The sequence below is a fragment of the Eleutherodactylus coqui genome, chromosome 1, assembly GCF_035609145.1.
Source record: "Eleutherodactylus coqui strain aEleCoq1 chromosome 1, aEleCoq1.hap1, whole genome shotgun sequence".
NCBI classification, from domain to species: domain Eukaryota; kingdom Metazoa; phylum Chordata; class Amphibia; order Anura; family Eleutherodactylidae; genus Eleutherodactylus; species Eleutherodactylus coqui.
The window spans coordinates 455824223-455896311 of record NC_089837.1 but is presented as its reverse complement, the minus strand read 5'-3'; the positions used below and the strand labels follow the sequence as shown (position 1 = coordinate 455896311).

General features: G+C 44.9%; 2 protein-coding genes across 2 annotated transcripts; both read left to right on the top strand.

Annotated features, from left to right (window-relative positions):
• The first annotated feature begins 2183 nt into the window (after window positions 1–2183).
• On the top strand, window positions 2184–12499 carry LOC136582808 (aquaporin-5-like). Its single transcript, XM_066584066.1, has 4 exons — window positions 2184–2618; window positions 5927–6091; window positions 7705–7785; window positions 10294–12499. Exons 1-4 carry the CDS (start codon window positions 2256–2258, stop codon window positions 10495–10497), a joined length of 813 nt encoding a protein of 270 aa, XP_066440163.1. The 5' UTR covers window positions 2184–2255; the 3' UTR covers window positions 10498–12499.
• A 23763-nt stretch (window positions 12500–36262) lies between these two features.
• Window positions 36263–63928, top strand: LOC136582799 (uncharacterized). Its single transcript, XM_066584058.1, has 5 exons — window positions 36263–36400; window positions 54502–54607; window positions 54677–54783; window positions 60477–60649; window positions 63494–63928. The coding sequence occupies exons 1-5, from the start codon at window positions 36295–36297 to the stop codon at window positions 63767–63769; spliced, it is 768 nt and encodes a 255-aa protein (XP_066440155.1). The 5' UTR covers window positions 36263–36294; the 3' UTR covers window positions 63770–63928.
• The last annotated feature ends 8161 nt before the right edge of the window (window positions 63929–72089 follow it).

The following is a 72089-nucleotide window of genomic DNA, read 5'->3' as shown; positions in this document are numbered from 1 at the left end:
AGTGTATGTAACGCTGGTCTAAGTACATATGCCCCATGTTTTTTTATAATGAGTCATTGACCTTTGTATGTTACTGTATGTCATGCAGCAGCAAAAATTAGAGACATTCAAGCATTGACGTCTGTAATTGGCTGCAGCAGCCTGTCACATCCCAAAACAGGCTGCTGCAGCCCGTCAAAACAGGGGCGGTGCAGAGAACAGAGCAGCAGATAGAATGCTTTATTATTATCAGGCAAGAGGAGCGCTAACTCTAAATAAATATATAACTTGGACAACCCCTTTAATGGCACATGCCCTGTGATTGGCATTAAAATGGTACTAGGTGGAGAATGGATGGCATTACCATTGACCAACACTCCACTAATCAGTTATGATGAAACAGGGTCGGCCTTTGGGGTGTGCAACCTTGCGACTGCACAGGAGCATCACTCCGCTGAAATGAAGGGGGCGCAATCAGGCAGATTCCCAGTTGCTGCTTCGGCTTAGTGCGCAACCGCTGCCGCCCGGAAGTCCGCTATAGCTGAATTTGTAGTTAATTGTAGATATGGATACAATCAACAGCAGCACCACTCCCTCTACAGGAAGCCACTCTGGGCTTCTTGCACCACTGCCCAGCGTCTTCTATATGACGTAGGTGGCATGATGATGTCATCGCGTCACCTGCGTCGTTCTGCAGGATGTCAACCAGAAGAAGCCAAGCAGAGGATAGAAGGCGTTATTGGACCATGGGGGAGGTGAATAGGTTTTCATTATTTTAATATGGGAGACTTTATAGCTACGGCGGGGGATAGTAGGACTATCAGTAAAGAGGACATTATGGCTACTACTAAAGGAGACATTATGGCTACTAAAGGGGATGGTATGACTACTACAGGAGACAGCATGGCTGGTGCTGTATTTATGTACTGAGCTTGGTTCTGGTACTGTAGTTCTGTTTTTTCCTCCACATGGCTTGTACTGTAAATCCCACAATTCCGCACCATTTACACTATGTATGAAGCTGTTCTAAGAGCCCATTCACACAGGCGTATGCAAGTTGCTTTCCAAATTCTCAAGCAGAGCTTTCATTGGACAGCACACAGACAAATGTCTGTGTGCTGCTTGATACTCACAGGTAGAGAATAGAGATGAGCGAACGTACTCGTTACGAGTACTTACGCACCCGAGCACCGCCATTTTCGAGTACAGCAGTACTCGCGCGTAAAGATTCGGGGGGCGCCGTGGCGGCACGGGGGTAGCAGTGGGGAGTGGGGGGGAGAGGGAGAGAGAGAGGGCTCCCCCCTGTTCCCCGCTGCTCCCCCCCGCACCGCCGCGCCTCTCCCCGCCCCCCGGCGCCCCCCGAATCTTTACGCCCGAGTACTGAAGTACTCGAAAATGGCGGTACTCGGGTGCGTAAGTACTCATTACGAGTACGTTCGCTCATCTCTAGTAGAGAACATTGCATGTCCGATTTTAGTCCATGGACCAGAATAGCACATGCTGCAATTTTCTTCACACAGACCATTGATCTGTGTGAAAAATACCTTTCTGAATAGCCTAATTGGCTATAATGGGTCTGGTGCAAATTTTGAGACAGATTCGGGTGTGGAACCATAGATTTCACCACTTCTCCAAAATACGTGCCAAAGTCTACAGAAAGGAGTGCCGATTTTGATACAGATTTGCAGTGTTCTTTTTCCACTGCAGAAAATCCACCACCTGTGAACACATCCGAAAAGCAGACCACTACTCATGGGTCAGTGTTTTGCGCTTTCCCCCTATTCTAAAATTTGCCAGCGCCTATATGGCATTGTTTTCAGCTAGTAGAGCTGCAACTCACCCATGTTACCTGAGGTGGCATCCCAACTCCTAGCTCGTCTTACTATAATGGGGGAAAGGAGGGTGCCAAAAACTTTTCTGCACAGGGCGCCATCTAACCTGAGGCTGGCCTCTGTGATGAGCTACTATTTGGGTACACAACATGTTCTTCTTTTCAGAGAAGAGTAGTACCCATTTCCTGCCTGTTTTCTGCAGTTACTTTACTGCAACCTAGTGTTAACGAAATGTACTGAGACATATAATTATTTACTTGAGTAGTCCACTCTGGGAATATTTCCATTTGATATGAATAGCTTATTGCCACACCTGCACGTGGAATTCTTTCCTCCACCCTAAAGAGATATATACCTGCAAGAAGCCCATGAATTGTCATCATATAGCAGAGCAGACAAATCCACAGCTGGTTATATGGGAATTGCAATCTAGACATAGAAACCATGTTAAAAAACCTGTGCTCAGGGGACTTTTTTCGAGCCATCCTAGCAGAATTTTTAGGTACACTTTTATTTGTATTCTTTGGTATTGGTAGTGCATTAGCATGGCCATCTGCACCTCCAACTATTCTGCAAGTCTCCCTAGCCTTTGGTTTAGCTATAGGAACCATTGTTCAGATCATAGGGCACATTAGTGGAGCCCACCTGAATCCTGCAGTGACGCTGGCATTCCTGGTGGGATCACAGATCTCCGTCTTGAAATGCGTGCTTTACATTTTGGCTCAAATGTTGGGAGCTGTGGCTGGAGCTGGGTTAATCTATGAGTTCACTCCGGCCAACGTGCGAGGGAATCTTGCCGTCAACTTGGTAAGTCAAAGATGAGTGGGTGATGTGTAATGTTTTAATTTATAGGTTATGGACATCATTGGGGGTAATGTTTTTTTTCCCTTATATGCATGTATTTTGGGCTGAAAATCATTTTTACGACACAGTTAAATTAAAAGTTTGTCTTCTGCAACTTCTACATATCAGGGTATATAGAAACCGCAGTCTAAGTCTTAAAAGGAGATCTATCAGTGAAGCTGGACTGCTATCTCTTTTCTCCTGCCCATCAGCTAATGAATACAACAAAGTTTATCTCTGCTTGTTTTATCAATAGCTTTCTTTAATTTCCTTTAACTAAAATTAATTTCAGTTTATTATTACTTTGAAATGTGAAAAACAATGCTGCTTCATGGAAACCATCAACAAGCAGGCGAACAGCTACTGATGAATTTTATACTTTTAAAACAATACATATACCTAATGCCTCAATTGCATATATCTGCAGGGGGTATAAAGGTTATATTGGGTCTAGAAGACCCACAGCTAAATAATAGTTCACAATGTATAACAAGTATTAAGAACGTACTATGAGATATATAATATTGTATAACATTACAGCAGATAAATGAACAGCAGTCTGCTGACAACTCCCTGGCTGCGACATGGGATTTATTTTCCACACCGTATAGGGTAAAAGTCAACAGCAAAATAAGTAATAAAGCTAATACAGTAGAAAAAGAGATAATATTATATTTCAAAGATTTGAGAAATATTCAAAGACTATCTAGCCAATATTCATTTAACAGTGTTTTCCAGGGAAATAGTATTGATGACCTATCCTCGGGATAGGTCATCAATAGTTTAGTGACTGGGGTATGACACTGTGCACCCCGACCAATCAGCTGATTAGGTGCCGCTGACAACTAGAGATGAGCGAGTATACTCGCTAAGGCACATTACTTGAGTGAGTAGTGCCTTAGCTGAGTATCTCCCCGCTCGTCTCTAAAGATTCGGGGGCCGGTGCCAGTGACAGGTGAGTTGCAGGGGGGAGCGGGGGGGAGAAAGGGAGAGAGAGATCTCCCCTCCGTTCCTCCCCGCTCTCCCCTGCCGCTCCCCGCCCCCCGAATCTTTAGAGACGAGCGGGGAGATACTCGGCTAAGGCACTACTCGCTCGAGTAATGTGCCTTAGCGAGTATACTCGCTCATCTCTACTGACAGCGAAGCTACACCAAGAGTAGGGAGCAGAAGCTGCTGCTTTGACCCTCTGCAGTGACCAGTGTTTGTAACTGCAGGTTCAGCTCCCATTAATTTCAATGACACCTGACCTGCAGTTACAAGCACCGTTCACTACACAGGGTCAAAGTAGCACGGCCGGCCAATATACGCGACCATCTGATGCATCAGTTCAGATGGCCAATTTTCCAGTGTGTACAAACGGTCGGTCGGAAAAGATAGAGCATACGGTGCGCATTCTGGTCGGCCGTTTTTACGCCGGCCAGAAAAGATAGTTCTGGACCTATCTCTTCAGCCAAAATACGACGGTCGGTCCCATAGACTCCTATGAGAGCTGCCGGAAAAGGGAGGTGGAGGGGAGTTCAGCAACAGCTCTGCTAAACTCCCTTCCCCTTCCCTCCTCCTCTCCACTTCTTGCCGGCTGTTGGCAAAGGGAGGGAGTGGGGGCGGGAGATTAGCACACTAGGTCCCGCCCCCTCCCATTGCAGGCAGCCGGCAAGGGGCAGATAGGATGTGGGAAGGGGGAGGGAGTTTAGCAGAGGTAAATTCTCTCCCCCCACCCAACGATATCCTGGGGTCGTCGTATACTTGCCGCACCCGGGCTGTCTGAATGGGGGCATAAACAGGAGTTGCAGCCGTGACTTAGTCATGGCTGCCTCTCGTGAATGCGATTTTCAGCCGCGCTATCGCAGCACCCGTGTGAAGGAGCCCTTAGGCTGAATTCACACAGACGCGTTTGCTTGCGCATGAGTGCACAAAACATTTGTGCGCATAATACTCAGGAAAAAGAACCCATTAAATGGGTTCATTCATATGCACTTATTTGGTGTGCGCAATTCTGTTGGGCAAAAAAATACATAGCATGCTCTATTTCCCTGTGTATTAGCACAAGGGACGAACACATCTTGAAGTCATTAAGCTAATTGGCCATTTCAATGGCTGAGAGCATCCGTACGTGTTTTTTTGTGCATGTAATTGCGCATATCTTACATGCCCAAAATGTACAGAAAAAAACACTGTTGCGCATGCAAATACGCAATGCACAAAAGCATGGCGCAAATATGCAAACGCTCGCGTGAATCCCGCCACACAGATCCGTAAAATGGACTTGTTATAAACAACATTACATATTCATGTGTATTTGCCTAATAGAAAAGAAGACCAATGAATGCAAATATGGATACAAAAACGGACAAAATTAGAGCATGCTGCATTTTTAAGACACAGACGTGAAAAATACGCCCATATGAATAGATACATAGATCTCCATTAGCTTTGTATTAGGGTCCACAAAACACGCACCAAATATGGAGTAAAAATACGCTTGTCTGAAAGCAGCATTATTAACTACCGTGCTTCCCCGAAAATAAGACAGTGTCTTATATTAATTTTTGCTCAAAATGATTTCACTTTTTTACCTGTATAGCTGCCTGGACACTATTTAAATTGACTTTTTTAATTAGCTGTTAGCATGGCTTAATTTTGGAGTAGGGCTTATATTTCAAGCATCCTCAAAAAGCCTGAAAAATCATTTCGCATCCTCAAAAGTTCTGGAAAATCATGCCATGTCTTATTTTCAGGGAAACAGGGTATATGATTCAAATTTACTGGGGCCATTACCTACGAGGCAGTCCGGAGGTCCTATAGTCATATTAGATAAAGCAAAAATAGATGAGGCTCACAGGATTAATTGAAAAACCGTTTAAAGATACAGAAGCCATCTTTTCGTAAGTGTCAATGCATTTTTATGACATTTGCCTATATATATCAAGTGCTAATGAGATCCTAAATTATGATTATATTCAATTATTATTCTCTCTTGGTACCACATGCGCTATCTATAACCCTGTAATCAGAGAATCTACATCTCATCTAATCAATTAAAAGGCAAATATCAAGTCTCTGAACTTTAATATATCAGAGAGTACAAGTGGCGCCCGTCGGTAATGGCCCTTATTAAACAGCTTGCCTACAGGAATGAGTATGCCCAGATTGCATAATACCAGCAATAAACTGTGTGTGGGATCTTCCTATAGAGGATATTGTCTCATAAAATAGACATAGCAGATGGTAGTTTGGCAATGGTTTGCATTTATTTCGGTACCGTGTATTTCCAGATCAATGAGGACACCAGCGCTGGGCAGGCTGTGGCAGTGGAGCTGTTCCTCACCATGCAGCTTGTCTTGTGTGTTTTTGGTACAACAGACAGCCGAAGAACAGACATCATCGGATCACCATCTATATCCATTGGTCTCTCAGTTAGTTTAGGACATCTGCTTGGGGTATGTAGAACATCAAAAATAAATGTGCCCCTTTAAATCTGAGCATGATTACCCCCTAATGTGCTGATGGGAAAATAACATAAAGAACGCTAATGAGTATATGTAGAGGTTCCCTTCCATCGGTGGTCCCTCTTGGCCAGTCTTCATTTGGGGATTCCTATGATGCAGAAATATTCTAGTGAGTGTGTCTTTAAGATGAAGGTGATTAAGGTGGACCTAAGTTGCACCAGAGAATGTTGGGCACAACTATGTAAACGTCTGTGTGCATGTACCCCAAGTCTCAAAACCACCCGTAACAGTGTGCGCAAGTCAAAGATACCTCTTTAAGGGGATCAGTTCCATCAATGTCTGCTCTAGATACCCCTTTGGTGCTTCTCTTTAAGTGCCTCTTTCGCAGGTGTACCCCTTAAGGGTCACTTCCCTTGATGCCACGTAGAGGTTCTGTTATTGGTCAACAGTTATTTTCCCCGATGATCATAAAACTTGGCTAAGGTGAAAGTCTATATTAATGCTAAGCTACCCATACATATGAGGTAGCTGACGGTCAAAAGACATGTCTCCCAATTATCTCATACACATGCATGCTTGACTCAGCTGAGCGCGCATGTGTAGTGAGGGGATAAAGCCATCTGCCTTATACTTGTCTCCCCTGACGTCTGCCATTGCGGGAGAGATGGGGGCCGCCATGTACATTCAATGATTGACCACTCCTTCTGAAATGAGTGGGGTCAGCTGATCTATATTTAATGTGTATACCAACCCCTGTTTCAATTGACAGATGAGAAAGACATAAGCAGCTGCAACTTAGTAAAGTCTATGGTCAAACGAGAAAACATCTTCCTATGTTTCCAATTGTAAATTATTGATTGCCTATCTGCAGGATAGGTCATCAATTATAGATCAGTGGGGGTCTTCTGTCTAGGACAACTGCCGGTCACCTGTTCGCTGGGCCAATGTGCTTGATTTCTGCAGGAAACAGCTCCATTCTCACTGCAGTGGCCAGTCTTGGTATTACAGGCAAAGTTCCAATTGAAGTGAAAGGGAACTATGCCCATAATACCAAGCCTGGCCACTGAAGAAATCAGCTCAGTGCAGAAGTGCATCAGCCTGATAAAAAGCTAGTTTGGGGGTTCCCTTTGTTGGATAGGCCATCAATGGTAAACAACTGGACGACCCCTTTGATGCTGTCATTTTATGAAGACAACCCCTTTTCAGTTTGAAGGTGGAACGATAATCAGCTGATCGTTCTGGCGTCTTTTACCCTTATCGAAAACAGATTTGCTGTTGAAGATATACCTTTCCTTTGTTGAGGCCAACGATGTAATACATAAATGGCTCCAATCCAATAAGATCATCTTTTAATCACCGGTTTATAGAGGGCCTCCCATGCTGGCCATAGGTCCTAACTGGGCATACGGAAAGGAGGTTGCATTTGGGTAAGAGAAGCTCATATATATATATATATATATATATATATATATATATATATATGAACATCTATCCAAACCCGCCCTCAGTGTAAAGTTATCATGGCACTTATCATTTAGTTAGTTTGCTCTTCTGTCTTGCATATGTCTCTGTGTTCTGACGTATTTGTAATCTCTTGCTTGCAGATCTATTTGACTGGCTGTTCAATGAATCCAGCGAGGTCCTTTGGCCCTGCTGTCATTATGGGTATATACAGCTATCACTGGGTAAGAAAATATTGGGCAAGCATAAGACTTATTTATTTCTGTTGCTTATATAGTGCCAACCTATTCAGCAGTGCTGTACAAAAATTGTCACCATTCACATCGATCCCAATTCCCAATGCGGCTCACAAACTAATTTCCCTATTTCAGGCACACACTAGTGTGAATTTCATAGGAATCCAATTAACTCCTTTGTTTGACTTTGGATTGTGGGAGGAAACTGGAGAAAACCCATGCAAACACAGGGAGAACATACAAAAATTAATGCCGATGTTGTCCTTGGCCAAATTCACACTTGAGTTGTACCACTTATTGCAACTCATCTCCATTAAAGTGAAGGGGGCTGTGCTGCACTACAACACACAACCTGCATGTCATCAGAATGGTCTCTAAATCTCTAAACTAAGCTATGTTTAAAGGAGTCTCTAAGCTAAGCTATGTTTAAAGAGGTTGTCCCACTTGTTTTGCTGCAAGATGCAGAGAGCTCTGTATGTTGAGCAATGGCCCGAGTTGGTACTTCAATAGGACTCAGCTTGCACTACCAACCCCGGCCACTGTGCAAAGTACAGAGCTATCTGTGTCCTGCAGCAAAACAACTAGAACTGGGAGAACTCCTTTAACCATAACTCAGCTTAATATATAGGTCACTTCTGGTGACCTATATTTCTTGCCAAAAATGGAATCCCATCAGTTTTCCAAAACTGGACAACCTTTCACAAAACATGCTCTTGTCCTGGCTCTTTGTCTGGTATTGAATGCATCTGAGCTGTAATATTAGAAACAGCTCATAGAAGGAAGGGATGTTGTATCTGGTTGTGCTACAATATTAGGTATTTGTTGACGATTTTAATCATAAAAGTGAAAAACCCATCTAAAGTAAGACCAGCAGTAGTAGCAGATTTAGTAGATACAGACATGAGAAAAACTAAGTACACCCTCTTTGAATTCTATGTTTTTTTTCATATCAAGACAAAATAAAAAGAACCTCTGTTTCTTAGAAGCTTTTAAAATGAAAGTACAGAGCTATCTGTGCAAAGTACAGAGCTATCTGTGTCCTGCAGCAAAACAACTAGAACTGGGAGAACTCCTTTAACCATAACTCAGCTTAATATATAGGTCACTTCTGGTGACCTATATTTCTTGCCAAAAATGGAATCCCATCAGTTTTCCAAAACTGGACAACCTTTCACAAAACATGCTCTTGTCCTGGCTCTTTGTCTGGTATTGAATGCATCTGAGCTGTAATATTAGAAACAGCTCATAGAAGGAAGGGATGTTGTATCTGGTTGTGCTACAATATTAGGTATTTGTTGACGATTTTAATCATAAAAGTGAAAAACCCATCTAAAGTAAGACCAGCAGTAGTAGCAGATTTAGTAGATACAGACATGAGAAAAACTAAGTACACCCTCTTTGAATTCTATGTTTTTTTTCATATCAAGACAAAATAAAAAGAACCTCTGTTTCTTAGAAGCTTTTAAAATGAAGTAAATGCAATCTAAAATGAACTCCAACATATGGCAGATTACATTGTGTCATTGTTTATTGCTGATATATTTTCTCCTTGGCATTGTGTGAACACACCTGAATGCTCCAGACCAGCAAACTGCCAAAATCTCTGCTTTTATGGAGATGGTCGCACTTGATGATGATCAATTAACCAAGGGAATCCGATTAGCAGAACCTGGATGCTACTTACCATCATAATTCCTAAGCAGTAAGGGTTCATTTAGACGGGACATATGTCGGGCAAATGATTCCCAACACTCATTCCTGTGTGTCCTCGCTCCTGCACGGGAGCTAGTATTGCTGGCTCGCTCACAGAGCGTCCAGCAGGGGGATGGGGAGGCTGCAGGAGATTTCTCTCCTCCCGCTCCTCCGCCTCTCTCTATTGACTTAACATAGCGGCCTTTCAGTACTGAACGGCCACTATTTACACTCAGTGATGAGCAATCAGCCCATTGTCCATGCAGCATAAACGATGGACGATGAGCTGATCGCTTATCATTCAGTACTGAACGGCTGCTGTTATGTCAACAGAGAGGGGGGGGGTGAGCGCGAGGAGAGAACTCTCCTCCAGCCTCCCCGCTGAGAGCCAATGATACTAGCTCCTGTATGGGAGCTGGTATGTGCGGGGACAAATGTCGGCATTATTTGCCTGACATTCGTCCTGTCTATAAGGCCCTTTAGGGTGCACTTCATTTTTCACACACTACTTCTGCGTTTTGGCCGTCTTTTGATAAATAAATAATGACACAGTGTAATTTGTCATGCGTTGTTGTTCACCTGAAGGTGTATTTACCTAATTTTCTAAGCACCAGATTTTTTTCATTGTGTCCTGAAAAGTTAAACTATAGAATTAAAAAAAAAGGTGTACTTAGTTTTCCCATGACTATATGTACTTGTATATTCACAATGCTGATGTATGATATGTTTGAAGGGAGGGCATGGTTAAATATCTACTAGTCTTGACCTCATACTAATAAACATATTCTTCATCCTTACTCACAGGTCTTCTGGGTAGGCCCTATGTCTGGCGCAATCTTTGGGTCTTTGATCTACAATTACTTACTGGTCCCATCTATAAAGAGTCCTTTGTCTAGGTTGTCAGTCCTACAAGGAATCTATGACCCAGAACATGAACGAGAGCGAGAGGAACACCGCAAACAATCTGTGGAACTGAGTTCTTTTCACAAGAGCTTGGATAAAGTGTAAGGCCACGAAGGAAGAAAGTGGCATTTTAACTAATAGAATGGACAAAGTACTAAAGTGAACCTGTCATCTACCAGTAGTGTATGCCACCATTTAGTGGTCTGCGTAAATATGCGTGACAATGAAGTCCCTTAGACTACTAGCAATAATATTATTTTTATTACTATTTCCCACTAACAATATTCAGATGTACAGTTTAGTAGCTATGTAACCGATCCATGATATTCCTACTGTTTTGCTACTACTTACACTAAAGGAATAGTAATGCCAATGTGAAGAAGTGCGGAAAATGTGACATATATGTAAATTACGGTTGACTATTTTCAATGTATAATGTATAAATAATGCAGAAATGTAGAATTTTTAATATGGGATTTTTACTATTGAACTGATGTTTTGTTAACTTTATAGCAAGTTATGAGGAAGCATTCTGCTCAACAACTTGATTAGACTCCACACATGAAGGTAGATATAGGATTTAGAAAAAAAATAAGTTAGTCGGTTTTAATTTACTTTAATTTATCAGCATTTTAACATCCACAGTATGGCCACAAGAACTAGACCTCCTATGGGTTCACTCAAATTACCACAGAATATGATAATCCACGTTTGGTTCAATAGACTCTAGAGGATTCTGGTGTTGTGACCTTAATATCAGCTGACATCAGCTTAAAATTGGCCATACTCATTAGATCAACGTCAGCCCAGTCTGACAATGTTGGCAGGACTGGGCAACCATCTAATGTGTATGGGGACCTCCCAATTCTCACCTGAGGGCGGAAGTCAGGGGAGAAAAGAATTAAGCAGTTGGATTTCAGCACACCCCATACTTTTATGATCCTGAAGATTAGCCTCCGCCAGATGTGACTGGCAGCGGTTCTCCTCATGTAGAACAGATGCACACTTGGCCAAGCTGAGTATGCATGTTCATGTGGGAATTGTAGGTAGCTGTAGGCTGAAGGACACCTATTTGAAGTGTATGGCCTGCTTAACCCATGAGCGTGTTTTGTGAAGGGTTTTGTACATATACAGATAGATGCAAGTAGATTAAGTAGTAGTAACCAGTTCATTGTTGATCCTTCGGTCATAGCTACATTGTAAGCGACAGCTACATTCTTTTGCTCTTATTTTAACTCTCCGATGCTAAAGAAAACATTAAAGGGTCAGTCCCACCTTGGCAAGTTATTCCTTATACTGTGGATAGGGGATATTATGCTGATTAGTAGGAGCCCAACTGAAGCAGAGAAATCGTGCCATGTATGTCCAGATGTTGGTAGTTGCGCATGCACATCTCCGCACCATTCATTTCAATGGGACTGCTGGAGATAGCCTTGTTCAAGCATTCGGTAATCACCGGCAGTTCCATTGAAGTGAATGGAACCACTGGTGATTACTGGGCTCTTGAACTGGGCTGTCTTCGGCAATTCCCATTGAAAGGAATGGTGCTATGGTGTGCATGCGCAGCCACTACTGTCAAGCTTCATGGACGTGCCGAAGGTGATTCCTATGTATCGGTGTGGGTCCTAGCAGGGGAACCCCCACCAATTAGCAAGTTATCCTTCATGATGTAGATAAGGGATTACTTGCTGAGATAAAAGTACACTTTAATGACTCTTTGAGGGTAGATCCTGCCAAAAGAAAGGTAACCGAAGTACAAGGATGAAATTGGAATATTATCATCCTCATTATTATCAGTTTTCCATAAGTGCTACTTCAACCATGTGGTATAGCATAACAGCCATCAATCCTGTGGTCTCACTTCTAACACAATCCCTATTTTGAATGATATTCACTTAATGTAATGATGAATCCCTCCCCAGACATTATATGTCTATATATAATAGGTCTCCTCCATCTTCAGATGTTCTCCATGTATCTCTGGCAAGCATGCGCTTATTTATCACGTCTTCCCTGGCTTCCCGGTATTCTTCTATTGCATGATGAATGTATAAAAGCCTTGTAAGAATAACACTGAACAATAAAATGTTCTAATTTTACTACTTAATTCTGCATGCTGTCTCATTTTTCCTTCATTTTTATCCGTCACCTTGGTAAGATTACTGCACCTGAGACATCTGATTAATGACTGATCTGACACGTCGAGAACATTATTTTCACATTTGCTTTATTTAGAGCACTTACTTGTCAATCACACAAACTATGTAAAATGATATCCTAATGTTTCAGCAAAGATAAAATAATGCTAAGTATAGCTCAAACATAAAGGGATTTTACTAATGTTGTAGAAATGTTCTCCCGACATTTATAATCGTGTCTATTATCTACTATTATATGTTTAACTCTTTGAGATGTACCAACTAAGGCTCTGTTCACACTTTCGATTATTATATTTGGTGTATGTGCTGGGAAAGCTCCTGGTACAAAGGTATCCCCATTTACCAGACGGATGCTAAAAAAGTGGACTTTTGGACTCGATTGGGATATCATGCATTGATATACCATTTTTTAACAGAATAGGAAAGTGTATTTGGTATATTTTCCAACCACTTGCCACCCAAGCCAATTTTGGCTTATGTGATTAAGCCCAATTTTTTAAATCTGACGTGTTTTACTTAATGGGGTAATAACTTTGAAATGCTATTACTCATGGTGCCTTCACACAAGCGTATGCACAATTGCACACACTTCAGCGAAACGTATCTGCGCACTGAGGGCTTATTCACACGTTCGTATATCGGATGGATTTTCATGCCCAGCCAATATACGGTGTCCCTTTTTACAGGGGGAGGAGGCGGGACGGGAGCAGTGTACTGAGCAGTCCACTGTTTGCAATGGGAGGGGCGGGACTGGGCGGAGCTAAGTTCTGCCCCACCGAATTACAAATAGTGCCGAGGGGCGGGAGCTCAGTGCACTGCTCCCGGGCCAGCCTGCCTCCTTCCCCTGCAGAAAAGTCCTGAACAAGGCTTTTTTGCGTGTATATCAGCGTATTTTACTGTACTTTTTCTGCTCGTAAAGCATGTTTATTTGCGTCTTGAACATAAAGATGCACCAATTGATATGGCTAATTCATTCAATGAGTTCCAGATGTGTTCTTTTTCTAGTGGAATTACGCAGTGTTTCACGTATCTCCTTGTATATCGCTTTTGCTTCTGCCCCCCAATCGACTTCCATGGGGACCTGTGGTGCACAAATACATATTTTTTTATACAAAAATAGAACATGCACTATATTTTTTTGCGTGCCCGAAATGCACGCACAAAAAAAAGGAAAATGTCTATAAATCCATTGAGATCAATGGGTTCTATTCTCTGCATATTGCGCGCTCAAATTTTATGCGTGCAAATACATCCATGTGAAGCCGGCCTTATTCAAGTGATTCTCACATTGTTTTTATGACGCATTTGTCTTTATATCCATGGTAAATTTTGGCCAGAATGTTTTGCGTTTATTTAGAAGAAAATCCCAAATTTTGAGAAAATGTGGAAATATTAGCATTTTTCAAAATTTGACATTTTTTGTTTGTAATACAGATAGTCATACCACACAAGCGTAGCTATGGAAAGCGCAGCACCAGCGCCCACGAGTAGAGAATCATAGCAATTCTCCGCTCGCAGGATTTAAATCGCGGCACGCTGTGATTCCCGCGATTCTCCAAGGTGAGCCTATCTGTTAGATAGGCTCAGGGAGGAGACCTGTCAGCTCTCCCCCCTCATCCCCCGCGGCGGACTTGGCCGTGGACAGGGGGCCCAAAGCACAGTGGAGGTGAAATTTAAACACTTCTGGTTTGTTTTTGCGGATTTTCAATTTTCAACTAGTTTTTTTTGTAACACAGCCGGAGTTATTAGAGAAACAAATCTCACTATTTATTACCCCGAATCTACAGTTTTTAGAAAAATCCCACATGTGGCCCTAGTGTGCAACTTGACTCAAACACAGACCTCAGAAATGAAGAAGCACCTAGTGGATTTCAGAGTCTGGGCCATTTTCCAGGCACCATTTCAGGTATGTTTACACGGTCGAATTTGACACTAATTTTTTTCTTTTGCGTGGATTCCACCTCCAAAACCGCAGCAGAAATCCGTGGCTAATGCACATGATTCTGCCGCTGATTTTCACGCGTGTTCAGCCCTGTCAATGAGCAAAACCTGAGTGCAGAATTTCTGACACAATTCTGGATCGGCACAGAATTGTTGGAAATTCTGCACACAGATTTTGGCCATTGACAGGGCTAAATGCCGCGAATTTAAATGTGGAATCCATTCGGGAAAAACCATGTCGGATTGCACCATGTGACCATGCCCTGTGACATTCCCTATCTCCATCTCTCTGGGAGATAGTGTACACTATTATAACATTTTTATCTACTACTAAACGTTACTGTGTTTGCTGTTGTCACTGCCATCACATGCCCAGGATCACACTGATGAGTCTCTGCGACCTTAGGTCTCTTGGAACAGCTGGAACGCAGGGCTGCATGCGGGGAAGCTGGCAGATGAGCTGCCTGACTTCGGAGATGGAAGACAGCAATGCTTTGTCAGTGTGATGGCTGTGACCCTGCTGATGTCTCCATCAAAGCCCTATGATCTGAGCTGTCATCACACTCTCAGATCACAGAGTTTCTGCATAGTGGGGGTTGCTCTAGGGGTTTCTTTGCAGGGATGTTTAAAATGTCCCTGCAGAGATAGATAAGGATTGCCTGGACAGTTATAGTCAACGGGCAGCCCTGATGCGGTTAACACAGTGGTCAATGGGCGAACAATTCAAAGTGTTGCTATATAGTGGCATACTGTACATCAGAGCCTGAAAGAAAGTTCATAACGAAGCTTAAAGGGGTTGTCCCGCGAAACAAAGTGGGGTTATACACTTCTGTATGGCCATATTAATGCACTTTGTATTGTACATCGTGCATTAATTATGAGCCATACAGAAGTTATTCACTTACCTGTTCCGTTGCTGGCGTCCCCGTCTCCATGGTGCCGTCTAATCTTCAGCGTCTAATCGCCCGATTAGACGCGCTTGCGCAGTCCGGTCTTCTCCTTTGCTGAATGGGGCTGCTCGTGCCGGAGAGCGGCTCCTCGTAGCTCCGCCCCGTCACGTGTGCCGATTCCAGCCAATCAGGAGGCTGGAATCGGCAATGGACCGCACAGAAGCCCTGCGGTCCACCGAGGGTGAAGATCCCGGCGGCCATCTTCACAAGGTAAGTATGAAGACGCCGGACCGCGGGGATTCGGGTAAGTACTATCTGTTTTGGTTTTTTTTATCCCTGCATCGGGTTTGTCTCGCGCCGAACGGGGGGGCTATTGAAAAAAAAAAAAAACGTTTCGGCGCGGGACAACCCCTTTAAGGGTTTATTTACACATGTTGGGGCTTTTTGTCAGATTTTTCCTAAATGTTGTCAAGAAAATGTCCCGATTTAGTCCACCGGCACATTAGTGTGTTATGGCCATGAGCTGTCTGTGTTAATCCACAGACAGCACATGGCCCCATGATAGCCTATGAAGCTATATACATTTTTTCACACAGACTCATGGTCCACATGAAAAACTCATTCATATCCTATTTCTGTCTGTTTGACATGCGAGAAATAGACATGCCAATACAGGTCAGTGTGCAGAGTCCATGTATATTGGACAGCACACGTCAAGTTTCTGCGTGTTGTCTGATGCACTTGAGTTTCTTGGGTGCAACTAGCATTACGGCTCGAATACACCTAGTCTAGGGACAATCTTGGTAAAAAAAATGTTATTACCTTGATATGTAAATAAAGCCTAACTAGCATTGGCCCGATGGCCATCTTTCACCAGTAGAGAGGTGTAGCTTTAGGGTATACAGAGGTAGCCATTAGAGATGAGCGAACACCAAAATGCTCGGGTGCTCGTTACTCGGCATGAAATTTTCGCGATGCTCGAGGGTTCGTTTCGAGTAACGAACCCCATTGAAGTCAATGGGCGACCGGAGCATTTTTGTATTTCGCCGATGCTCGCTAAGGTTTTCATGTGTGAAAATCTGGGCAATTCAAGAAAGTGATGGGAATGACACAGCAACGGATAGGGCAGGCGAGGGGCTACATGTTGGGCTGCATCTCAAGTTCACAGGTCCCACTATTAAGCCACAATAGCGGCAAGAGTGGCCCCCCCCCCCCCCGCACTGTCAGCGTAAAGATCGTTCTCCTCTGCCATAGCTGTAACAGCTGTGGCAGAGAAGAACGATGTTAGCCCATTGGGCCCCCCCCCCCCCCGCACTGTCAGCATAAAGATCGTTCTCCTCTGGCACAGCTGTAACAGCTGTAGCAGAGAAGAACGATGTTAGCCCATTGAATTCAATGGAACCAGCAATACAGCAGGTTCCACTGAATGCAATGGGCTGCCGGCGATCGCAGGATGAATGGTCGGGAAGGGGTTAAATATATAACCCCTTCCCTGCAATTCATCCAGAAATGTGATACACTAAAAATATATACCGGCGTATAAGGCGACGGGGCGTATAAGACGACCCCCCAACTGTCACCTTATACGCCGGCAATACAGTGGAGCAAAGAATAAAAAGCATTACTTACTTCTTCAGACGATCTGCGCCGCTCCTGCAGACTGTCACTCCTTCCTGGTCCACGGACTAAAGCTTTCTCTATGAAAGGCTTGAAATCCCCGCCTCCAGAAACACAGCCAATCACAGCAATTCAATGACATCACTGTCATTGGCTGTGATTGGCTGAAGGCACGTGTGTTTCTGGAGGCGTGGATTTAAAGCCTTTCGTAGAGAAAGCAATGCTCTGCCGGGAACCAGGAGGGAGCGACAGCCTGCAGGAGCACCGCAGAACACCAGGAAGGAGTGACAGTCTACAGGAGCGGCGCAGATCGTCTGAAGAAGTGAGTAATGCTTTTTATTCTTTGCTCCACTGTATTGCCGGCGTATAAGGTGACAGTTGGGGGGTCGTCTTATACGCCCCGTCGCCTTATACGCCGGTATATATTTTTAGTGTATCACATTTCTGGATGAATTGCAGGGAAGGGGTTATATATTTAACCCCTTCCCGACCATTCATCCTGCGATCGCCGGCAGCCCATTGCATTCAGTGGAACCTGCTGTATTGCTGGTTCCATTGAATTCAATGGGCAAACATCGTTCTCCTCTGTCACAGCTGTGGCAGAGAAGAATGATTTGTCTTCTATATGTTCTCAATGGGGTCGGCGCTGCTGCCGCCGGCCCCACTGAGCGCATATAGAGACGATTTATGGCCTTTAGAAGGACCGTTGGGGTTCTTGAAGCCTACAATACACCTAACACTCTCCCTATAGCAGCTCCAACACGATACCACTTTCCCTGAACTAATGTCAGAATACATCCGTAGCGAGCCGCGGGAAGGGCAGATTTCAATACTCGGGTGACACCTGATCCCCCCAGCCACTCACAGCAGGGGGGTGGTATAGGGCTTAAACGTTGCAGGGGGAAGTTGTAATGCCTTCCCTGTCTTTCAATTGGCCAGAAAAGCGCACTAACGTCTCACAGAGGAAAGTGAAAGTAACCCGAACACCGCGTGGTACTCGTTACGAGTAACGAGCATCCCGAACACCCTAATATTCGCACGAATATCAAGCTCGGACGAGTACATTCGCTCATCTCTAGTAGCCATTGTACCTGGGCTCAGCTGCCTGGAAGGCCCTCTTTGACATAAGATACCAGTATTTAATTACACATGGTAGGTGAGAGTCCTGTTAGCGACTATGTATTGAGGCCCAGGAGCTGCAAGTTACACCTCAGCAAGTGTATGGCTAGCTTTAAAGCCAGGGATACTGTCTGCTGTCATATTGTGTCTCTATGGCTATATAGAGTGGGGTACTAAGCCAAATTCCATCACAAAGAGTAGAGGTTCCTTTCCGAATAAGAGAGCCCTCATTTGTACCTAACCAATCTAATAAGTTTCAAAAGAGAGGAATACATTATATCTGGCTGACTTCTCCGACTTTATGAACATTATAATATTTTTCATTATGAAGACATTCTGTAAAGGGACTAGATCCTATGAAATATGCAAAAAGTGATAATACATTAGAACTATTCTTATTAAAGCGAATTCTCACTCACCGGTTGTCAGTGAAGACCAATTTTATATGGTTTGGGAATATTCAATAAACACATACTATGTGATGCCTGGATGGTCACACAGTTTTGGTCATTTGGATCTTCAACTACTTTCTCAACATGAGGTTAAAAAAAATCTGCTCTGCAAACATCCAGGCTACAGATTTTGGATGAATGTCATCTACATACCTGTTTTTTACAAGAAGCTTAATCTTGTAGTAGCTATAAGCATCTGCTATAAATTTTAATATACATGGAATGACCACTTTATCAGACACCCATCTAGCAGCATGTTGGACCTCTTTTGGCCTTCAGAACCTCAGCAGTTCATCATGGTGTCCATCCGCAGGTATTAGAGACCCCAGGGTGTGCTTAGAAAACATCCCCACACAATTACTCAACCTCTACCAGCCGGAACTGTTCACACCCGACAGGAAGAGCTCATTCATCCATGCTGTTTGCAATTCTACCCCCCCCCCCCCCCCCCCCCCAATCAGCAGGGTGCAACAGCAATCTGAGTTCTTCTGGCCAGGTGATGTTTTTCCACTGCTCAGTGATCCAATATTTGTACTCTTTTACCCATTGGAGTCTCACCTTCCTGTTTCTCATAGCCAGCAATGGAATCGATTATCTGCTGTTATAGCCCTTCTGTGCTAAGGAACAACATGTTGTGTGTTTACACGTTAGTTGGTGCAGTGGCATTGTATTCTGATGTGGTTTGCTTGACTATACACCAATTGTTCATCAGGATGATTTTTGACGTCCTCCTCTGACCCCTTTCATTGACAAGGTGTTTCCGTGCACCGGGTCTTGTTTCGCTGGACATTTTTCCTCAATCACACCATTTTCGGTATACTCTTGACACTGTTGTATGAGAAAACCCCACAAGATTGGCACATTTTGAATTCCTGGCCTCAGCTAGTCTAGCACCGCTGACATGCCTCTTTTGAAGTTGCTCATATCTCTTGATTTTTTTTCTCATTCTAATGTGAATTCACACTGAAACTGATGCACCGAAAAATTATCACTTGATTTTATACTGCATGTGTCTTAAGCCCCATTTACACGGAACGAATGTCAGGCAAACGATGCCTGACACTCGTCCCCGCACATACTAGCTCCCGTGCTCCTGCACGAGAGCTTGTATCGCTGGCTCACAGTGGGGCGGCAGGAGCAGATTTCAATTCTTGCTCCCCCCCTTCGCCCCTCTCCATTCAGTTAACATAGTGGCTGTTCAATACTAAACGGCTGCTATTTACACTGCACTGTCATAATTATGCAGCATAATCGATGAGCGATGAGTTTAACTATGACAGTCCAGTGTTAATAGCAGCCGTTCAGTATTGAACGGCAACTATGTTAACTGAATGGAGAGGGCCGGGGAGGAGCGAGAACTGAAATCTGCTCGTGCCGCCCCGCTGTGAACCAGCGATACAAGCTCCCGTGCAGAATCACAGGAGCGTGTATGTGCGGGAACGAGTGACGGGCATCGTTTGCTTGACATTCATCCCGTCTAAACGGCGCTTAAGTTTCAAACAGGGAAGCTCTCTAGTAATGTGCCCAAACAATGTAGGTCTTAAACCTCAAGCATATGGCAGAGTCCAAGAAGTCTGTATGGAGAAATGCAGAATTCCTGTGGCTCCATACTACAGACCTGTAGGCGCTCTGTGAGCCGCCATACGATGCTCCGTACAGCGGACATAGCGTTTCCTCTCTAGCAGCGATGCTTTTAGTGAAGAATGGCTGAGTAATACAAAATCCAATGGAGAATGCCATCACTTTGTATTCACTCCATCTGAAACTACAGGTATAGAGAGTAGAGAAGGGTCACATAGAAGTCTCTGCATACCGTATAGAGTATAGAGCCCTAATACGCTTTGTGTCCAATATTTGTATCACACACATCAGTAACAATGATATTTTTGCAACATTCTATGTTCCATATAATAGAATCCGGATCATTCATGTGCAAAGTGCATTTGCTGTGGTGTTCAGGACTTGTTTCTAATACAATAATGGATACTTGAGAATCAGGCAATGGCAGGGTTTTATGATTTGTGCTATTTCTAAACAGAATTCTGGGAAATTAGAAGTCAATGAATGAATGCTATTGTCAGAAAATGGTTTGCAGTTCCTTTCTTATGATCTATGTGGAGAGGTGAGGAGGGTCAGACATTTCTTTTAGTTTAGTCATTTGTTCCAGCCTGACAATTAACTTTTGTCAGCTCCATGGTCACACAGTTATTAAGTACCTTATACAAGAAATGAGATATTGGATTGTTGCGCGAGAGGTTTTAAGAAAATAAACGGTAATTAATATTCTTGGACTATATAATATGGCTGGCTAACCTTGGCATACCATATTTAATTAAAATCACATTCATGTAACCTTTGCATTTATCAATCAAATATTAATCAGGGCTGTGTGAAGGTATGGATCCAGAATTGGGACTGATGCTGAAAGAGTTAAAGGGAAACGGTCAATGGTTATAAGTACCATAAACTAAGTTACTGGTGCTCATAGGGCAGGTTCCCAGGAGTGAAGGGAGGGATTTTTTATACTTACCTGACAGCTGATGCCCGCACTGTCCACCCAGAAAGTCTGGGTCACATAGTGGAAGACACAATTCCACTTTCACTTTTTAGTAGATAGCGCTCATTGCAACCTTTTTTTGTTTACATTATATACAGTACCCCCCTTTTTGGCAGGTTGTAAAATGAAAGCTGTGCTGTGATTGGTTGTTATGGGCTATACTATGGGGATTCACATTTGGCTTTTTTTAGGAGCAGCAGTTACAGGAAAAACCTCCCCCTGTAATGACAATAGTCACTGGCAGAGCTGATCAGGGTCTGCTAGGACCCCACAGCTCTGCTCTAACAGGGGATCCTGGCGGTCACGTGATCGCTGGGTCACATAGTAAAAGACACAATTCCACTTTCACTTCTTAGTAGATAGCGCTCATTGCAACCTTTTTTTAATTTACATTATACACAGCGCCCCCCTTGTTTGGGGCTGTAAAATGAAAGCTGTGCTGTGATTGGTTGTTATGGGCTATACTGAAAAAAAAAGAGTTCAACTGAATCAGCTTATTTTACTGGTGGAGGGATACCTGCGAGTTACGCGGCTTAGTTCTTTATCTTACACAGACTACAGTAGACTCTAAAATCAACCACTGTAAATCCCCCACCTTTATCTAGCAATCGTGTAGGGAAAGCTTCTGATCATCACCTGACAAATAGCAAATGTTGTACTGTATAAGAAAAATGCTGAATGAAGCATGGGAGTACCGTTACCACCTATATGATTATAAGCCATTAGCCATTTGTCTTTATGCTTTTATCATGATTCCTATGAGGTTGTCATAGTAAGGACATGGCCGGTACGCCACCTTTGTATTTTCACATGCATATATTCTTAGAAAACATTTATATCTGTTTATGGGGAGTTTTAGGCGGTTCCACATATTGTGAACCTCTGGGGGACATTCACATTGGCTTTTTTTTATTACACACTGTAGCTGGGGCATCCAAAAGAGCCATAGTTACAGGGAGAACATCCCCCTGCAGTGACAATAGTCACTTGCAGAGCTAATCAGGGTCTGCTGGGACCCTACAGCTCTGCTGACAGGTGATGCCGGCGGTCATGTGACCTCCGACTTGCGTAGTGGAAGAAAGCTTCCACTTTCACTTCTTAGTAGATAGCGCTCATTGAGCGCTGTGTACTAGAGAAAGGAAAAGGCAGAAACGGTTAAAAAACACTTCACACTTCACCCCTGCTTGATTGCATTTAGAACGCTGACTTTCTTTTGCTGTTTCTAAACTTATATATATATATATATATATATACACACACATACATATATACACGTGGATTTAATTCCAAAGCACAATAGATAGACATGCTGCAGAATTAGAATCTGTATAAAAGATTCAAATTTTATTTAGACGATTGTTAAAATATACACATAGGGGCACAACACATAAAACAAAAATAAAGGACGTGGTATAAACCATCCAACCACACCATTAACAGTCGCTAAAGGTAAGTGTCCAATCACGCGATTGTATATGTAGGCGTTATAGCATATGATCACCTGAAGACCACAAAATTTCTTGTCCCACTTATTGCCAATATTGGCAGAAAGTGGGAACTCGATCGTGTATTAGCACGCCGGATACGTAAGATTGAAATATCTCCGGTTGCTAATTGGTCTCTTACTACTTCTTGATGTTGTGTGACCCACACACCATAAGTAGGTTCTATTTTAGTGACTCATGTACAAGTTTCTTCCCAATTATGGCTGAGGGGAGTTAGTAGTACTAATCCGATTCTTTATAAGATAGAGAGTCGGAATTGGTCTTTGCTATGAGAAACGTCTCAAGAAGATTCTAAAGATGTCAAAAAATATCAAGAAATCCTCAATGAGAGAGCCTCCCAAAGACGTGATGAAACTTCCCCTCTATTGGTAAGGGTCGTTTTGGATACTAGACCCAAAGAATTCAAATTCCCATTTTCTGCTCTATTTCTCATTGGTTTGCTGCTCAACGCGTTTCACCACTTTAATTTGCGTGGATCATCAGGAGCATTATAAATTGAGATTAAGTAGTATAGACAATATCGTGAGGTCTAGATAGACCGATTGGTAAAGAAACGAGTGTCCTGATGTTTAGAGGAACAGCTATCTCAGCAGATATGTTGAGGGTTAAGCGGAACCTAGAGTGAAATTCTTAATCCCCAGATTTCTCACATTAGCGTGGACTCAAAATGTGAGACTGCCAAGGGTATCGCATTCAAATGTCAAAAAATGACGTTGAGTGCAGATAATATCATGGGGTTTTAAGACGGAAACTGGTAAGTGTATACTCAGATCTCTTACACTAACATGGGTTCGATATAAGGCTACAATAGCATCCCATTGAAGTGAATAGAGTAACACTGAGTAACAAGTCTCCGTTTTAAGGTTGGACAACCAGCTCGTCAGCGTCCCATTCAATGTTCATAATGGGGCGTTGTGCCGATGTCTCAGAGGTATTTGTCCTCGTACCTCTGCAGGGCACTTTCTCCAAAAGGAGATAGGTGCAAACACTCAGCTCCTAAGTGGTATTCCCCCGATTAAAGTCTGCTTCTCCTACTTCAATCATAAGAATGAACTAGTAGATTTCTAGCCCAGTAGTGTAGGAGCTATCTAAAGATGCCCGCCCAAATTTCTTTTCCCAAGGTGTCAAAATTGACAGAAGAGAAGGTTGGATACAAGATAAAAATAACAAAGCTGGTGTCCGTAGCCCAGATGGTAGGCTAGGGAATGAGCCTACCATCTGGGCTACGGACACCAGTTTTGTTATTTTTATCTTGTATCCAACCTTCTCTTCTGTCAATTTTGACACCTTGGGAAAAGAAATTTGGGCGGGCATCTTTAGATAGCTCCTACTGTCAGGGTAATAAAATTCTAAGTACAGCACCAATCAGGCCCACCCCACTTGCCCCGCTGCCGGCGGTAAGAAGAGACACCACACACACGGAGGTCTGGTATAGTTTCTCAAACGGGACATGGCTCTCTGCCGTGATTTATTACAGATTACATGAGATCTTATACCCTTTGTCCCATCACCAGCAAGGGGTGATGGGCTCATAACCATATATGGGAAGTCCGGATTTCCGGCCTGAGACAGTGAAAACAGTCGTTATCTTTCTACGGCGCCTCTGGCTTATGTACAGAAAATCACGTATTCAATTAACTCCAGTGCAAAGAATCACCCACTCAATTCTAAGAAAACGGCCAAGCATGCATTCTCCATATATGGGAAGTCCGGATTTCCGGCCTGGGACAGTGAAAGTTATGTACATTTGAACATCTTGATATTGCGCTTCTGGGAAAACAGCCAAGTACGTGTCCTTCATCCGATTCTTCTTTGCTGTGTTTAAAGATACATTTTGTTCAAGATACATTTTGTCTTCGCCTGGCAAGGCCTCTTGGCATATCTGATGTAAGGCGACATATAAGTTTTTTCTCATTTGGAATTGAATAGAACTTGCATATAGGTATAAAAGCATAAAAAACATATGGCAATATATATATATACCCTCACAAACCCCCCTAAAAAACTTAATATGGAGATCAAGCATCAGACCTTGCACCCTTCCTCGGTCGTCTCTCCCTTGCGTCAGGGTTTCTCCACTGCCCGTAAGTCCCTACTCCTAAAAGGGAGGGATCCCTACCTCACCTCAGAAGGAGGCCATGGATTCCCTGGGCTTATTTACGGGCATCCATACTCTCTATCTGTACGAGTTAACACCCCGCAGGGTGTGCCCTCGCCGGAACCTAAGGTCTTCTGCACTGTCCCTAGGCAAATGGGAAGTCCACTGACAGTACATCTTATGAGACCGGGACAGGCGCAGTACTAGTGCATTTCTCCATTCTTCTGGTAACGTACGTGGTTGGCATTATCGGAACTGGCTCTTCATCTTTTTTTTCAAACAAGGGAAATGTTGGTGTCAAATTATCCAGTCCCTTACTCATACTCTTTTTGATCAAAGGGATAATACACGTACAGGAAATTACATACCCCACCTCTTTCTGCTAAAACCATATCCAGGCCACTCTATTTTGGAACGCCATGGATGCAGTGGGCCCTAACTGGTCAGCTAACCCTTGCAAAAGCATCCCTGGTGTAGTTTACAAACCTCTGCTGATTGTAATAGATATAATTCATCCAATCTACATTATTATTAACAGTGACAATAGCAAATAAGGACTCAAAACCTGCTTTAACCTGATCTCTAGAATTAAATTCATCTGGCACCCCCCTTGGCACTCCTATTGCATCTATGTGTACATGTGGATAAAAGTTACCACCTGGAGTGTCAATGTCTCTCTTAGCACGATGCGGTGTTAGATTCTCACCCTCAGTGTACTCTTATTGATTGTATTAAATTGTTCTGAAACAGGGGGCTAGTGTACAGTAGTCAAAAGTGTGTGTTAGGGGAATTGTACCACATTATAGCATGTAAAGGATATGCAGGATCATTAGTTTTTTCAGTGCGAAGTGTGGATCCAAATGGGCTTTCCTTCGAGCTTGACTGCAGTTGGGGTGGTGAGCAACATCTGGTAAGGACATTCAAACCGGGTTTCTCTCTCAAACTTTTTCACATAGACCCTGTCACCTGGTTTCAGATAGTGACACTCATCTGTAGGACCTGGGAGAAAAGCAGAGACTGCAGAATGCATTACTAACAATTCCTTAGAGAGACCTATGACAAAATTAACAAGAAAATCATTCCCCAAACTCAGCTACTGTGGCATGTACCCTCCGGAGAAAAAGAAAAACCAATGGAAGACACTCAATTCAAGATTTACCCGTTTCCTCTATTGCCTTTTGTATCTACTTTCCCACTACTCCGCGGATGGTAGGGTGTGTGAAAAGCCTGGAATATACCCAAAACAGACATTATGTGTTGCATTATTATACCTGTGAAGTGTGTACCTTTGTTTGACTCAATCACTTCCGGTGCCCTATATCTGCGGATTACCTCATTCATGAGCTTCTGTGCGGTTACCTGCTTATTTACTTTGGTAACAGAGTAGGTCTCCAACCTGAAAAACATCAACAACAACAAGCACATTTTCATGCTTCCCAACAAGTGGGAGCTGAGTGTAGCCAATTTGCAATCCCTGAAATGGGTAGAGTGGTCTAGGCAAGTGTTGTGTGGCAAATTTTACTTCTGCCCTGTTGCTTACGGCAAAGATCATGCAAAATTGGACAAAAGATGCAGCAGCTACAGAAAACCCAGGAGCCACCCGTCCTCGTTCAAGCGTTGACATCATTACTGCTTTGAGAGGTGCGTCTTTTCGTGCGTCAGCTGGGCCATCATGGGGCACAGGGACTATGGTAAGCAAGTTCTGTTGACTGTTCACCATACGCTGTCCCTTTTTAGTCCATTTTTCCTTTTCTTCCTTGCTGGCTTGTAACTGTAAAGTCTTTAGCATATCAAAGTCCAAATTTTTATCAAAGTCCAAGTTCATATTAAAGTCCAAGTTCATATCAAAGTCCAAGTTCATATCAAAGTCCACGGTTATTGTTAAATTCTTCTTTTCTTCCACGGCTTAAGGGCCGCTGCTTTTGCTGTGTGGTCTGTGATGGCGTTGTCTCTTGTTTCTCTGGTGTAGGAATTGGTGTGAGCTTTCCACCTTGTCAGGTAGAAGTAGGGCCTCCATGAGACTCTGCACCACTGCATCATTCTTAATTGGCTGTCCTGCTGAGGTAAAAAACTGTCTGGCCTTCCATGTTGGGCCGTAATCATGAGCTATGCCAAATGCATACCGGGAGTCAGTGTAAATGTTTGCCGTCTTACCTTCTTCCACTCTACACGCCTCAGTGAGGGCTTTCAGTTCCGCTTCTTGTACTGCGACATGCGGAGGCATTCTGCTTTTAGGAAATCTTAAATGTCTGCTTTTAGGACATGTGTAACCACTGCATATCCAGTGTGGAGTCGTCAATCACCCTGGGTACCATCTTTAAAAAACAACTCAAAATATGCATTATTAACAAGGGCTTTCAGTAACTTTTTAAAACTTAAATTTTCTTGTTGCATCAATGCTAGACAATCAGGCTGATATTTTATTTCAAAAAGATCAGAATCTTGTTGCAAAAAATTAAAAAATTTAAAAATGGCTTGCAAAAAATTTAAAAATGGCTGACTTGCAATACCTAGATCACCTATGCCTTCTCCTCCCCCCCTTTAAACCAGGGTACTCAATTGGAAGAATAGTAGCCGGGTTTAAAGTAGTACAACATTGTAAAAAGATTTGATGGATGCAGATAAGGCCTGTAAGATGTTAGCACCAATCACAGACATGAGTTACATCGGGGCAGAATAATCTACAAACATCTATTCATATTTGAAATGTGATATTCCTTTAAGTGAATTCATTATTAGTCTGATCCTGCCTGCAATATCTTATCAAATCTGAGACAGGAGAAAAAACAAAACAAAAACTTTTACTAGCTGCTCAAGCTCCTCACCCCCTCCCTCGTCGAGAGGAGGGATGAAACATTACGTACTATTACATCATCTAGCTCCACCCCTTCGATATTGGCTCCGTGCGTCTTTCTTCTCAGCTCATTTTCAGCTGTACAGTCTACACGTCCACATCTCAACCAAGCAAAGTCCCATGCATGGGGTGGACTTTTATCCCCAGTCATTACCTGCATCACACATTCCACACAGCCTGAACACGGGTCACTAACTCTCATCCATCCATGCGCTCAAGTCTGCTCCGTCACCCCCCATTGAAGGTGTACCAGTACATGCAGATACACAGACAAAAAAAGTTTGGCAAACATACATACATCAGTTGAAAAACATTGAGGTGAGTGCTTTTAATCTTATAAAGTACATAATTCTATTGAGATGAGATTGTGAATGAGCGCTATTTATGACAAATTATGTGAAAAAAGTTTGCTGAGTGACTGAGACATTCTATCTTTCTTATTTACTGAAACTATTATATGCTGTATTAAACGCTAAAGTATTTTAGAATCTGTGGGTATTTTTCAACCCCCCTTATCTTTCTTTCTCTGTACTTCTCTGTATTTGACCCTGAACAAAAAGTGAAGTCTGAAAGCCCCCACCTTTTCAAAACAAACTGTTATCTCTCTACGAATATGAAACACAGACTGAATTGTTTTAGCTTAAACTATTGCCTGCATTTGAACTCATAATTAACACATATGCTGGGACCTTGCAACATTCATTTTCAACCCCTGTATAAGTAAGAATATACCTTAGAATGCTAGGTTTCCTGCCTACTAAGACAGTATAATTAATTAAATTCATTTCAAGCCTTCATTCCTTTACAGCAAGCAGAGATATTATCCAGGGTTATTATTGCATTTTCTCTCGCTTTGTTATCTCTTGACCTTGAAGACTAAACACAAGCTCGCAGCTACATGTCAACAAAACTCTTCTCCCCTAAAAGCAAGCTCAGTTAACTATTTGCACATACAGTATATACATATATACACACATATATATCCACCTGGTATGGATTATACATATTATACACCTTTTACTCTCTCTTTGCCAACAAATCACATGCATTGTAACTTTCTTCTCGACTTTGCCTGCTCCCCTTATTTCTCTCCCCTACCTAACTGCCAATATAACCTTCAATAGACACTCTCCTGACGCCCTCTTGATCACTTACTGTACTTTTCAACATTTCACTTACGGATACTTTCTTAAACAAATAATGTGTACATACTTAACTTTCTCTGACTGTCTCTCTGCTTCTAGCAAACCTTGGTCTTTCAAGGCGCCTCTTGGTCCTAAAGACCTCCCTCCCAGACACCATTTTTGTAATCTACCGTGCGGGTCGGTGTCACACATTTTCATAAGTTTTGTTACATTTTGTTACATTTTACAAATTCATCCACAGCCCTTGAGGGGCTCTGTCTTCTTTAATAAGATCTTACGCATATTAGAACAACAACAACAATAATAATAATAACACGCTCCATAGAATGCATCCCTCTTAATTTTCAAATTGTCAGCCCCTTATATACCGGCAAAACAACCGAGGGTCCCTTCTCCTTATGGAACCAGCCCCATAAAAATGCATCTCTCTGAAATCAAATCGTTAGCCCCATATATAAGGCAAAACAACCGAGAGTCCCTTTTCTTATGAAACCTGTGTCACAAAATGCATCCCTCTCAGCATGCATCCTTCTTAATTTTCAAATTATTAGTCCCTTATATACTGGAAAAACAACCGAGGGTCCCTTCTCTTGTGAGACTAAATACAACAAACAACCTTCACTATCGTTAAAACACCATGGACTTCAAAGTACAAATAAACTACAGACTAGTTTCTGGGTGACCTATTGGTGCGCATATCACGGTCAGTGGTCCATGACGGCAAACCCGGAGCCCACACGAGTTACCGTGTAGAACTCTTAACCCAACCCGTCCGGTCACAAACCACAGATAGTCAGTCCCGCTGCAAGACTCACAGTGTAAAACACAACATAAATATATGCTGGCTTTACCTGGAGTTCTGTGAGTTGATCAGGCTCGGTTTGCAGCAGGACGGCTTCCCCGTGGCGTGGATCCGGGTGAATTGCGCTGTAAGCTCCTGGTTTTACCGCCCCACGTTCGAGCGCCATTTGTCAGGGTAATAAAATTCTAAGTACAACACCAATCAGGCCCACCCCACTTGCCCCGCTGCCGGCGGTAAGAAGAGACACCACACACACGGAGGTCTGGTATAGTTTCTCACACGGGACATGGCTCTCTGCCGTGCTTTATTACAGATTACATGAGATCTTATACCCTTTGTCCCATCACCAGCAAGGGGTGATGGGCTCATAACCATATATGAGAAGTCCGGATTTCCGGCCTGAGACAGTGAAAACAGTCGTTATCTTGCTACGGCGCCTCTGGCTTATGTACAGAAAATCACGTATTCAATTAACTCCAGTGCAAAGAATCACCCACTCAATTCTAAGAAAATGGACAAGCATGCATTCTCCATATATGGGAAGTCCGGATTTCCGGCCTGGGACAGTGAAAGTTATGTACATTTGAACATCTTGATATTGCGCTTCTGGGAAAACAGCCAAGTACGTGTCCTTCGTCCGATTCTTCTTTGCTGTGTTTAAAGATACATTTTGTTCAAGATACATTTTGTCTTCGCCTGGCAAGGCCTCTTGGCATATCTGATGTAAGGCGACATATAAGTTTTTTCTCATTTGGAATTGAATAGAACTTGCATATAGGTAAAAAAGCATAAAAAACATATGGCAATATATATATATATACCCTCACACTACACTACTGGGCTAGAAATCTACTAGTTCATTCTTATGATTGAAGTAGGAGAAGCAGACTTTAATCGGGGGAATACCACTTAGGAGCTGAGTGTTTGCACCTATCTCCTTTTGGAGAAAGTGCCCTGCAGAGGTACGAGGACAAATAACTCTGAGACATCGGCACAACGCCCCATTATGAACATTGAATGGGACACTGACGAGCCGGTTGTCCAACCTTAAAACGGAGACTTGTTACTCAGTGTTACTCTATTCACTTCAATGGGATGCTATTGTAGCCTTATATCGAACCCATGTTAGTGTAAGAGATCTGAGTATACACTTACCAGTTTCCGTCTTAAAACCCCATGATATTATCTGCACTCAACGTCATTTTTGACATTTGAATGCGATACCCTTGGCAGTCTCACATTTTGAGTCCACGCTAATGTGAGAAATCTGGGGATTAAGAATTTCACTCTAGGTTCCGCTTAACCCTCGACATATCTGCTGAGATAGCTGTTCCTCTAAACATCAGGACACTCGTTTCTTTACCAATCGGTCTATCTAGACCTCACGATATTGTCTATACTACTTAATCTCAATTTATAATGCTCCTGATGATCCACGCAAATTAAAGTGGTGAAACGCGTTGAGCAGCAAACCAATGAGAAATAGAGCAGAAAATGGGAATTTGAATTCTTTGGGTCTAGTATCCAAAACGACCCTTACCAATAGAGGGGAAGTTTCATCACGTCTTTGGGAGGCTCTCTCATTGAGGATTTCTTGATATTTTTTGACATCTTTAGAATCTTCTTGAGACGTTTCTCATAGCAAAGACCAATTCCGACTCTCTATCTTATAAAGAATCGGATTAGTACTACTAACTCCCCTCAGCCATAATTGGGAAGAAACTTGTACATGAGTCGCTAAAATAGAACCTACTTATGGTGTGTGGGTCACACAACATCAAGAAGTAGTAAGAGACCAATTAGCAACCGGAGATATTTCAATCTTACGTATCCGGCGTGCTAATACACGATCGAGTTCCCACTTTCTGCCAATATTGGCAATAATTGGGACAAGAAATTTTGTGGTCTTCAGGTGATCATATGCTATAACGCCTACATATACAATCGCGTGATTGGACACTTACCTTTAGCGACTGTTAATGGTGTGGTTGGATGGTTTATACCACGTCCTTTATTTTTGTTTTATGTGTTGTGCCCCTATGTGTATATTTTAACAATCGTCTAAATAAAATTTGAATCTTTTATTCTAAGTCACCACTGTGATAGGGCTTGTTCTAGTTAAATTTGGAGACTTCTACTCTGCCTCCTCTGTGAAAAAGAATTAGAATCTGCCATGTTTTTAAAAAATGCTGAGGATTCGTTGCGGAAATTTTCCACACCATATGAGATTTTTAAAATCCCCTTCCTATGGCTTCTCCTATAAATGATTCCAGCAGCAGATGTTCTGCAGCTTCCAGCCTGTGTGAAAGCAGCCAAAAAGTGGATCCAAGGTGAAGCATCACTTCAAGTCAAGCTGTACCAGAATTCAGTAGAAATGACTTCTCTTCCCCACCTCCTACCTATGTTAACACGTGTGCTCTAACAATGGCGCTAATGAACAGTACGGCGATAATAAGAAGAAGTAATTAGAAAGTATCACACGAGATTACAATGGTGTGCTAATCAGCCATTATTGGGGAAGAGGTACAGTGCAGTATCTGATTACTCCTAAGTACCTCGCTCCGCCATGTTTCCCCTCCGTGCCAAGGAAAAAGAAATGATATCATAAAAGAAAACAAGCCCATGTTCATATCACAGTGTGGCGTGTGACAGAGCGAGTGACAAGGGGCTGAGTACCGTAGTTAACTTGTTAGTTTGTTGTTGACAAGATGAATTCTGATTTATGTTAAGAGCCAGCAAGCAATTTCAGAAGCTGCTGGTGATCAGCTTGCAAGAAAGAAAATGTAAATTGTCTCTTTCCTGACTTTGAGTATCAATTAGAGAAACCCTGCAGTGTAAAGTCAGAAAAAACGCAGGACTATGAAGAACACGAGGCTGTAACATAGAAATAACTGGAGAGTCGGCAGAGACAAAGGAAAAGCAAGTGACAAACAACAGCCAGTACAACAATTACCAGCGGTATCCGAGTCCAGCAGACACCTACACACAATGGAGGCGCTACTATGTATCAATCCACCAGAAGTGTCCCATTATTCAAAGTCAACCTGTCAACAAAATAGGCTTCCTTTTCATAGGGGCATATATACCATGTTCTATCAAGAGTGGACTAGTGGGCACAACTGTACCCTCTAATTGTTGATCAAAGGGTTAATTAGAGGAAGAAATGAGGATTGTGGTCGTTTCTGTAATTTTTTTCATTTGAGACTTTTTGGGTTATTGCAGAGTTCTTTTTTAAGGCTAGTTACACACGGCAAACATGATATCGGGCCGAGAAACTCGAGCTGATACTGCGCCCGGTAACCTGTAAAAATTCCGATCCTCTCTTGTGAGTTTCGCGTGTGATAGAGGATCGGAAGTGTTTCCCATTGATTTCAATGGGAAACCTCACATGCACATTCAAGGCATGCAATGTATTTTAAGGTCCCGTTGAAATCAATGGGCGATGAGTTCAAAGAAATACAAAAAGATAGAGCATCGCTTGTGTATATGACTCCATTCAAAAAAATGGGGTTCATATTTGCGCAAATTTCTGCCTCTCGCAACGCACAAAACTAGTGTGAGTTTCTTGGTCGTGTAAAAGCAGCATAAAAAGGAGCTGTGATGTCCTGGGATCAGCGAGGTTGACTGCACACCTTAGCCCCCGCGGGCTCTATCACAGTTTCCCCCTATTCCATCGTACTGAGTCCATTTAGATTCGGCCTTCTACACTTCGAATCTGTCAAATCCGATGTCACCCAATGACAGCGAGCGGCGCAGACTACCTCCTAGACAATATTCAAAGCGCCAGGAGAGATATGTAAAGGGACTTGGTACAGGAGGGGGGGATGCATGGAGTAGATTTGATCCGGAGGCTAGAAACGTGTTTAGAAGTAATTGTTCTGACAACGGAGGCCGCCCTCCCACATGCGCTAGACAAAACGCCGCGATTTTACTTTCGTTTTTGCCCAACAGCAGATTTTAGTGCACCCCATCGTGATGAGGTGCGCTAAACGCCGAAAAATAGAGCAGACAGTGCTTAAAAAAATGGCGGCACTGGAAAGCGCCACGATCGAGCGCATGTCTGCGAGGCACCATTGAAATCAGGAAAACCGTTATACCACAGTTACTGTGTTCAAAACGCCGTGGTAACAACGGATGTGTGAGAAAGCGGCCGGAGGGTTTGTTACAAGTGTACTCCGTTTAAGCTTAACCTTTAGATTGAAAAGGCCAAAAGCCCATAACCGTATGAAAATGTGTTGCATCTGCAAATATACTGCCATTTTTTCCATCCATGTGCAGTTCTGAATGCCGTCCAAATTCGGTCCGTGAGACGTTTTTTTTTATTTTAGCACATCATCCATTTTTCACAGCTGCAAAAAAAATCGACTGAAACAGACCCAATAGTTTTTCTCTGCATTTTTCAGCAATGAATTTGTGCATCTCCATTGCTGTGGAGAGCGTCAGCCGCAAAATGGGTCAGAATAGTGTGATTTGCAACGGTCCGCGTGCTGTCCAGATCTAGCCAGTTGTAGACTGAAAATACAACTATGTGGCGGCTTTGTCCGAACACTGCCAGAAGTATTGCAGTGTATTGTAGAAGCTAGCAAATGATTTATCACAAGTTCAATTCCCCTAAGGGACCTTTTACACGGAACAGATTAGGCCGCATGGCGCACCGCTAGCCGCAGTAAATTCTTCACCATAATCCGCGAGCTGTGGATTTTGATGCAGAATTGAACGTGACTCATGTACACGGAGCGCAAGGATTGTTCCTGCGGATATCTACAGTGGATTCACTGTGAGTCGTTGCTAAAAGGATCTTTTATTGCTTGCAGGAGATCGCGGATTGCATTTTTTTCCCGCATGGATGCACTGCGGATCATCAGCGCAGAAAAAAATCCCCACCCCCACCTCCCAGCCTTTTCCCCACCCCCTAATTGATTTTAACCTTCAAATCTGCAAATGTATTTGTGATGCACTGCAGATCCTAAGCTCCCATAGAGATGAATGGAGCCAGATCTGCGTGTGATCCACGATAAAATGGAGCATGCTGCGATTTATTATCCGTGCGTGGCATCCGCAAATCATTTAGGCCCATGTCCACTTGCACACATGGATTCCACTGCTGAATCCCTTGCGTGCCCGTGAACTTGGGGAGAAAAAAAGGGTTTCTTACCTCTCCAGCTCCAGCGAGGATCTCGTCTGTGCTGGCCGGATCTTCTTTCTTTTAGCATGGCTGATGCGTCCAGACCTGCTGGACGCATGTGCAGCGCATTTTATTTATTTATTTTTGAATGTCCTGCTTTCCCGCAGATCTGCGGCACAGCCACAATGACAGCTGTGGCTGTGCCGTGGATAGGAGGGCTTCCATTGACCGTGCCACGGAGTCTGCTACCAAAATTGAGCATACTGCGATTTTCTCCCAAATGCAGGAAGAAAACGGCATCCGCATGCATTTAAATTGTTTGCGGATACTAATGCATCTCTATGGGCGGCTGTGATTTGCAGATCTGCCGCGCGGGTTCCACAAATCAAATCCACAGGTGTTAAATGAAGTGCGGACGCCCCATGCTTCTCTATGGGTGGCTTGAACTGCGGATCACCCGCGCCGATTTTGTTTTCTTCTTTTGCATATGGTAGGGGCCGCCGACCCCAAACCTCTTTGTTTATTTCTAAACCAAGCTTATAAACACATTTCCAGGTCAGCTGACCTCTTCCTCAGCATTTGCTGGGAATTACATCATGATCGGGGTGCTGACTAGAGATGAGTGAGCGCGCTCGGATAAGTCAGTTACTCGAGTGAGCCTCGCTCCTCTCGAGTAACTGCATTCTTGTCCGAGCGTGCTCGGAGGCCGCGGGGGCCGCGGGGGGGGGGGGGGGGGGGCAGAGAGAAAAAGATCTCTCTCACTCTCTCCCCCGCTATCCCAATAAAAATTGATCAAAAAGTTGTTTGTACCCAAAGATGATGGCAATAACAACTACAGCTCGCCACGCAAAAAACACTACAGTTAGGGGTAATGCCCACGGCCGTGTCGGACTCAGTCATCAGAATATCGCAGCGGAGACCGTCACGGCGCCCCCACCCCCACCCCAAAGACCCCATACTTACCTCCCGAATCCACTGTGCGCGCCCCGCCTAACACACATGCGCAGTACAGCGCATGATGCGGTTCTGTATTCACGCCATCCTTCAGCTGTGCTCATAGCAGAAGTATAGCGTGACGGCCAGCTTAGTCAATGGAAGCCGGACGCACTTATTACCGCGGTAAATAGGACATGCCGTGGTTTATTTCACGCTACGGAATTCCGCAGTGTGAACATTAAGCTATTAGGTCCAACAGAACCTAATAGCTGCGGGACAACGCGGCAGAAATCTGGCCGTGGGCATTCGCCCTTATGGAGGTCAGGATCTGACAAGCTCTGCCCCGCTGATTCTCAGGCCGGCGTCACACGAGTGTACACGTATGTGCGCACATAAGTGTCGCGTTTTTATGGAATGAATGTTGCATTTTTTGTGTGTGCATCTGCGTATTTTACCGTACTTTTTGCACATGCAAAAAAATGCGAACCGACGCTCCTGCCATATTTAGTCTGATGCGTAGGAGCAGATTGCGCACTCATGCCTCCCCATTCACACCTATGGAGGCTATTAGTGCACTAATGTGCCACTGAGTGTAAGTGTGTGTGATGAGGCTGCAGGAACACGTGCAGGGCTCCCCATACTGCAGCCGGGAGTGGGAAGTACTAGAGGGAAGGCAGGAAGTGACTGCACCGACCTCCCACCATGCTGCAGGCTCTGTCCCTCTCCCTGCTCCTCAGCCTGGTGATCCAGTGGATCCTGTGGGCGGTAGCGGCTCTGCTCCACACTGAGAAGTTCTATGACCTGGCAGGTAAGCACTTACTGTGTACGAGCTATCCCCCCACCCCCTCCTGCCAGTACTGCCAGGTTCCCCTCAGCTCCCGGCACGCCAAGGTTCCTTATGTAATACATGTAAACAGTAATGGCGCGCGTCACATGCGTAACCTAGCAACAGTGCAGCGCCCGTAACAAGTACAGTGCGCATGCGCAGTGGCCGCCCGCGCTCTGTGTTTGAGGCTCGGTATTTCCAGGAGGCAGTTCGTGAGGCGTTGTCAATAGCAACCACTTACATTGCCGCTCACATTTTGGACTTTAGGCCTCACCCAGGCGTGTTATAGAACCTATTGATTTTGGTGCTTCATTCACATTTGCCAGTTTTTCACACAATGTTTGGTCGCTTGAAAAAAAAACGAAGTATGGCCATGTTTGCGTGTGTATTATGCCCCGAAACAGGCCATAGAAGTGAATAGGCCAGCGCAAATACGCAAGAAACACAGTATATATTGCATGCCTGCACATCAAAACCATGGCCCTCCTACTTATTTTTTTGCGCACATAGATACGCTGTGTTTTCACGCACATAACAAAATACAGAAGGGCTAAAATGCGCCGGTCTTGGGATATTTTTCAGTCCGTTAATATGTGAATGAGCCCTTAGGCTTTGTGCGCACATTTGGCATTTGATGCGCATTTTGCTTCAGGTCTGCCGCCAACAAAATTCGCAGCAAACCAGCAACATGCGAACGCAGCCTAAGCGTTTATTCACACAAGCGTCTTTACGCGGCTATTTTGTCGCGCTAAAACATTGGCCAAATAATCGCTGCCATGGGAAGCATTGGATTCAAGTGCATTCGTTCACACGGGCAATTTTACGGCGTGTCAATAAATTGCAGCATCAAAAACGTAGCCGATTTTTTTCACCTTGCCCTATCTTTTTCACGAAAAAAGCTGGAGGCTCCCATAGGAGTGTAAAAAGGGAGGGGGAGGGAGCTTATCCGCGTCCGGCGATCGGGAAAGAAGACGGCTGCCTCTAAGCATTAGAAATCATTGTGAAGATTTCTTCTGACTGACGGAATTCCCCGCTGCAGCGTATTTTTAACGCCATACATGAATCGCGGCTATTCTTTGATGCAATTTTCAGCTAGCGTAAAATCACCACCTAGTTGGTTGCTATGGACAACCACTTGTCTTTTACTGTAGTTTGAACCTCTTGAGGACGCAGTTTGTTTGTTCTCATTTCTTGTTTTTCCTCCCCGCTTTCCAAAAAATCGTAACTTTTTTTTCCCGTCTGTGGCTATCGAGGGGCGTGTTTTCTCGTCTCAAGGTGTATTTTTAGTTTTATTATTTAATGTACAATTTAATGTACTGAAAAACTGTAAGAAAATTTCTAAGTGGAGTGAAAAGAAAAAAAAAACGTAATTGTGCGAATTTTGGATGGAGGTATTGTTTTAGAACAGTGTGTGAAGGCTCGTTTCTTGTAGTTATTGATATTTTAAGGGTAAGGGCTAATGCCCACGGCCGGATTTCCGCCACGTTTCACCGCAGCTATTAGGTTCGATTGAAGCTAATAGCTCAATATTCATGCTGCAGAATTCCAATGTGAAATTCCGCAGCGTGAAATAACCCGCGTCCTATTTTTTCCTCGGGAATACGCGTGGTCGTCTTCCATTGTAGTCAATGTAAGCCGCCCGTCATGCTATACTTCCGCTGTAGCACCCTGGAAATATAGCGTGAATCCGCCCACCGCCGTCAGCGTCAGATGACACTGCCAGCACGTCATGCGGGAGCTGCACAGCAGATCCAGAGGTGAGTATGGGGTCTTTGAAGGGGGGGCTGTGACGGACTCGGCTGAGCTATTCTGCTTTCGGAGCCCGTCATGGCTGTGGGCATGAGCCCTAAATGTGACTTTTTGATTGCTTTTATTTAATTTTTATCTCTGAGATGGGCTGACCACAAAAAAGCACAATTCTGGCGTTGTCTTCTCTCCGATCACAGCTGTTGCAGCACGCTGTAATCTGCCATGTATGGAGCCGATTTAGCTCTCAAGTTCAAACCTAGTGCACATCTGCCGTACATGTAAAGTGGATGTCGCCAAGGGGTTAATCTCCTAGCATGTTTCCATGTAATAAGCTGTAACGTATTAAGGGTGCCTTCACATTGGCGAGAAAACTGCAAGATTTGTGTGTTTCTAAAACAATGGGAGAACTCCACGATCTCCTGCCGCGGCTGTGACAGCCACGGCGGGGGATTTCCATCATCCCTGTAGCGATGCGAAAAACGCCTCTCATCTAAGGGGCTTTCACATGGGGGCAAGTGCGATATCGGGCCGTGACTTACAGCCTGGTAACGCCCTTGCTAGTATGAAGGAGCCCTAAGGCCTCCTTCCCACGGACGGATTTCCGCCGCGTTACCCGCAGCTATTAGGTTCTATTGAACCTAATAACTCAATGCTCACGGTGCGGAATTCCGCACCGTGAAATCTCCCGTCCTCACCCGCGGCATGCTCTATTTGCCGCGGGTGTACACGCGGCTGGCGTCCATTGCAGTCAATGGAAGCCGTCCGCTCACGCTATCTTCTGCTGTAGCACAGCGGAAGATAGCGTGAAATCGCCTCATTGCCCACCGCCGCCGCTTCATATGACGTGGCTGGCCACGTCATGTGACGCTGTGGGCGTGTCTTGTGACGTTGCCGGCGTGTAACATGACGCTGCGTCGCGTCACGCCCGAAGCGTCATGCGGGACCCAGGACGCCGGATCCACTGGTAAGTATGGGGTCTCTGGGGGGCGCCATGACGGGCTTCGCCGCAGAATATTCCGCGGCAAAGCCCATCACGGCCGTGTGCAGCCAGCCTTAAGGTGTAGTCTAGGACTTTAACTACTGATGACCTAGCCTCAGGATAGGTCATTAATAGTTGATTGATGTGGGCCCAGCGCTCGGGTTTCCCACAGATCAACTGATCGTTTAGCTAGCTGTTAGTGCAGCAGGACGAATATCTTCAGTGGTCAGGGGAGGAGTAGTAAGGCCCAATGGCCACAGGTGGTTTTGAATTGTGGATGATCCGCAGTTCAAGCCGCCCATAGGGAAACATGGGCATCTGCAACTGAATTAAAGCATGCAGATTTGATTTGCGGATCTTTGGGTGTGGAAATGAAATCGCAGCATGCTCCATTTCAGTGCGGTTCCCGCATGGACGGGTTCCATTGAAGTCAATAGAAGCCATCCGATCCGCAGGAAAGCAGGAGTTTGGAAAAGAAAACCTCTAGTGCGCATGTGCGCCGGACTGCGCTTCCACACACAGCCGCAGTACAGAAAAGAAGATCTTGACGAGGAAGCAGGGTCGGATCCCGAGCGGCAGGAGCCTGTCGATTAACCACTGATGACCAATCTTGAGAGTAAGGCCGCCAGTCCATGGGCAGTGCGATATACCGCCGCGGGAGCTGCTGCCGTGGAGCACTTTGTTATCGTAATTTTCCGTGTGATTTTTCTGTGATGAACCTATCTTTAATGATAGGTTCATCGCGATTTTTAGACGCAAGCGGTACATGCTGAGGATAGTACATGCTTTCCATAGTTATCCAATGGAAAGCGTTCACTGCGTTACCCACATGTGGATTATCGTTGCGGGTATCGCAGTGAAATACCGCCTGTGGACAGGAGGCCTAGGACATCAGTAGTCAATTGGACAACCCCTTTAATTAAAACTAAGCCCTATCTGCAATAAAAAAAATTCGGCCTCCAGAAAGCACTGCCTCTGATTGGCTGAGCCGCGTCACTCGATAACCAATCAGAGGCAGTGCTTCCTGGAGGCAGGGTTTTTCAAACCCTGGACCAGGAAGAATTGCCTGAAGACAAGTGCTAGTGAGCTGCGGAGAAGTGTGGCACGGCTGTTAGGTGATGTACCTGTTTTGTTTTTTTTTGTCTCTTTTTTTAATTACAGACAGGACTTAGTGGTACGGCTTATATTTCAAGTCCCCCCCCATCCCCGAAAATCCCGGCAAAAAAGCGCTAGTGACTTTGTAGCGCCATATGCGACTAAAGTCTAGTGACTTTGTAGCGCCATATGCGACTTTGTAGCGACACAAAATCGTGATATTGCATAGAACACAGATATCGTGTCGCCCGTGTGGAAGTGGCCTTAAGGCCTTAATTCGCTACTGATTTTTCAAGCCTGAAACTCAACAGTTCGTTTAAATGGCGAGCGTTCAACCACTCACTAAAGTTCCTGTCACTGATGGCAGCAGGCCTGCTGGCTAACTATTTTGTTCCTAGCAGTATGCACACCTAATGGCTTTACTGAGGCCAGCCTCACTTACAACTCTGTGCAATCGAATTTCTAAATGTCCTCTTTAGGTCTTAATCCCACACTCTCTCTGTTCGCCAAAGGGCTCTTTACTTTGAATCCTGAGCATTCTTTCAAGCAGGGAAGCAGCAAAAAGCTGTATGGTGCCTCACTGCAGTCCTTAGGCCACTTGCATGCAGTCGTTTCCCAGCTCTGCAGACTATTGCACTTCAACAATTCAAAAGTCACCTCTGCTTTCCAGCAGCAGCTTCTCTCGTTTCAACTTTCCCTGTGTCACAGCAAAAATTCTTTCTTATATAGCGTTTGTAGTGCCAAGAATCTTTGGAGCTCGTTCTCTGGAGTGGGTGGAGTTGGGATTTCTTCACTCACAGCTCTGACAAGCGATATTAACTTTCTGGCACTTCCTGAATGCCCTGCACCTAAATCTGGTGCACAACTCTCTCTTCTCCTATTCTTCCCCCTGCCTTGTCTGACAAGGGGGTGGAGCTTAGCATGGCACTTTGGGCTGCTTGTCAGAGTGGCTATAAGTTCCTATAGTAAGAGGGGGAGAGTAGGGCATTGCTCCCTCTCTTACACATTTGCAATCAAAGTGTTTTAGTTGGGCTCAATTATAAAACCGCATCAAATTGTACGTTGTGCGATTTTTTTTTTTTTAGCTGCCTCCTAGCTGCACCTCAGCCATCGCGTGTGAACACAATCTAATTGGTGTTTGTAGAAATTCATACGCATGCTGCAGAAACAACCCCATCCAGGTATATTGTTCAGTTTACACATTTCTGCCACGAATTTGCACTGTGTGATAATACTACCAGTCAAAAGTTTTCGAACACCTCAATTTTTCCAATTATTTTATACACCGTTCCAAGTTCAGCAAATAACGTGAAATGGGTAAAAAATAAGTTAAAAGTGTAAAAAACTTATGCAATTTTAACCTGAAACACAATAATAGTCTGAATTTATGATTTTTACCGGAGGGCTTTTTTTCAGGGAACATATCAAGGACAGCTGCTCTGTAGCACAGAAAGCAAATTATGGTTTGAAATTGGATGCAAACTATTCCTACAGGTGCCTCAATTTGTGTACATTATTTGCAAACCCTCTGATTCTGTATAAACAGTGTTGGAACAGACTCCATTATAGCACTCTCTAGGGCAGGATTTGGACAGTTTTTGCTCTTCAGGACAAAGCACATCATAATGGCACGAAAAAAGCGAATAACCAAATAAGAAGACAGTTATAACCCTTACTTACAGTGTAGGTCTGTCCTATGGAGAAATTGCTAAGAAAGCCAAGGTGGCAGTCAGTATAGTTTCCTATATCATCAGAAGGCTCTTGGAAACTGGAGGAAACTCTGACAGGAAGAGGTCTGGCAGACCAAAGGCCACTGATCAGATGACAAGTTTTTGAGAGTCAACCATTTGCGTGATCGTCTCTTTACAGTACAAAAGCTTCAAGCGCAGCTTTAATGCAGTAAAAAATAAGCAAGTTTCCATCTCCACTGTAAAGAGAAGACTTCTATGTGCAGGTCTGACAGGTAGAGTAACAGTAAAAAAGCCACTGCTAAGATTGCAAACTAAAAAAAGACTTGCTTGGGCCAAGCAGCATCTCCGGTGGACTACTGAAGAGTGGAAGATCTTATGGACTGATGAATCAAAATGTGACATCTTTGGTACATCGAGCAAGATTTGGTACGCCATCAAGTAGATGAAAGGATGGCTCCTGAGTGTGTGACACCAACTGTAAAGCTTGGAAGAGGAAACATGATGGTCTAGGGCTCTTTTGCTGAATCCAGAAATGCTGTGAACTTTCATTGCAGAATTCATTCAATGTAATGACTGAATTCCACAGTGAAAACCAACATAATGAGAACACTTGCATAATCAGCTTGGCTGAATGAGGATTTGGCCGACGGGTATCATGTGTAAGGCTAACTTCACACGAGTGAGCACGAATCACGGCCCTTTATTGCGCACCCCGCCATAGGAATTTCCCCGAGCTTTCGAGGCATTTTATGTCAAAACAGCCTGGAATCTGTTTGGGGATGTAGGGATCCTCTGCCACAGTGGAGGATCATGGAGTTTCTCTGTTTTCAATGGGAGACCTCGCATTACATCGTGTGCACCTAGCACGTGGTGCGATGCTGCCACCGGCCACATTGAAAACAATGGGTGCTGCGATGCGAGAATACGTAGAAAGATAGAACATGATGCAATTTATTTCCTGCATTGTGGTGCCATGCAGGAAAAAAAATCGCTCATGTATATGACTCCATTCAAAAGTATGGGCTTCAGCTTTGTGCATCTCATAGTGCACAAACCTTGCACGATTTTCTCGCCCGTGTGAAGGCGGCCTAAGGGTCCTTTTTACATGGCCTGATTCTTAGCACCGATTAGCGAAGTGTGTCGATTGGCTTTTGTTTAAATGTCTTTTACACAGACCAAGAAGTGCTGATATGGGGCTGAATGATCCTCAGACAGGGACCAACGAACATTTTTATGCTTGCTAAAAAGTTACAGGTGGCCAATGAATGTTCGGCACTTATTTGTGGCCTGATCGCTGTCACTTTTTGCACAGCCAGATGATCTGGCGAATGTTCGTGCCCGATAATCAGGCCGTATAATAGGATGTTAAGTGTCCTTTTTACACAAAAAGATAAGATTAGCAAGTCCTTAACATTGCCAAGACTTGAATTTATACATTGCAATAATCATGTGGTTTTCTTGTAATTGCCTTTGCTCATGCATTCACACCTCATTCTTCCTCTTATGCTGTCCATTACAACCGTCAGATGTTTACACAAGCAGATATATTGCCAGCAAACAGTAATTTTTAGGTCACCAAAAAGATGTGATCAACAAAAAATGAGCGTATTATTGTACATTGTTCACTTGCTTTACAAAGGCTATGGAAACCTTTGTGCATGACAATCAATACACACACATCTTACTAAGGCCTCCTGTCCATGGGCGCCGGGGAGCAGGGGAGAGCTGACAGCTCTCAGTGCTAAGCCTATCTGATGGATATACTCACAGCGGAGAATACCGGCAAATCGCAGCATGTTGCAATTTAAATCCTGTGAGCGGAGAATCGCTATGATTCTGCGCTCGTGGGCAGTGGGGCTGCGCTTTTCATAGTAGTCTTTTTTTTCACTGCTTTTCCTGCGGCTATAATCCGGCCGGTGGAAACGCAGTGAAAAATCGGCCATGGACAGGATGACCTAAGTCCCTGCAGAAAAAGGATGCACTTTTCTGTAGGGTTCTTGCATTGAGTGTTCCTTCTCATGCATTTAGAAAGCCTCATACTTGATTTACAGGCTCTCCTACCTTCAGGTTTCCGTCTCAGGGGCCTTCAGAGCAGTGATCAACTGGTCACTTTCATGAGTGTGCACAAGCTCAGCCCCCCCTTTCCTTCATCTCTTTTAGAGGCTGTGTAGCATAACCACGCCCACTCAATACTACACAGCTCTCTCTATCCTCTCTGAATAGCTGCTGTTTTGTTCCCCCTCACTGCTGACAAAAGCAGAAATTTCACCTGGAGTAAATTATAGCCCTCTGTCATGGTAGCTTTCTCTGCTCTGTCCTCTTTATCTCCTCCACTATCCCTGGGCACTGTCATACAGCCCCCTGTAATAGCTTAGAGGAAAGGCATTGCAGGCTAGGGTTGTTTCATGCTCACTTAAAGTAAATATTTGACTTGCCGACAATCAGAAGATAAAACACGCAGAATGTGAAGAAATATTGTACTGTGATTACATTAAAAAGTAAAGTTTTTGATTACATTAAAAAGTAAAGTTGCAAAGTTTTACCTACTTAACACAAGGTATTTACAACGTAGCTTGCATGTATCATATACTGTTGTTTTAGGTCACGTGCAGATTGTTCCTTCAAACCCCTAGGAGCTAAGAATGCGTCAAGCACAATACTGCTGTTGTCTATCATATATCCAACCTCAGAGCCACATACCGCAACTTGTGCACAACAATTTAAGAACTTTTAGACCACCTGAGATCAGGAAGTATTACATAGGTTTTGGATCTGGGCAGTAGCTTCAGGGTAATCTGCAAGGTTACTGTAAGCTTTCCTAGGAATCAGTAGAACAATAAGATGTGTATTTGTTATGGGAGAGCTGTGAGCAGGAGGTATTAGTTCTGTACTACTCGTGCGGAGATGTTCTCCCCTAGAAGCATTACCTCCTGAATACGGCATCTATAAGAGCATGCCGTGAATCTCTGTCTGTCTGATCCTCACGGAGAAAATCCTCAGTTTGAAATCGGAAGCATGAAGAAGTAGAGTAGAGCTGAAAAAGACAGATTTCCATCTAAGGAAATAAAAAAAAAATGTAATAATCACTTATCATTCCACCCACTAATCTACTTATTCAAATTGGACGAATTTGAAACAAGTCTGCGGCTTTTTTATGGTGACTAACAAATTTGATGTCTTGTACTTCAGCTTATTTACTACCATAATTTATTTTTAAAATGTCGTTAATTCCAGGCTGCTGTACACATGAAAAAGAATTTAAGTACATCACATAAGAAAAACAAGTACAATAAACATGACTAAATAAATGTCAGAATGGTTAGGAGGACGCCGACCGCGAGGGTTTACAAGCTGCAAGGGAAGGAGGAAGGAGACAATAGGTGAGAATAAAAGCTGCTCATATGGTACTTTGGTGGCAGCAGGGTTACTGTAGGTGAGTGGTGGCCAAGCTATACCAAACGTGCCAGAGATGGCACGCAGAGCCCTCCCTGCTGGCACACGCGCCAGCCGCTGCTCACCAGGGTAGTGAATACCGGCTGGGGTGCAGCGGTTCCCCTGCCGGTATTTACTCAGGGGTGCTAGCAGCACTGATCCCAAGTGCAATCTGTGACGTCAGTGTGCACCCGGGATCCTCCTCCCATGACCTCTCCTTGGTTCTGCAAGAGCACAGGCGAGGAGGCTACTGTGTGGGGTCACTTTTAGTATTAGAGCCGCTGTGGGGGTCATTATTACTGCTGGAGACTGCTGTGGGGGGGGTCACTATTACTACTGAGGCTGCTGTGGGGGTCGCTATACTGCTGGGGTTGCTGTGGTGGACATTTTCTACTGGGGCTACTGTGGAGGTCACTATTACTATTGGGGCTACTGTGGGGGGGGGGGGTCACTATTAGTATTGGGGACGCTGTGGGGGTCACTGTTACAACTGTGGTCGCTGTGGGTGTCACTGTTACTACTGTGGCTGCTGTGGGGGGTCACTGTTACTGCTAGGGACTGCTGTGGGGGGTCACTGTTACTGCTAGGGACTGCTGTGGGGGGTCACTGTTACTGCTAGGGACTGCTGTGGGGGTCACTGTTACTGCTAGGGACTGCTGTGGGGGTCACTGTTACTGCTAGGGACTGCTGTGGGGGTCACTGTTACTGCTAGGGACTGCTGTGGGGGTCACTGTTACTGCTAGGGACTGCTGTGGGGGTCACTGTTACTGCTAGGGACTGCTGTGGGGGTCACTGTTACTGCTAGGGACTGCTGTGGGGGTCACTGTTACTGCTAGGGACTGCTGTGGGGGTCACTGTTACTGCTAGAGACTGCTGTGGGGGTCACTGTTACTGCTAGGGACTGCTGTGGGGGTCACTGTTACTGCTAGGGACTGCTGTGGGGGGGGGGGGTCACTATTACTACTGAGGCTGCTGTGGGGGTCGCTATTACTGCTGGGGTTGCTGTGGTGGACCTTTTCTACTGGGGCTACTGTGGAGGTCACTATTACTATTGGGGCTACTGTGGGGGGGGGGGGTCACTATTAGTATTGGGGACGCTGTGGGGGTCACTGTTACAACTGTGGTCGCTGTGGGTGTCACTGTTACTACTGTGGCTGCTGTGGGGGGTCACTGTTACTGCTAGGGACTGCTGTGGGGGGTCACTGTTACTGCTAGGGACTGCTGTGGGGGGTCACTGTTACTGCTAGGGACTGCTGTGGGGGGTCACTGTTACTGCTAGGGACTGCTGTGGGGGTCACTGTTACTGCTAGGGACTGCTGTGGGGGTCACTGTTACTGCTAGGGACTGCTGTGGGGGTCACTGTTACTGCTAGGGACTGCTGTGGGGGTCACTGTTACTGCTAGGGACTGCTGTGGGGGTCACTGTTACTGCTAGGGACTGCTGTGGGGGTCACTGTTACTGCTAGGGACTGCTGTGGGGGTGACTGTTACTGCTAGGGACTGCTGTGGGGGTGACTGTTACTGCTAGGGACTGCTGTGGGGGTCACTGTTACTGCTAGGGACTGCTGTGGGGGTCACTGTTACTGCTAGGGACTGCTGTGGGGGTCACTGTTACTGCTAGGGACTGCTGTGGGGGTCACTGTTACTGCTAGGGACTGCTGTGGGGGTCACTGTTACTGCTAGGGACTGCTGTGGGGGTCACTGTTACTGCTAGGGACTGCTGTGGGGGTCACTGTTACTGCTAGGGAATGCTGTGGGGGTCACTGTTACTGCTAGGGACTGCTGTGGGGGTCACTGTTACTGCTAGGGACTGCTGTGGGGGTCACTGTTACTGCTAGGGACTGCTGTGGGGGTCACTGTTACTGCTAGGGACTGCTGTGGGGGTCACTGTTACTGCTAGGGACTGCTGTGGGGGTCACTGTTACTGCTAGGGACTGCTGTGGGGGTCACTGTTACTGCTAGGGACTGCTGTGGGGGTCACTGTTACTGCTAGGGACTGCTGTGGGGGTCACTGTTACTGCTAGGGACTGTTGTGGGGGTCACTGTTACTGCTAGGGACTGTTGTGGGGGTCACTGTTACTACTAGGGACTGCTGTGGGGGTCACTGTTCTGCTAGGGACTGCTGTGGGGGTCACTGTTCTGCTAGGGACTGCTGTGGGGGTCACTGTTCTGCTAGGGACTGCTGTGGGGGTCACTGTTCTGCTAGGGACTGCTGTGGGGGTCACTGTTCTGCTAGGGACTGCTGTGGGGGTCACTGTTCTGCTAGGGACTGCTGTGGGGGTCACTATTCTGCTAGGGACTGCTGTGGGGGTCACTGTTCTGCTAGGGACTGCTGTGGGGGTCACTGTTATGGGGATCACTATTGCTACTGGGGACTGCTGTGGGGATCACTATTGCTACTGGGGACTGATGTGGGGATCACTATTGCTACTGGGGACTGATGTGGGGATTGCTATTGCTACTGGGGACTGATGTGGGGATCGCTATTGCTACTGGGGACTGATGTGGGGGTCACTATTGCTACTGGGGACTGATATGGGGGTCACTATTACTATTGGGGCTACTGTCGGGGACACTATTACTGTACATTTTCCTTGTACAAATGAGAATAGGGCTGATCCTTCTGCACTGCGACAGCCCTTCAGATATTTGTAGACAGCTATTAAGTCTCCTCTCAGCCTTCTTTTTTTAAGCAAAACCTTCCCAGATCCTTTAACCGTTCTTTATAGGACATGATTTGCAGACCGCTCACCATCAGATGAGGTCTGACTAAGGAAGAGTAAAGGGGGACTTACTACCTCAAGTGATCTAGACTCTATGCTTCCTTTAATACATCCCAGAATTGTGTTTGCCTTTTTGACTTACGTTCAGTCTATGATCTATTAGTATACCCAAGTCTTTTGCACATGTGCTGCTGCTTAGCCCAATTCCTCTCATTCTGTATGTGCTTTTTTTCATTTTTCTTGCCCAGATGTAGGACTTTGCAGTTCTCCTTGTTAAATACCATTTTGTTAGTCGCTGCCCACTATGCAAGCTTTTCTAGATCTTTTCGAATACTCTCTCTTCCCTAGTTTTAGCTGTCCCTCCTAGCTTTGTGTCGTCGGCAATTTAATCATTTTCCCATAAATTCTCATCCTATCACCTATCAATATGAGATACTTTGTCTAATGATTTACTAAAGTCAAGATATACTATATCCACCACATTTCCCTGATCAACCCAGTCTATGACTCTGTCATAGAAGGAAATTAGATTTGTCTGGCATGACTTGTTTGTTACAAACCCATGCTGGCTCTGGTTAATTACTCCATTGTTATCCAAGTATTTGCATACATGCTGTTTAATAATTTGTTCACATATCTTTCCCAGTATAGAAGTTAGGCTCACAGGCCTGTAGTTTCCTGGATCCACCTTCTTACCTTTTTTGATAGGGACAACATTTGCCCTTTTCCAGTCTTCTGCGACTTCTTCTGTTCTCCAGGAATTTTCAAAGATTCTGGTGAGTGGTTCAGCAATTACCTCTGCTGCTTCCTTTAGTATCCTAGTATGCAATTGATCTGGAGCTTGAGAATTCATTTAAGTTAGCCAAGTGTTCCCTCACCATCTCTCTGTTTATAGATAGCCTGCATGTTTTTATTATTTGCCCTATTGCACAGGGAAGATCAGCAGATGGGTACTGTTGTATTATGTCTCCCCCAGAATTATGGGTGGAGACCTTAAGTGACAGCTAAGGGCTTGGTAACACCCCAAAGTTTCTGATTGGCTGGGGGAAATTTCCATAGCAGCTTTTGCCGCTGCTGCGGTGATGTGCAGCCGGAGACACAGACATCAAAGCCAGAAGCAGCAGGGCTGGGATTGCGCCAGGCAGGACAATTTCAGTGCTTTCGTGGCTGGAGATGTTAGGGGCACTGCAACCTAAACTCCTCCGCTGTTGCGGCGAAGACACATGATCGGGCGCCGGACACAGTTGCAGCCAGGACAGGAGATCGCGTGACAGCGGAGAGGAGACTCACAGTGGCTCAGCAACCGCAGATGGTAGGGGCACTGAGACCTAAAAAAAACACTGCAGGCGGGAGCAGACATGGGACACCACCAGGGCAAGCAGGGAGAACACAGTCACAGCGTGCAGTTTCCTTGTCTGCTGCAGCACGCACCGCTGTTAGCAGTTCCATTGCAGTGCACCCGGTCACTGTCCCCTGCAGCAAGGTCCTAGCAGTGTGGGGACTCAGGTTTGCCTTGGATGGAGGGTTAGGGTTAGTTCAAGTGTTAGGCTTACATTATTAGCTGATAATGCTTCCATGTGAATGCTGCCCCGCTCCCACATGCAAGCATTTACAGCTAATAATGTATGCCTAACTCTAACCCTCCATCCTCACTCCCCACGCTGCTAGGACCTTGCTCCAGGCAGCCAATCACTAGCTTTTGGGCCTACACTGGGCGTATACAGCCCATCACTAGGTTTCCACCCATGCTTGTGTTGGAGATAAGGTACAACAGTACTCAGCGGATGTTGCATTCGCTTTCTGAGGAAAACAGATATAAAATAGGAATTTAAAAGATTGTCCTTCTCAACCTCATTTTTACCCAATTCACCATATTCATCTTGTAAGTATCCAATAGCATCTTTGACTTTTCTTTTGCTTTTGACATACCCCCAAAATCCTTTTTCTTTGCTTTTGGCCTCTGTTACAAGCCTCAATTCATTATCAGCTTTAGCTTTTCTGACACTTGCCCTACAGTTTCTGCAGACCACCTTACATTCTTCTTTAGATATTCCCCCCTCTTTCTATTTGATAAATATATTTTTCTTTCTTTCTAACGTGTGCAAGTTCTGTATTCATCTATCCTGGTCTCTTTAAATGCTTCCCATTCTTCCTTCTTTTCACAATATTTTCCAACTTTCTGTCCTTAAGAACATCCAGCCATTGGATTCTTCCTACCCTCTTTCTGAGTTCATTAAAATCTGCCTTTCTGAAATCCAACTTTGACGTCTGAGTCTTCTCAGGTCTTCCTCCCCTTGTTATCCAAAATTCAAGGACAGCGTGATCACTGCCTCCTCATCTCACAGCCATCTTTACTTCCTCAACCATTCCCTCCCTGTTGGTAAGAATTAGGTCCAAGATAGCAGATCCCCTTGTTTTCTCTTCTACCTTTTGGAAGATAAAGTTGTCAGCTAGAGTGGATAAGAACTTGTTGGTTAGATTACTTTTACCTGAGAGAGATTCCCAACAAATGTCTGGATAGGTAAAATCTCCCATGATCACTATGTCATGCCTTTTTGAGAGCTTGGCCATCTGATGTAGAAAGAGTTTATCAATATCTTCTGCTTGTCCAGGTGGCCTATAGTGAATGTCTTATGATGTTCTCTCCTTGTCTGATTGTTTGAGGTAGTGAGTTCCTGAGTATGGGGGAAGCATAGGAAAAATCTTAGAGATGATTGTATAAGGAGCAGATAAGAGGAAATCAGAGGAAGTGGTCGTGTGAGGACCAGAGACTGTTTTAGGAGGTATCGGAATATTATGTCAGAGATGTATAGAGGGGACAGGTTATGGACAACCTTATATGTTGTTTTTTATAGCTTGAAAAGAATTCTCTGGCTAATGAATAGTCTGTGAAGGGATTGGTAGAAGGAAGTGACTATCACTGCTGCCAGATAATGGGGGAGCCGAAGATCTCTTCTGGCCGCCCACCTCCATCCACAATAAACAGGAATCCTTCAAAGATTGAGCGACTCCTATTTACTCTGAGCGAGAAGCTACTCCGTAGTCATTCCTTTTCAATGAGCTGAAACGGAACGACTAGCGACTTCTCGTTCAGTGCCCTGTGTACATGGGCTCACAGTCGCCCGTTATCGCTCATTTGAGCGTTTTTTTTGGTAACTATTGGACCATGTAAAGGTACCTTAAAAAGGGGAGAGGTGGATTAACTGGGCAGCGGAGTAGGAGGTTGGATTGGTGGGGTGCAAGAGTGTTAGATGGGAGACCACAGATTAAGATGTTGCAGTAGTCTAGGGGGGAGATGATGAGGGCACGCATTAGAATCTTTGCTGACCTCAGGGTGAGTAAAGAGCAGATTGAAGAAACATTTTTGAGCTGGAGGGGGCAGGAGGTGGTAAGGACTTGGACAAGTGATTTGAATAAGAGAAGCAAGTTATAGCATCTGTAAGTACAATCCACACCATTAAATGATGAACTCCTTTGTACCGTGGTTTGTGGTTCTACAGGTTGAAATGTAACATCTAAAAATGAGAAGCGCATGCAGTTCTGCATACAACAATGAATATTTGTTACAGGGAGGAATATCCAGCAGAGGCGTAAGTAGACGCTCCTGGGTCCCGATGCAAAATCGGTAACAGGGCCCCTTACCAAGCATGTGCTATCTACAATACCGTTGTATTTGAACATTCATGTCATTTACACCCAATCTATGTTTTTACCCTTTCAAGATCAAATATTATTCAGTATTTAATTTTTCATTTTTGTCCCCACCTCCCAAGAGCCATAACTTTATTTTTCCATGTGAGGGCTTGATTTTAGCAGTATATGTTCTATGTACTTAATGGTACCATATAATGTAATGAAAAACTTGTAAAAAGTGGCATCAAATTGAAAAATGCAATTGCACCATTTTTGGGGACCCTTGTTCTTACAATGTGGCAAAAATGACATTAACTTTATTCTGTGGGTCTGTATGATCACAGCGATAGAAAGGTTTTATAGTTGTTTTTTATGCTCACTTGCTTCTGCCACCACATTCTTACCCGACTATGTTTTTATTTTCCAGTCATTGGGCCAGTGTGAGGGATTGCTCTAGTTTCTATTGGTACTATTTGTAGGGACATATGACTTTTTAAACACTTTTTATTCAATTTTTTCATGCAGACAATGTGACCAAAAAAAAGCACAATTCTGGCATTGTATTTATTTATTTTTTTACAGCGTTCCCTGTGAGGGATAAATAATAAGATATTCTAATAGATTGAACTTTTACAGATGCAGCAATACCATTTATGATGGGGCTTAAAACAAACTCCCGGTCCCAGATAAAGCAAGATGGACACTTCTCTGCCTCCCTGTTGTACGCTGTGCAATAGTTTGCATTGGTAGTCTAAGATAGTACATACTGCTCTGATTGGCTAGCACTGCTCATATGGGCAGCACTGACCAATCAGAGCAGTATGTACTGTCTTAGACTACCAATGCATAAAAATGTACAGCGTGCATCAGGTTGCCAGGGAAGCAGTGCGACACAATTTGTTGTAGCTCCCCAGCAGATTTTGCCCCTTCAGTTAAAGTAGTAGGACTTGCTGCGGATCTGCACAAGAATGCGCATCAAATGGTATGGATTTTGGTGCCTATTATTTTTAGCATACCCTGTATTTCAAGTGAAGGAAATGTGTTCATGCTTCACATTACTTTTCTAATTCTAGCCAGCAGATGGCAGTGTGCTGTAGTAACAGGATGCCACTTGGTGGCTCATTACTGTTACAGGTAGCAGAGTTAGCGGGCACCTGCTATAAATGTACTTGGAAGATGCTCCAGTGGTTTTTTTTAATATAAGAGCAACCAGAAACGTCACATATATGTTTTCATTATCAACTTTGCCCACAGAGGAATCAAAGCAGCTAGCGATCCTCACTCAGTACCCTGTCGGGTCCCACGTTTATACGGGGCAACATATTCTGCAAGACTCTGTGGAATATTCCGCCTTGCAGAAAAGTCTGCAGCAAATCTGTATGTCTAATGTGTGGATTTTGATGTGGAATTGGGAATTGCGCTGGCAATTCCATGTCAAAACCTGCATTTTGGTGCAGATTTTAACAGTGGACTATTCTGCAATGTGAAAGTGCTGTTGGTTAATATGCTTCGCATTGTACTCACACTTTAGGTTAAGATGCACCAGACTCATGTATTTGCCTTTGCTGTAAGTACTGCTAGTACAGTGAACAACCAGGACCTCGGCCTTGTTCACATCATGCAGTTTTGCCGTGAATTTAGTTAAAAGTTTAGAACAAAACTTTTATTCTCTGTTTGGGTTTTGGGTAAAAACAAACATATAAACCGGCACTGAAATGATCACCGTGTGCAAACAATGGGTTTTCTACTGGTAATGACTGATGATATATTTCTAGGATGAAGAATCCAAAGTGAGGTCCGCATCTCCAAAAATACTCCTTTTAGGAGTTCCAAAATACAGCATTTCGGCTTCTTATGAACCTTTGTCAAGTACTGACGAGACATTATGCTATTTTCATTCTTCATTTCATATTTCTATGATATACCATCAATACAGGTATAGTTCGTGCGACATCCACTGATCGCAAGAATGCAGAGGAAATGGCATTTATGCATGTCGAAAAATGTCCTTCACTACATGGATTTCCAAAATTGGGGCATGCAGAATTATGGAGGTACCGCCATCGTGCACGGACCTGGATGTTGTTGCAACCTATTTGCAATGCCAATTGTGGATGGTTTCCATTTACCTCAATGGAAGCCGTCTGTGCGGACGCCACACAAAAATAGAACATGCTGCTTTTTTTCCCCCCTGCTTGTGAATATTGCAATTTGTTTTCGTGAGTGTGTAGGAAAAAGCAATTTTGCATAGAATGTTCTGAACAGTATATACTGTAGATCCTCCGTGCGGACGCCAACCGCGGATTCCGCAATTCAAACGAATTTGTGTGCCACCAGCCTTATTCTAATTATTTACAGCAGCCACCCATGAATCTTCAGGTTTCAGCACAATAAGGGTACACACATCCGGACAGATTTTCCATCCATTTTGAATAGTTGTTTGCACATGGCTTTTCTTTTTACTTGAACTGATGTACAAAAAAAAAATTGTAGTGTGTCCCATTATTGTCCGATTTTCGGGTGAGAATAGCATGTCAGGGTGCTGTGTAGCACGTCGGATAGTACACGGACGTAAGGTCCAAGTGCTCTGTGATGCAAGTTCTGCATGAGAATCTTGTGTGCAACGTGTACATCACACGTGCATGCACCCTTAGGAAGTATGGAGGAAGGCTGAATTGTACATATTGGTGATACAACATGCAAATGTGAAAAGGCGGTATGGTCATCACTTATCACAGAAAATGTACGGCTGCCCTATTTCCTAATGTAACGTTTTCAATAGGTAGCGGGACGTTCCTCCTTCTGTCACACCTTAGCCTGCGATGGACAGGAACACACCATTTCCGCCAGCAAGTGCAGACTGGTCTGATCACGGCATGGGGAGTGCGGTAAGTGCACATGTGAGGTATGGGACTTCTCGTTTGTACACTAATGATTTACTGTCTTTCTCGCTTCAGGCTTGGTACATTTTTGTTTCTCCGAATTCTCCGAGATGGCCATGACCGGAGATTCAACAAAGTGCGAGATAATCCAGGAGTGTTTTTCGTGTATTGGACAATGCAAGGTGAGTAGCTGCAAAGAAGATATCACTATGTATGATATGAAAGGATTGGTTTACATGCCTCGCACCACATTCATTATGTGTTTAACCCCTTAATGCTGAAGCCTGTTTGCACCTTAACGAAGAGATTTTTCTGTTTCCTGTCTCCTTCCTAGGGCCATAACTTTTTAATATGTCTGCCGATATTGTAATATGATGGCCTGTCTTTTGGCGGGACAAAATGTATTGTTTAATTTTTATCACGTTTTTTTATAGGGGAATTGAGGGGAAAAAATTCTACCATTTCTTTTTAAGATTTCATTTGCATGTCGTTCAACATGCAGAATAAATAATGAAACGGCATCATTTTATAGGTCAGCGCAATTTCAGCGATACTAAGTTTATGCAGTTTGCTTCGCTATTCTTCTACACTAAAACCCCTTTTTTTTTTTAAGATTTGCTTTTATATCGCCGCATTCCAAGAGCTGTAACATTTTTATTTTTCTATCAATGGAGCTCTACGAGAGGTTTTTTTTTTTTTCTTTTTTGCGGGATGACCTCCAGTCTTCATTTATCCAGTTTTTGGGAACAAATAACATTTTGATCACTTTTTTTATTCCATTTCTTTTTCTAGAGGCAATTGTGACATTGTGTGTGTGTGTGTGTTTTTTTTAATGGTGTTCACTGTGCAGTCAATAGAAAAAAACTGGAGTACGGCGCATGACAGCATGTGTGACATACGTTGTTAGGTGCAGTACAATTGCGCTGTTATACGCAGCAGAATGCTGGGTTACCACCAGCTCCAGAGCTGTAAAACACTACGTGACCACTGCAGCATTTTACGCTTACAGCCATGTGACCCCGGTCTAATTCTGCAGGTCAGTATGATTACGTTGCTAGCAAATTTATATAGCGTTTTTTTTTTGCTTTTTGTTTTTTTGCTGCATTTAAAGACCACTAACATTTTTCTTTTTTGTCAACAGAGCTGTGTGGGTTTTTTATGTGGGGAAAAGTGATACTTTTTAATGGTACCATTTTTTTACATAATAAAGGAGGAAAAGGGGGCTTGGGTGTTTTTATATCTATTTTTTATACATACATTTTTTTCAAACTTTTTTTTTTTTTTAGACTTTTAAACTTTTTTTTATTTTCCCTCCACTAGGAAACTTGAATATAACTATCCTTTATGGTTCTCATAATACAAAGCAGTATAGCAGTGCATTATAAAGCCTAGAAAGCTCAGTGGCTGAGCCGAATAGGCCACCATAACTGGCAGACCCCAAGGGCATATTCAAGGACCCTGCATTCACATCGCAGGGGTCCGATGGGTGACAGAGGGAGCCCACTCCCTCTGTCAGCTTCTTACATGCCATGGTCACATTGACCATGACATGTAAAGAGTTAAACCAGAGGGGATCAACGGTTTCTCCAGTCCCCACTGTGAGAGCAAGTACCAGGCTGTTATCCAACAGGTGAACCTTAGCTCCACCTGGCACAGAAGACCTATGCCAGGCTTCTGATGCAGGGTCATAAAGAAGTACATGGGTGGTTATTAAGGGGTTAATCACTCCGGTGACATAGCAGATAGGTGTGGTCTCACTGGAAAGGGGTGTGGTGTAAGCACAAAACTGCACCAAATTTTAGCATAAACTTAGTCAACAAGTTACCTACAGTCTATGGGGTTTTCCAGGGAAATTGATGGCCTATCTTCAGGACAGGTCATCAGTAGCTGATCCGCTGGCATCCACTACTCGGGACCTTGGCCGATCAGCTCACCGGGCGCCCGCTGTCAGCGCCACAACACACAGGGGTACGGAGCAGAAGCTGCTGCTCTGACCCCTGTGTAGTGGCTGGTGCTCAGAACTGCTGGTGCAGCTCCTACTATTTGCTGTGTCTGCAGTTTCACGCGCCGTCCACTACACACAGATCGCAGCAGCTTCCCCTCCATACCCCTGTGTACTGCAATGCTGACAGTGAGCGCTCAATCAGCTGATAAGTCAGGGTCTCGAGTGGTGGACCCCAGCCAATCAACTATTCATGACCTTTCATGAAGATGGGTTATCAATGGTATTTCCTTTTTAAGACGCACCGCATCGTCCAGCATGAGCCTTTGTGATAAATGTGTTCATATTTAACCTGTCTTGTCTAAGCTTACGCTGTCTATTAGGCCTCATGGCACGCACACTCGGATTCAGCGTTGGAAATCCCGCACAGAATCCGGCCATGACCATGTCAGGTGACCCTGCGTACCTGTGTGTGCAGACAGTAGCGTCCGCGTGGCCCTCTCTTCTTCCCGGTTCTCTGTACTGTGGATGGTCTGCACGGCTGACTGTCGGACATGCGCAGTACAGATTTTTTATTTTTTTCAAACTCCTGAATCTGCAGCCTGTCTGCAATGTCAGTTGTGAACGGGCTGTTTATCGGACTTCAATGGAAGCCGTCCGTGCGGGAACCACAGGATGATGGAGCATGCTGCGATTTTTTTTTTTTTTTTTTTTTTTTTTCCCCCCATCCGCGGAAATCAATTGCAGTTTTTCTGCACAGCATGCTATGGAGGGTTATTGCTGTGGAATCCAGAGGCAGACGCCCGCTCCGGATTCCGCAGGAAAAATCTGCCCATGTGCATTGGGCCTTAGTCAGGAATAATGAATCCACCCCATTGAGTTTCCTTGCCCAATTTTCCACTCTCTCGTATTTAACCATTTCACTTAACTCCCTTTTTCAGAGACTAAAAGGTTGTTTTTGCTTTCGACAATCCTTACTTGTTACAAAGAGCCTTTGACAAAAACTGATCACAAACTTCCCCTGCTGGGAATCAAGCAATTCGCTGTAATTTATGGGAAATCTGTCAGCGAGTGTTCCGTTTCCCTGCAGTGCCGCTGGAAGGCCAAATAAACATCAGTATATAAAAACTTGTCCGTTTTGCGTTGGATGTTTTTTCATCGAAGTGCAGTTCTGTATGTTATCAGTCTGCGGTCCATGCGCCTTTTTTCATTTCTGTATATCATCCTTTTTTTACTGTATATCCTCCTTTTTTTAAAGTCCGCAAACAATCCCCCCCGAGAGAGGCTACAATTCATTTCTCTCTGCATCTCTTAGCAAGGGATCAAGATGGACGACACACAGAAGTCAGTTTAGAGCAGTGCATGCTACTTTTTCTTTTTTTTTGCATGAGATTCGTATGTCTGTGTGAAAAGACTGTTGCATGATTTGGCACATTGAGAACGCATGGACCCATAAGAGTCAGTTGTAAACTCGGAAAGCACATGAATTGAAAATACAGTCATGTGAAATGGCCCTTAGGGAAATTATGTGTTACACGGTGCCAATGCATATCAGTGTGCTGTCAGTGTAGGGGTGCATTCACACGAACGTATATCAGCTCGGTTTTCACGCTGAGCCGATATACGTCGTCCTCGTGTGCAGGGGGGGGGAGGATGGAAGAGCCAGAAAACCGAGCCGATATACGTTCGTGTGAATTCACCCTCAGGCTGCATTCCCACGAACGTATATCAGCTCAGTTTTCACGCCGAGCCGATATACGTCGTCCTCATGTGCAGGGGGGGGAGGATGGAAGAGCCAGGAGCAGAAACTGAGCTCTCGACCCCTCTCTGCCTCCTCTCCGCCCCTCTGCACTATTTGCAATGAAAGGAGCCGGGACGGGGCTAAGTGCCGAGAATTCGCCCCGCACCGTTCCGCCTTTCCCCATTGCAAATAGTGCAGAGGGGCAGAGAGGGGGCGGGAGCTTAGTTCCATCCCCCCCCCCCCCCCCCCCCTGCAGATGAGGACGACGTATATCGGCTCGGCGTGAAAACCGAGCCGATATATGTTTGTGGGAATGCAGCCTAATACAGGGCAAGTCCTTACTCTGGCCAAGACATGAAGATTCTGAACAGAGGACCCCCTGTATTAACTCACAATTACATAATGGGGTGTATAAAAGGAGTTTTCAAAACCAGTGTCCTGTTTGTACGGGGCGCAACTACTGCGCCGCTCATGAATGTCACCAACACGTCAGACCAAGATGTAACTAATGTTCACAATGGACCAATGTAGACATAGATTGAATCAGAAAAACACAGGGAGCACAAAATAAAGCAAATAAGGATAGAACTACGGGGATGAAAATACTATCCCTAACTAACTTTGGTGTGGTAGACCATGCTTAACCCAATGAGGACCAAGCACTGTAAATTTACGGCGCTTGGTCCCGGGCTTAAAGCCTAGTCGTATGTAAAATTATAGCAGGGATTAAAGCCTCCTGCTTCTGCAATCAATTAGAAGCCGGACGGGTTGTCAGCTGTTAGTCACAGCTGATAACCTGGAGGAGGAGGGAGAAGTGAGTTTTAAGCCTTTCTGCCTGGTCCTTTATTTAGTATACATCACTCAATGAGCGCAATGTACTAACAAGTAAAAGTGGAAGTATAACTTCCACTACGCGAGCCAGCAGTCAGTGACCGCAGGAGGTCCTCTGGCACAGCAGAGCTACAGGGTCCCAGAGGTCTTATATGATCTCATGAGGGACATAGATGGTAAAAAACATAATTACATACAGAAGTAAAAAAAATGACAGAATAAAACTACAATACATACATAAGGAATAAAATAACCCAAAGCCGACACCAACCCAAACAGTCCCTTTATGCGCCCTGTAATCTAAAACCATACATATTATGTATCAAAACGTCCGAAACAAAATAAGGAACCCGTTTCCATACTTTATTTTAGTGTAAATATACTAATTTTAAAAAAATAACTATAAATGTTAAAAAAAAAAAATTAGCTTTTAAGCTCTAATAAAACTAAAAAAAACTGAAAAAAAGTTTGTGAAAATAGCCTTATATGTCACAGGATAAAAAACGGAACAAAAATAATTTTGGTAGGGCGGTAAAACTACCACATGGATAAAATCCCTAAAAAGTGTCTGGTCCTTAAGGGGTTAAAAGCAGGATGATCGCTCCACATCAAGAACCTAAGGGGACTAGTCTGTCCCTAGATGGAAGATAGAGAAGATGCTAAGTGCAGATGGAAAGAGCAATGTATGTAAGACGGTATTTGGTAGAAGCGAATAAACCCCACAAGGGACAAATAGCCACAGGTACTTAGCTGACAGGAGTCCGCTGCCTCACCAAACACCTCAGGCAGGACAATAACCAGCGCCCATGTAGAGGCGGACCCAATAATTCACTTCTATTGTGGCTGATTGGTCAGCTAGAGGACACGCCTCCCTGTTGGCCAATCAGTCCATACACCACAGGAGCTGTTGTAGTAAGATTGTGAAGAAGGGCACATTATAAGCTGAGCCTACTGAGGGAGTTTAGGCAGATGATGGTGTCACCCCTGCTTCGCTTCCTGGTTACGGCCGGCACACCGCAACAACCAGACACCTTTTTAATATGAATCTCCATCCTTCTTTCATTAATGGGCCCAGAATATTTGTAGGGTAAGTTTGTCTGCAAGGAAATCCACAAGACACGTCTGCACCAAATCATGTGGATTTTGCTGCAAATTAGTGTGGATTTGCTTCTGTGGATTTTTCTGCAGAATCTGAGAAAAAGGAAAAACAAAAGTCAGTTGTTTGAAAACGTGCAGTTGCAAATCTGCAGGTAAGTATTAATCAGTGTGATTAATTAGTGACATCACAGGGACATAATGAGTTTTATGAAGTGCACACTTAATCAATCCCGTATTGGATATGTCGTCTTCTTCCTCCTCAGGCATATGGATATTTGTAACATTACTTCCCTCTTTAATGTTAAACCTTGAGAAAAGAAACAAGCCTCTGGGCCTGACGGACTACTGTGGCTGGACCTTGTGGCTTGTTGGATTCCTCATAGAAGCAGTTGCAGATCAGCAGAAGTGGAGCTTTAAAGCTGACCCTGATAACGCGGTGAGCGCTGTTCAGTACCGGTCCCGCATGTTCATTCCTGCCTTTTTATTGTATATGAGATGTGTAATTAGGAGTGATCGAAAACAAAAACACCCATGAATTATATACCTACCTCCTGAAGTATAGCTGTGATGGGTTCAAGCCTGCTGGAATGAGGTTTGCCATTGATAAAGTCTTATAAGACAACTTTGCTGGACAAGTACAAAGAGGCGGCCCAGACATGGGGAGAGGGTCTGTTGCAATGTCTGTGATATTGGGAGCAACTCTCAGGTTGCCCAATGGTTGAACCCAGCAGAACCTACTGAGATCATTGTATTTCTCAATGCTATCTCATTTCCCTTTAGAGCTATCATTATAGCTAGTAGTACATGCGAATATATAAAACGTATGCGCTGAATGGCCCCTTTATTTCAGACACCCATCTAGGACCTCCTTTGGCTATTAGAACTGCAGCAGTTTGTTGGCATAACTTCCACTAAGTGTTGTTCTACAGTAATATTGGACCCAGGATGTGCCAAGAAAACCTTCCCCACACCATTACATCACCTCCACCTGCCTGGACTCTTGCCACCTGACAGGGAGGATTCATGGTTTCATACTGCTGATGCCAAATTCTGACTCTCCCATCAGCATGGTGCAACAGCAACTGGGTTCTTCTGATGTGGTGGTGTTTTTCCACTGCTCAGAGATCCAATTTTTGTGGTCTTTTGCCCACTAGAGTCTTGCTTTTCAGTTTTCCTTAGACAGCAATGGTGGTCAAATTGGTTGTCTACTGTTATAGCCCATCCGTGTAAGGAAAGAAGCCGTGCATTCGGACATGGTACCTGGAGCAGCAGCATTGTATTCCACTGTGATTTGCTTGAATGTGCACCACCTGTTTGTGAGAAGGATTCTTGACATCCTCCTCTGACCCCTTTCATCGACAAGTTGCTAACACCCACAGGATCCCCTTTCGCTGGATGTTTTTTCTTGAACACACCATTCTTTGTATTCTCTTGACACCGTTACATGGAAAAAAATACCCACAAGACTGGCAATGTATGAAAACCTGGCCCCAGCTCGTCTAGCACTAATGGCCATGCTTCATTGGAAGTTGCTGGGATCGCTCAGTTTTTCTTTCACAATATGGATTCAGATTGAAACTCATCCATAGAAAACTTGCTCACTCCGCGCTCACTTGTTTCATTTCCATACAGGGAAGCTCCCATCATGAAGTACAGGTGTCTCTAATAAAGTGACTATTCCCTGTATATTAGCATTGGGAAGCGGAGCTTGTAGTTCCCCTGGAGGTTTTCTGAAACCTCCTCAATCACCTGAAAATCCATTTGACGTAATATAGTTTATACTAGACAGTGAAGGGGAGGCTGCAGCAGTATTTGTCCCTCAGTAAGAGAGTACTGTAATGGCATCCGCCAGCTTTCCATCTGTATGAGGGACTTGGGGAGGGGAAAAAGTCTGATTGGTCAGACCAAACTATTGAGTTGGGACTTCACACCAGGAAAAGTCTGCCCATTCAGCAGCTATGAAGAAAGAAAATCAGCAGAGGGGTAAAAAATATACCCCGTTTCTATAGGATAGACACAAGATTATTGGATGTGGTGGGTTTTAGAGAAGAGGAGGTCTTCATAAGACAACCAGTTTGAGACTGGGTTCCCATGTTACAGCAGCCACATGTGGCTTAAATGTTCCCCATCTGCTGTGGCCAATGCAATTTTGCTGGTAAAATGGCAGCATTACCAGTAAGAACATGCGCCATTGGCCACTGCAGGAGGGTGGTGTTTTGGCCAATGACCAACCTGTTTTTCATACATATTTATTGGACTTACACTGTTGGCCATAATTATGATATTCTCTTATTATGATAACTAGATTGACGCGGTGTCCGCTACGTGAACATAAAAAGGGGTTCGTTCACATTTGCGGTGTTTCCCTGCATGGTACTGTGTTGCGATACTATGCAGGGAAATAAATCGCAGCACGTCCATTTTTTTTTGCGATATCACCCATTGTTTTAAATGGGACAACATCACAATGCCCTGCCGCAGCTGTGACAGCCGTGCCGTGGGATTCCTTTAGCCCCGCAGGTATACAAGGCTGTTTCCATGTCAAAACTCCTCGCATGGAGGGGTTCCCACGTGGATTGCGAGGGCGATATCGCCCTCACTAGTGTGAAGGAGCCCTGACTCTCGCTAGCGCGCTGCTGGCTGAAGCACAACAGTGCCGCTAGACTTAACATAGGAACTTTGACCTTGCTGACAGTCACTCAATATATCAAACTCAAATTGTAGGATTTTACGGCGATGGTGAGGATGACACCAAATCTAATGACTCCAAAATCATCCATCAAAGTGTGGTGAAAGAAAAGCCTGCAGGCATTCTTATATTAGATCGCTACAAGAAATTGGATAGACCCAGAAACAAGATATGTCCATAGACGGCTTGTCCAAATTATAATTTTTTAAAATTTGTGCTCACCAGCCCTTTCTCACCTTTCCCGGCGCTCCAGCAATGCAGCTTTTATCTTGCAGTTGATGCTAGACTTATAGGATGCTGCAGCCAATCACAGAGCTCAGTATGCAAGCACTGAGGTCTGTGACTGGCTGCAGCAGCCTGTGGCGTCCTGTTCACAGACCGCCTCTGCAGCCGCTAAACACAGTGTCAATGGGAAGATAAAAGCTGCACTGCTGGCGCCTCGGGCATGGCGGGTATAGACTGTTTAAATTGGTGCTCCCCCCTGGTCAAAGAAAAATGCTAACTCTCACAACCTCTTTAATGAATAACTGTGCGGCATTTAATCTATGATGGAAGTAACGTGGCATTATGTTATCTGTTTACATTCAATAGGGTAATTTTATCCAAAGTGGTCTGTGGGCGTACAGCCGTCATCCAAACTACGTGGGGGAGATCCTGCAGTGGAGCGGCCTGTGTCTTTCTGCCTCATCGGTGTTCAGTGGTTACCAGTTCCTGAGCGTCATATCCCCAATATTTGTGTGGTTCCTGCTCAGTTACGTCAGTGGTGTTCCCATACTTGAGAGAGAGGCGATGAAAAGATGGGGAGCGGACCCCGGATATAAGCGCTACGTCCAGCAAACCCCTGTGCTCTGGCCAGTGAGGGTCTAACCTCTCCGAAGATACTGTAGCTGTACAGATTTTATACCAAGGCCTGTATCAGAACATATTTTTGTGATCGTCTTCCATCCATTACTGATGGGGCACTCTGCTTTTTTAAAAATTTTTTCAAATGTCATGAGAATATTGAATAAAGTCAATAAAAAATAAGTTCTGACTTTTTTAGCTTGAAAATGTTATCAACCCAGAGATGCCGTGAGGCTTCAGCCTGGACAGCAGTAAGACGTTTGGGCAAATGCATTGTACCTGGAATGATAGAAAAAGGTTACCATAAGGGCTTATTTACTCAAGCGTATATTGGTGGGGTTTTCACGCCTGGCCGATTTATGCTTCCATCTAAGCAGTTCCCTCCCACTCACTGGCTCTCTGCCTCTCTCCTCCAGTCTGGCGTTTGCAATGGGAGAGGGAGGGGCTAAGCTCCGCTCTGTCCCGCCCACTCCCATTGCTGGCTATGGACAAGGGACGGGGAGCTTAGCTCTGTCCCCATCACACTCACTCCCATTGCAAACCGCTCGGAGGGGAGGAAAGAGGCAGAGAGCCGGTGAGTGGGAGGGAAGGGGGGAACTGCTTAGATGGGAGCATATATCGGCCAGGCGTGAAAACCCAACCGATATACGCTTATGTAAATAAGCCCTTAGCCAGAGGCATGGCATTATATCTGCCTTTTTGCCAGGTTTCAGGCTGTAGTTTAATTAAAGTGGAATGTTCAAGTTCTGCCCACGTTGGGATCCGATTTATGCCTTCCCAAAACATGCTTAAAGCGACCCTCTGGGCCTGGAGAAACAGAGATGGCTACACTGCTTCTCTGACTGCCTGTGATTAGTAATCATTAGTCCAAGACACTACATGATACTTTGATTCCCCAGTCCTGTCCACATAAGTGATGCTGGCCAGTCAGATCAGCATGTAGTGTCTTAGACTACTGCTACATACTACGCTCAGGTAGTCAGAGAAGCGATTTGGTCATCTCTGTTTCTCCAGGCCCAGAGGGTCACTTTATGATATGTCCACAAATTGCTGAGAAAATGCACACTCTGACGGCGGAGTTCACACAGTGCGTTGCAAGGACTCCATGCCATTTCCACAACAAAGAGAGCATGCTGTGGATTTCAAAATCTGCAGTATGACCATTTCTGGTATTACTGCAGCATGTGTCCACATTGCCATTTAGCATGTGTCCACGGAAGGTTTTTAATAAAGAATCGGTCAAACAACAAGAACTTCTTTTTGTTTTCTTGTTGTTTGACATTGTTTCTTGACCGGTGCTTTATTTTAAAAAACCTTGCGTGGACACATGCTGCAGTAATACCACTATTTCCTGATGCAGTCTTTTTCTGCAATGATTGAATGGGGTTTGTAGTACTGTATATTGTGGTGGAATTTCAGTGTGAAAGCCACAGCCAAAACTCTGCAGCAAACTCGCAGTGTGAACTTATACTTTTGAGACCCTTTTCATACCAAGATTTTTGCATTGCAGGGCCCTAATTATGAAAACACAAATCACAAGAGATAAGCTGTTACATGGCATTGTATTTGAGCCTTTAGGGCAGAGGTGTCAAGCTGCTTTTCAAAGGGCTGATTGCAATTGTAAGACTGTATAGTAATTGTACAATCAATATGTAGGACAGCGCTTCAAAAACCAGATCCTGCAGATATGTCCAGATATTAAGCAAAGAGGATGAACTTACCTGGTGTCAGAGGGGGCTCTGGATAGAAACCCCACCTGCAGTCCAAGGTCGCTTTAAATATTTAGATGCTGTTTCTCCGATCCCGTCTGTATCCTAGTAAAGACTAGGAGAGTTGCCAGAAGGTGTATCCCCACTGTCAGGTGGGTATAGAATGAGTAAACGTCCAATAAATGAAAAAAATCCTCTGTGCTCTTTCAGTTCGGAGATGGGGGTCACCAGATGGAATAAACAATGCTCAATGCTCATTTATTTGAAAATAATACATGCGTTTCAGCCCTCTGGGCCTTTATCAAACATATACAATGCAGACATTGTAGAGTGCAGAGAACTTTTTTCCTTTATTGGACGTTTACATCGTTCTATAGTAATTGTGACCTCCATAGTGGCCCAAGTAGTAATAAGATCCCCTATAGTGGCCCCAGTTGTAAATGACCCCAGTAGTAATAGGTACCCCATAGTGGCCTTCATGACACCCTCCCTCCTTCACTGTGGCCCCAGTAATAACAGTAGCAACCTCTCTATGGGCAAGCCAGCATCCCTATAGGCATTCCACTTACCCAGCCAGAAGCTCTGTTCTGGTGGCAGTCACTTCTGAGCCTGTGACCGCTCCCCTCGGTATCTGCAATGAGTACAGGATGGCGCATGCAGACTGGGGAGGAGAGGTCAGCGGTCCCCGACTCTGCACTGCTGTCCATAGCTTAATGTGCCATCATAGCAGTCCGTCAGGGCTCACTGGGGGCCATTTTACTTTGGTACTTCAAAGGGTTTTTCCAGCCCTGAATTATTGACAACGTATCCTTAGTCCAGTCTCACACAGGTGTTTTTGTAAACAGCGTTTTCAAGCGCATTCAATGGCATTCTTAAAGCACCCCATCATTACAGTAGGTTATAAAGCATTGAAACACTAATATAGAACAGGCAGCTTTTGATTAATGCCGCGCTAAACACTTGTCTGAGAAGCCCTATTGAAATCAATGGAGGCTCAGTGCAGCGCTTTTAGCAGTAGAGTGTTGTAAAAAAAAAAAAAAACACCTGTGAGGGTAGCTTTTTTTGGGAAAACTATAAATAAGGATTCTAGCAGGGGCTGGGTTTACGGTAGTAAAACTTGATGACCGCTTCCCTTTAAGTGACAAGAGAATTACTTTAATTTCCTGGTCATGTTTTGATAGAAATGCTCTTTAGGCACTGCGAGGGACTAAGCCAGAGGCCGGGCCGGCTGCTCCCTCTAACACTCTTCTAGTAAAGATTTACATTCATCTAAATGGACGTTTTGAGCCTGTTGGTGTTTCCTTCTGATGTGCTAAATGATTTCCATCAGTACTACTGAGCGCTAACCAAGAAGATGGGATAATGCAAACTTAAATGACTGCATCTGTTTGTTAAGGGCTTTTGGAGAAGTTTGCCGCTAATGGGGCTGAGCTCATGCCAAATTGATGGGTTTTTGGCTCCCATCTCGGCTTTATAGGCCAGAGGTTAGACTTCAGTCTGTGATTATCAGCACAAAGAACATTGTGACATTCAACGATTATCACATCTGTTCCACAAGGAGTGTCTCCAGTTGTAGATTGCAGCTCTATAGCGGTTTTATCAATCCAAGCTGATGTACAGTATTAATGCCATTTTTAAAGAGCGCCACCTCACAACAGCTGGAGAAACACCCTGACTTGGGATAGGTTTCCAGACCGAAGACGAGAATAAAAGTGTTAGCCGTCATGTATAGGGTAGAGCTCGTTGCACAAAGTCCCTTCGTGGCACTGAACTATGGCCAGGCGTGTGGTGAAGCAATGCTGATAGCTGCAGAGTTACGTATACTAAAATAGACCGTTGTAAGCACCAGATTTATCAGCGATTCACAGTGGGGGATAACTCTGGCGCATCTTTATACTGTCTAATGTAAGGGTGCTTTTAGACAAAAACGAGCAAATGATGTGACTGTATCAGAGAATGAGATTGACCAGTATGTAAACCGCACAATTAGCAACCGAACCAACGCGGATTTTCATGTTTGCAAGAAATGAAGGAAGGGACTTGTTATTTGTATAGCACCAATTTATTCCACAGCACGTTCAGGTAATTTGTTTTTATTACCCTGGAAAAAGCTGGGTACTCATTTTACTGACCTCGGAAGGCTGAGTCGAGCCAGCTACCTGAACCACGCGGAGATTAAACCTGCAACCTTCAGGTCGTAAGAGCTTAGGACTGCATTCTGCTGCCTTAAAGATGTCTCGAGGAAGCAGTGATTTTTTTTTTTTGCCCAATCCCCCTAATTAAACATACATTACTAAGCCCCCCTGTAAATGACTTTCCTAGCTGGTTTGTACTTACCGTTCCAGCGTTTCAGCAACTTATAAAAGTTTCCCCAAGATGGCCGCCGTCTCTTTCCCCGTCGCTCGCTGCAGCCCGACGTGCGCGCTCCCGAGACGCTGCCAGCTGTGTCTCCATGGCAACCGGACGCCCCGCAGCCGCCGCCGCAGACCAGACGCCCCGCAGCCGCCGACCAGTCACCCACCGCCAGGCAGCAGGTAACCGGCGCTAGCCCCCGGCTCCCCAGCGCTAGACCCTCAGCCCAGGTGAAGGCCCCGGAGCCCAGCGCTAGGTTCCGGAGCCCAGGTGAAGGCCCCGGAGCCCAGCGCTGGGCTCCGGGGCCTTCACCTGTCAGTGAACATCACCCCCGACCCATCACTTACCCCCCTGGCCCAGCGCTAGTTCCCCCCGGCCTAGCGACAGCCCCCCCATCGCAGCGACAGCCCCCCCATCGCAGCGACAGCCCCCCCCCGGCCTAGCGACAGCCCCCCCATCGCAGCGACAGCCCCCCCCATCGCAGCGACAGCCCCCCCATCGCAGCGACAGCCCCCCCATCGCAGCGACAGCCCCCCCCCATCGCAGCGACAGCCCCCCCGGCCTAGCGACAGCCCCCCCATCGCAGCGACAGCCCCCCCGGCCTAGGGACAGCCCCCCCATCGCAGCGACAGCCCCCCCCGGCCTAGCGCCAGACGCCCCATCGCAGCGACAGCCCCCCCCCCGGCCTAGCGACAGACCCCCCATCGCAGCGGCAGCCCCCCCCCCCCCCCCCCCCCGCGACAGACCCCCCATCGCAGCGGCAGCCCCCCCCCCCCCCCCGGCGCATCACAGCGACGACAGCCCCCCCCCCCCCCCCGGCGCAGCGGCAGCCCCCCCCGGCGCAGCGGCAGCCCCCCCCGGCCCATCACTTACCTGGACGGCAGGACAGCTGGACGGCAGCTCCAGTTTCTGCACCTTCCTCTAACAGAGGAAGGTACAGAATGGCCGCTCCAGCGCGCTCCCGAGCAGTGATAGCTCATCTGCGCATGCGCAGAAGAGCTGTAGCGGGGAGCACACTGAAGCGGCTCGTGCTGAAAGGAGAAGACCGGACTGCGCAAGCGCGTCTAAAAAAGCAAGCTGCCAGCAAATTTAGACGGAACCATGGAGACGAGGACGCTAGCAACGGAGCAGGTAAGTGAATAACTTCTGTATGGCTCATATTTAATGCACGATGTATATTACAAAGTGCATTAATATGGCCATACGGAAGTGTATAACCCCACTTGGTTTCGCGAGACCACCCCTTTAACACTCTGCACCACGAGGCCCATATGATAAGAAAATGAATCATACGCCGAACAATTATTGTTTAAAAGAACCACAAACTATCATTGCACGTAAATGCCCCTTGAGTTTATATCAAACTATGAGCTGGCTTAGTTTGCTGCAAACTTCAGGCCACAATGTTGCATTGAGGCCCCACCCCTTTGTCAAATAGTGAAAAGGCATTCAAAATGGGTCTACAAAAAAAATAGTTTTTATATTAGAAGACTGTCAGATTTTCAGGAGCAAGGCTGCCGTAAACATATCTTTAATACAGCATTTGATGGAACCACGCAACATTTTTCTTAAAAAAGTTTTTTTTGAGTTATGAAATACTGGTAGCAGCCCGTACTCCCCTTACAACACTACTCCCCCTTCCTCTCTGGAGCTTCATTTACTTGGTCTTCAGTGGCAACCTGGCTTTTTTACCTATGTCCCATAAACCTGCTGAGGGCTTCTACATTAGGAGCCCATGTGACAGGTTTATGGGGTGTCAGATGGGGAGTACATTTTGTTTATTGGGCTGGGATCACATGGCGCAGGTGGTCTGCTGCAGTGTGTGAATGGAGCTTTAACAAGTACCATTTGCTCATGCTATAACAACGTGCAGCAGAATCTACTAGAACTACTGTGAACCGTCACATCTGCCGCCGGCAGGAAACAGGTTCTCACTGTGGATTTTATGGATTGCAACAAGTGGCATCCACTGTAAAATGTGCACCAAAATCTGCAGTGACACTCGGGCAGATCTCCTTCCAGATAATGCCTGTGTACATGTATCCTGACGGCTCAGTGCGAGACTGCAGGATCAGCTCTACATGTGGAACACACAACTTTTTTTAAATTCTATTTTCGTGAGATGTTGTTAACCTTTAAAGGGGTTCTGACATGAATAATGTTTTTATGCTTTAGCAGCCGTTGTTCCCTGGTCTGCCTAATGGCCCCAGGGAACCCATGGTTTAATGGCTGCTAAAGCATAAAAAGATAATACTTACCTGTTCTCCTGTTGTTGTTGACATCGGGGGGGTCATCTCCCGGCAGGCGCTGTTCCTCCTCTTCTGTCTGCACGAGCCGCGCCGCTCCGGGATCGCGCGCATGCGCAGTGGAGAGGTGCCCTCTGACAGGAGTCAGGACGGGCTGCGTCTCCACTGCGCATGCGCAGCACTCCGGAGTTCAGCCGGACGGACGGGCCGCCCACAGCAAGCACTACTTGTGACGTGCTTGCTGTGGCGGTCCGTCCGTTGACCTCGGAAGTGCCTGACGGACGGACCAGAGCAGGAAGCGGTCTTTTTGACCGCTCCTGCTCTGCTTTAAAGGCACAGAAGATGATGCCGGCTGGAGGGGACATGCCTGGCGATCGGGCCAGGCCAGGCGAGTACCAATTTTTTTTTTTTGATGTCAGAACCCCTTTAATTCCATTCTTGAAACTCCTCAAAATCCAGCATTCCTGTGTGGGAAAGGGATGACCTGGTTCTTTACAATGATGGAGAGCAGCAGCCATCGTATTCTGCGTCACAAGTTAGCATCTGAGAGGGAAGGAGCCCTGGCTCATCAGAGCCCACGCCACTCTTCCTTCAGTGAGCCAGCGCAGCTGTAGCCGACTTCACTATTTACTACGGCTTTGGTCCTTTTAAAAAGGAAAGTAGACTGAGGTGTAACAAAAATGCACCCAACCATCCCTGAAGGAGGCTTATTCACATGATGAGAATCTCATGCGAGTTATGGGTTGCAAGATTCTTTTGAGTGAACTTCTTCACAGGAGGGTTTTTCTTTGCCCTTGCCGTGATACCACAGGAGGTTCTATGTTTGGGTGTTTCCTCGCATTGTTTGCAGTAGAACCTTTAAAAGACATTGTAATGTTGTATGATGTGGTTTCCTATTGAAATTAACCGGGAACCATTCGCAATACTGACGTACGTGAAACACTTAACGATCGCTAGTGCGCAGAAGCGATGCAAGGCGTTCTTGAATAAAAAAGGAAGAGTGGCAAGCACAATATCACACCAAGTTTCTTGGGCCAATAATGCGTTTGGCTGTGTGAATGAAGCCTGAGGGTGCATTCACACGACCGTATAGCGGCTGGTGTTTCACGCCGGCGTCTCTCTGCAGGGGGAGGAGGTTGGAAGAGCCGGGAGCAGTGCTCTAAGCTCCCACCTCCTCTCCGCCCCTCTGCACTATTTTCAATGAGGAAAGGTAGGACAGGGGTGGAGCTAATTCCCAGAACTTAGCCCCACCCCATCCCATTGCAAATCGTGCAGAGAGGCGAAGAGGAGGCAGAGAGCGGACGGGAGCTGAGAGCACTTCCTTCCGGCTCTTCCAGCCTCCTTCCCCTGGAGAGAGAGACAGACACCGTATATCGGCCGGTGTGAAGACCAAGCCGATATATGGGCGTCTGAATACACTCTTAGGCTGCTCTTATGAAACCCATGATTTTCAATCGTTTCACTCACATTTGCGAGGTTTTCAATCATATCTATCCAAGTTTTTTTTTGTTTTTTTTTTAATCTGCCGTTTTCCTACGAAGCCAACTTTTTATTGCATCGGAAAGCGCGAACTTGCGATTTTCTTTGAACATTAGAAAGTCCTATTATCCTTCTCGTTAGAAAATCGCAAGCAGCAGTGATGCTTTTCTTGTAAGAGTATTGCTGTTCAGACAGTTCATGCAATTTTGCCGTAGCACTATCACAATAGACTGGGTGAAGCTAGCCCTAGTCCGATTAAAGTTACAGTTTAACCCCTTCCTGCTATAGTATGTACAGCTATGTCCTGCAGGGTTGGGGTATGTATGGAGAGATCATGGGGTGACCTCGTCATACAGCGCAGACTGTTTATTACAGCTGACACCTGCAGGCAACAGCTGCAATCAGCTGATCAACACTATTAACCCTTTAAATGCTGGCATCAATTTTGACAGCAGCATTTAAAAATTTTCTCTGTTTCTGCCAATTGGCAGTGTTATGTTGTTGTTTTTTTTTTTTTTAAACCTACAAATTCCCACACATTCTCATAAATACACATCA

Bases quoted from the DNA above. Each gene is read 5' to 3' on its own strand.
- LOC136582799 (XM_066584058.1), top strand. From the start codon at position 36,295: ATGCTGCAGGCTCTGTCCCTCTCCCTGCTCCTCAGCCTGGTGATCCAG. The intron at 36,401-54,501 runs GTAAGCACTTAC...CGTTTTCAATAG, and splicing joins GAAGTTCTATGACCTGGCAG to GTAGCGGGACGTTCCTCCTT. The intron at 54,608-54,676 runs GTAAGTGCACAT...TTCTCGCTTCAG, and splicing joins ATCACGGCATGGGGAGTGCG to GCTTGGTACATTTTTGTTTC.
- LOC136582808 (XM_066584066.1), top strand. From the start codon at position 2,256: ATGTTAAAAAACCTGTGCTCAGGGGACTTTTTTCGAGCCATCCTAGCA. The intron at 6,092-7,704 runs GTATGTAGAACA...TCTTGCTTGCAG, and splicing joins GTTTAGGACATCTGCTTGGG to ATCTATTTGACTGGCTGTTC. The intron at 7,786-10,293 runs GTAAGAAAATAT...CCTTACTCACAG, and splicing joins GTATATACAGCTATCACTGG to GTCTTCTGGGTAGGCCCTAT.